We start from the raw sequence: 60,948 nt of genomic DNA on the forward strand, positions 1-60,948 counted from the left end.
GAGAGAGAGAGAGAGAGAGAGGGAGCATTTGCATAATGTCCTCCACCACAGTAAGTCCCTGAGGCTAGCCATGCTGGATAACAGAGGACCAATACTCTTAATTCAATCTCTTTATTTTTCTAATACTTCAGAAATTAATAATTCGTCCCCATTCCACCCCCAGCCACCCCCTCTCGTCCGCAAACCACCGTGAGCGTCGAGCTGAGCTGCCTAAGTTTGTAACTTTAACCCAAGAAATTGATGTGAGCAGGCCTTGAGGCAGACCTGCTAATGAATGGATAGAGAGAGAAAGAAGAAAGTTAAAAGATGGTCTTTTATAAAGTAATTTAAGAAAATCCTGTTAGCTGGATCAAGTACAAGAGTATAATTTCTCAAAATGGGAAAAAGAGGAGCTTTCGCGCCTCTCCCGCACACTTAATAACAAAATTAGGGAGGTAAAAAGATAAAGAGAGGGAATCAATTAGGCCAGGCCTGGTAAACAGTGCTAAGAGGGTGGGATGGCCCATGGAGGTGGGATGATGGGTGCGATGTTCAAGTGTGCACACCCTCAGGCGGTCTGATTCCATACCGCCTCCCACACTGACACCCAGGATGAGAGGTGGGCTGGGTGAGGCCAGAGGGGGAGGAAACTCAGGACAGGTGGATACAATCTCTGTCCATATACCTGCCCTTGTTGTCATGCTAAATCTGGATTTTTTTAAGCAGAAGTGCAAAATATATTTATTTCCCTAAATTAACCCTTTGAACCCTTAGCAAATTGACTTGATTTCCTTCATAAACAAGTGAAGAAGGTTATGAGCAATGAAAGAATGTGACCCAAAAATTAGCAAGAAATTAGTGGGAAGTACAAGAAAATTATCAAAAAGTTTTTAAAAAAACAAAACAATAAAATTACCTGGAAAAAGTCCCCAAAAAATCTATTCATTTAGTAACATAATTTTAAATAGGAAATTATGATAATTCTAAATAGGTTTTTCCCCATTTCTTACCAAGTCGCTCATTGCCTTTAGTTTTTGAAAGAAATCGCACCAATTAGGTCAGGGTTCAAAGGGTTAAATGCACGTGAAAGGCATCTGAAAGCAAGAAAAGTGATGTCAATCAAGTTTTTAAAGGGTTAATCGAGTACATTACTTGGTTTTTACATGTAATATTGTGCAACTCATGCTAAAACATACGCTATATTCATTTTCCACTGCTTAATTTGTCCTCCACTCTTCCCTGCTCCATCATTCAACAGTGCGCTGCTCTTTTTTCTCAGGTTCATGATGACACGATCATTCCCCTATGGCGGAGGCGGGAGAGACACCCATCAAGTAGACAGCCTGTTAACCAGACACTAAACACACTGGAGATAAGAGGAGATTATCAGACTGCTATTGTTCCAAAGGGGAGTCCTCTGTCACAGAGACCTGGCCAGGCTCAGTCAGTCAGGGAGGAAGGAGGCGATGGATGGATGGATGGATGGATGGATGGAAGGTACAGTATGTGGTGGTGGTGGTGATTACTTTGGGGGAAGAGGCTCCCTCACTATCTCTTCCTTCTGTTGTAAGCATAACCTTGGCAGCGCCGCCTCAGGGACTCAAACTCAGATAAATATAGATGAGGGATATTTGACATTTGTTTTGAGAATGGCATGATTGTTATTAGAATATTTTAAGGGTGAATTGACGTGTTGCATGTAAATAGGTGCAAAGCAGGGGCCGTGCATTGAATACAATCTTTTGTAAAATCACAATAAGGTTTAACCCCTTCACATTCAGTTTTTATGCTTTTGTTTCCCCTTAAGTAGCTCTGTTAAAATCATCTTATCCCACACTGTGTGATATTTTCATATATAAATCGGTTCTGGTTCCAGCTCTTTAATTTGACATTATATCACTTTATATTTCTGCAGGATATTTTTTTAGTTAGCAAACACTGAATGAAATGATCAAACCTATGACTTAATTTTATGGCTGCACCATTTTCATCCAATGGAAATATTTTTGATGTCTTGTGCATCATTTTATACTTTTACCCAGGTCCACCAAAATGGTAAAATAAAATTAGTTGCATAGCATAGTGTCAGTTTATAATTTCTGACTGACCTGCAGTCTTGTTTGGGAGTTAAAATAAAGTTAATTAGCAAAATAAAAATATAAAATTAATATATTAATATTTGTTTGTAGTAATTGTACCTTGCACAAAGATAGCACAATATGAAATAATACAGTTTTAATTCTTAGTCAAATAATTTGTCCTAATAATAATATATATGTTTTTGTATTTAATGATTTTGCTTTTTTTTATTGCTTTGAGGAGTAATAAGAGAACAATATAAAATGACATTACAATGAATTGTACAATTCCAAATTCATTTTTCAGCAGTAGATGTACTGTGATTAAACTCCATAGAAAAATGGTGTAATTTTGCATTTATCTATAAATTTACTCATTATTTGAAATGACTTTATGTAATACTATATGCATTACATTAAGTCTAAAAGACAGGCTGTTTATTGTAAATTAGAGAAAACAAATGATTATAAAATCTTGAAAATCTAAATACATTTGCATATTCAGTGTAAGATCATATTCAAGAATACAATTAATTTATCTTACATTATACATCTCTAACTTTTTTAATTTGTCCCCTTACCTTCCACTGAAATGTGACCCCTTTGACCTTTTATCCAGTGTTTCACTTCTGTTCCACTTCCTCAGTAGATAAAAGCGAGGATGAATGGTCTCTGTGGGCATACCAAACACTGAGCATTATTTGATTCAGACTCCCCTGGGTGTTATGACTGGGAAATAATTGTACGTATTTGTATTTGTTTCTTTTTCACTGTGGTGTGCTCTGGGTAATTCTTAATACCTTCTAGAGATTATACGGTAACTCCCAAACTCCCATGATTATAATTAAGCCTGACTTGGTTATAAAATGAGCAAATAGCAATTTAGTTTTGCATCGTGTGAGGGAGCATCTCTGTGTGTTCCTCCGTTTCCCCGCGTCTCCATACATCTTTACATTTTTGCATATACTTGTGCTTTGAGAGTTGGAATATGCACATGCATTGTGTGTGTGTGTGTGTGTGTGTGTGTGTGTGTGTGTGTGTGTGTGTGTGTGTGTGTGTGTGTGTGTGTGTGTGTGTTAGGCTGTGTGACGGGGGAAAGTGCTGCAGAGGAAAGGCATATATACGGGGATGTTTGGTTGGGCATGGAGACTGCTATCATCTTCCTTCTGGCAATAAAGAAGAAGAAGAAAAACACACAAACATTCCCCCATCCATTCTCTTTCTCCTCCTTATTCTCTATCTTGCACTCACTCTGTTCAGCTTTCTCCCTCTCTCTTTCTGTATCACTTACAAAGGCAGCCGTTTCCTCCAAAATGAGGCCACGTACGGAAGGTATGCAAATGAAATCATTGCTCGTGGATTAGAATGGGACACCATATACCCTAAATCATGATTGTCAATCATGGCTGGGGATTAAGGGATATGGGCTCACAGACCTAAAAAAGCAACATTTCCCCCCTCAGGCAGATCCCCATTGTGAGCAGCTCTGAGGAAGAGAGGGCTCCACAGGGGAGGAGAGCAACACTGGAGCACTAGTGCCCCCTTCAGTCTGATGTTGGCCGCACCATTTCATCATCAAACACCAGCCAGTCTGAACAGAAATAGAGGCTGGCACACACAAGCCTATTCATTTACATTCAATGTAGCCGCAGGCGAAAGCTTGATTAGACAAATGCACATGCTTTGGTGATGCAGTGTTTCATCTTCAGTAGAGGAGAGAGAGACCTCATTTGTTTCTCTGGCATGTGTGCAGGCTTGGTTCAACATCAGTGGGTTAGGAGGGCCATAGGCCTTACAAACAAACAGATGTTTGTTTGCCCTGTGAGTGAATGTGTTTAGCACAGAAGTCCCTTAACCATCAGAATCAATTTGTTCTTTATACTGTCACTGTGTGAATTTAGTATGTCGCGTGTACAGTAGGAATTTTTATGTGTATTTGTGCATCTGCCAATATGACAGCCAGTGGGTGTGTGTGTTGTGTGATTTTAAGCATGCATGTCTGTATATTATATCAAGATAAAAAATGTGCATTTTTTGCACTTTTAATTGTAACCTATGCTGCTGCTGCTACTTCTAAAATGATAGTCACATGCGTAGTAATAATACAGAATAGCACACATGAATTATCATAATTAAATAGGCTTAATATGTGGCAAATTACAACTCCTACTTCATATTTCGGAAGCAGTGCAGCTCCTCACACAGAGACATGTTTAGTGGATTGTGTGTGCAGACCCTGGAGCCCTCAGCTAGAGTGCCAGTCTGTTCCTGTGGAGCAGTCAACCAGACAAACCCAGCCAAGAGAGAGCAAGGCACAGGCAGCGGGCCAGGAAATAGCACTGGAAAACACTCCACTATGGCAGAGAATTAATAGTGTTCTTATAGGAGAGAAAGCGTGGGGGAGGGTGGAGAAAAAAAAAGAAAAAAGGGGACACTAGTTCAGCATCATCAAAAGGATGGTTGTGTTATGATTGCAGGAATCAAGGGAGAGTTTCATTAAGCCCCCATTAGACTAGACCTTTTATAATGAGAAAAGTGAGCAAAGGAGGAGAGTTGGCAGCGTTCGCATCCTGCACAGTGCAGCTCCCGGCTGCCCAAGACTGAAGGTGGCGTGGCACCTGTGCCATTTTGGCCCCGGCATCGTATGGGCAGGAGGTCAAGGCCAGGGCAACATCTGCATCTCATCAGAGGGCCTGGCTGTGTGCCTGCATCATGAAAGTCTCTCGCAGAGAAATCCTAAAGAATAGATTTTAAAAGGACAAAGTGCTCTTTATGGATGCCCAGTTTATACAGCATTCTCAACTGCACAGTATAATTTTCATGTTTTATACTCTGACATTTCTTGCAGATAAATAATCAAATAGTTGACACTGATCACATCTGTCGGATGCTTTATAAATGCAGAATTTGTTTGAAAAATAGTTAGAGCCAGCGACATTTACCTGCATGTGAAACCCAGACGTGACGCTCTGCAGTGTGCCTCGTCACAATTACCTGACTAATTTTAACAGGGGGATCCTTAATACCGTCCCTGTCTGTCTGCTACAGCTAGACCACCTGAGTCATCTTTCCGATGGCGGGCAAAATAAACCGCCGCAATTGATACGAGCCGCTAGCACACTAAAGAGCAAATCATTATGCATCATTAGGTGAAGATTTAGTTTAAACGTGTTTAGCAGGAATTAAGCAAAGCTGTTGTTGACATGGATTGACTGCTGTAATGCTTTATTGTCAGTGCTCCAGGAGGCAGAGGGAGGGCCGGCCTAGTTGGGGTAGCAGCAATGCGCCGAAAGCGAGGATTTATGGGATGTGGGGAGGACTAACCGGGTTTGCAGAAAGAGTGGAAAGACAGGAAAGTATGGTCGGTGATTTGGCAGGGGGAGACAAAGGGAGGGAGATGCATGAAAAAGGGAAAACAAATGATGTCGTCTGTGGTCAGTGGGAGAGGAGATTGAGTTGCAGAATTTTGACATCTGAATCTTAACTTGAACATGGATGTGTTTTTATAGACTCAGGATGCACATGGGATTGTCTATTTTTAATCCAAAACTCAGATGATTTGTGCTCTAAATGGCAGATGTACCTTCAGAACATTTGTGGTGTGGCCACGTTGTAGCTTAAAATATGTTAAAAACGTGGCTGAAAAACTACATTTAACAGAGTAACTTTCACGTCAACACCTAGTTCAAATAATCAGGTGGATTCATGGATGGGGGTAGGTACTAATTTGGGGCTAGTCTGTGATATTAGGATATTAGTATCTAAACGACTACAGGAGACATACTGAAGATGCTTTTTGATGATTTTTGGCTTCATAGAAGGATGTGTGTGAGTAAAACCTCTACAGGAGGTAGAATCAAAAGGTGGAACATGAACAACTTGTCCGTGGTAAGATAAGTTTCCCTCTCCTGTCCTGCTGCCCCTGTGTTTGTATGTGTTGGCGTCTTTATGTGTCTGAATGTGTATGCAAGAGCTGCTCAAACCAACGAGTAAGAGAGGACAGTCTTATCCAGCTCTACAGTGTTGACAGTACTACTAATCCCCTCCACCTGCTCAAACACCCACCCCAAAAAACACATCCCTCCCCCTCTTCCATGTGCCTGCGCCGGGAGTCCCTGGGGCCAGGCTGCACCTCTGCCTTCGTCTCCACACCAGTTATCGTCCCTGGCCCGGCTCCGCTCCCCCAACCCCTTCCTGCGCCGCGCACATTAATCGCCGCAAAAACAAATAGTTTTCAAATGTTTGGAAAAGGCCCACTGTTTGCATCAGGGCCTAACAAAATAATTTTTACAAGCTATCCAGTTGTGATTAGGGCTGAGAGAATTGAATTTATGTGGCATTGATAATATTAATATTAGCCTAATTAATTATGTTGTTTGAACTTGCACAGCACTGTGTGTACCTTCTACACAACACTAACCAGCCGGAGCTGGAACTGAGCTCTCAGGCGTCTCTATCTCCCCGGCTCTCCCCCAGTCCATGACTACTGCACACAATTCATCAACTCGTAGATATCTAATCCCTTCTGGCTCCGCTCACTTCCTGAAGTCTAAGAAAGAACTTTACTCTGGTGGCAAGAATTCCCATGAATACTTGATGACTTCTATAGAAAGGAAGACTGTTTCATCTCACTTTGAAAGTGACATTCGCGGAGAGAACGGGCCAAACTTTCTATTCACAGCGTGAATTTATTAAGGATGTTCGGAAGAGGGACAATAATAAAATGCAACATCTTTTTAATGAGTCACTAATTAAGGTAAACAGCAGTACAGAGGGAGCAGCTTTGCGTAGAGGATAGTTTCAGGCATCGGGGACGCGATCTGCCTTCTTTTTTTCTAAGTGCAGAAGACAGTGACTGAGACCAAATAAGCCCTGTGTGAAGAAATCCCCTCTAGTTTGTTTCCTTGATCAGCAGAGGTCAACATTTCAAAGTCCCCTGACCCAGAAACACTGCAGATCCAGCCAACAATGTCTTTGGACTGTGTGCACTGCTGGATGAGCAAGTGTTGATCTGTGCAATTACAGTGACACATACTCACTGACCTGTCACACCGGTCATCAGAGCCTAAGAAAGGACCACCCAAACCTCCAGAGAGGTTCTCAGACCTGTTAACAGTTCAGATCACACTTCTCCGTGATGGCCTCTTGACCTCTACTTTGTGGTCAGAGGTCAAAGGTTAGAGAGGTGGTCATGTGTCTCTCTTAGCCAGACAGAGCTCTATATCTCATGCATGGTGGAGTTTGTCTGTCAGGCCCCTCGCACTTCATTACAAAGGGTAGCTGTTTCCAATACACAGTGCTACTGCAGGCCCAATGTGTGATGTTACAGCTTGATTGTTGACAGTCTCCCTTTACAGCAGCTTTAAGGTCTATTCCTGTGAGCAACTGACGCCACAGAATTTATATATTTGGCACAATCAAAAAAAGGTTTTGTTTACATAAGCACAGAAATCAATGCTGTCCGTTTACTTTATAATAAGTAAGAAATCTTAGCCATGTAGATTGGTGGTGGATTAGTATTTAAAAACTTAAGTCAACAGACATTTAAATTTCTTCAGCTTGGAGAAATAAACATTGAAAAAAAAAAGGTAAAATGCACATTTCCCACATTCAAGGAGCCTCTGTCTCCAGGATGTACAAAGCAATCCCAGTCAAGTCTGTATGCTGGGGGCCAGGCCGCTGAAGCAGGGATGGGTATCTCCAAGGTGCATCGACTTATCAAAGCACGGGTTACTGGACGGAGGGCAGCGAGGTGTTCAATCAGTCATTAACTGAAGTGTCGGCCCAGTCTGGCTGAACGGTAGTCCACTCTGAGCTGGACGAAGGCGTGCAGGAGGTTTCGGTCCAGATTGGTGAGCTGCTCACCTGAACAGACCTGCTTCAGGTTGTCAGGGGCGACGACCAGGAGGTTACAGAGGGCGTGGAGTGTGTCAAAGAGCTGCAGCACCAGGGGGACCTGGTGAATAGACGAGCACACAGAACTATTACACCTTGTAAAGTATATACACCGAGTTAGTCCCCACATAAATGCAAGGCTGCCATGACAAATGCTCTGAATAAGAAATCATGGGTTTCATTGCATTTTGACTTAGGTGCAATGACAAAACATTCTCACGCCCAACTTGTAAATACCGACATTTGGTCAGCAGCCCTACACACAATATAACGCGCTAGTTACCCTCCTGCGTCAGTTTTGGAGACTCAGGGACAGCATGCCAATTAACGCTTGTTAAACTTGCATTTTCACAGGAAATTTACAGTTTCTGCTCGTCTCTTTTGAAAACAAACTTAGACGTCAAACACTTGGTGCTGAGGACCACTGACCAAGCGTCGGTATTTGACGAGTTGGGAGCGAGACCAGTTTGTGGATGTGCGATACCTGATATAAACTTGTATATTTAAGTGTACTCCGTAATATCTAGTATCCATGTAACTATAGTCACAGTGCTAGAAAAACATATCCCCCATTTCTGTATTTACTTGTATGTAGTGCTAATATGATTGGTTAATTAGTTAAGTTGATCAAAATATTGATCAACTAGAATGTTTTAAACCTCCTCAGTAATTTTAAGTAATATATCAAACATAAATGTCAAACATTTAAAGCTTCCAGAATCTTCTAGATGACAATTTACAGTTTTTCTGTATAACATAATTACAAATGAATCGCCTTTTTAACAGCTGTCACAAAATAAGCTGTTTTTAACGGACACATTAAGTTCTGTGAATCGATGGAAATAATAAAAAATAATTCTCAGTTGCAGCTCTTTTTGTCTGTACTGAATGTGTAAAATTACCATTTTATCATTCATCTGAAATAACCTAACCAGTTAATCTAAGAACAAACACAACAAGGGTCTTTACTGGAGGAGCCGTGTTTTGCCCTGTGACCAGTGCATCCTGGACCTCTGCCCCCTCGCTCACCTTGAAATCGTTGGCGCATCGTCGGTATTCAGCCACGTCGCAGATGGCCAGCATGCCTCCCATCGAGCTGTAGCTGTACTGCTGTAGGTGCTCGTGGATGAGCCGGTGGAAACGAACGCCCAACTCCGTCAGCACCGTGTCCACATTTTTCCCATCCATGGACTTCCGCACGTGCTCCACCTGCCGACTGACGTAGGAGCACACCTTGGAGCAGGCCTGCCAGGCAGGGAGACACACAGGGACACATAGGAAACATGCTGGTAAAACAACTGACACAACCCGAAGGTGATGCAAAAACACTCAATGTTTATTCTGAGAGCGTGATGCGGAGAGTAATTTGCAAGTTGCTGATTTGTTTTGTTTTGCTTGTGAGCTCAGTGGTGAGAGCTGAGGCCTTATATCTCTTACTGTCGTGTACTGGATCATGACATTGTTCTCGTCCTCGGGCCTGAAATCAGTCTTTTTCTGCTCTGTTGCCAAGATGTGCTTCATTTGTCCCACCATGCAGTTAATTGTTCTGTGCGTAGCAGAAAAATACATTGGGAAACATTTTAAAGATCTTGCATTGTTCCATATTTTGGGTTTTTGTTAGCAAATATAAAACACATCACATGTCAGAGCAGTTTATGAGCATACTAACCTGTCGATTCCTGTGTCCAGTTTCACTTCCATCTGTTCAATCACCTCTTTCTTCTTGTGCAGGCACTCGGCCAACTTTGGAGATGAGCTGCGGACACAGAAGATAAAATCAGATGTCTCCCTTTCATCTAAAAGGTATGTGTTAATGAGAGACAGTGGCAATAAAATAACCAAATGCTGTGTAATATATATGACTTTTGACCCAGAACTGACCTTATTAGAGGCATGAGCTGGTCATTAAACTGCTTGTCAAACAAGTGGAAGATAGAGTTCGCCTGTTGAACCACGTCCAGGAAGTACAGGTTGGCATTCTTGGCATCTGATGAGGGAATTGCTGTAGATCAAAGAGAGAGGGAAAAATAAGTCCAGACAATAAATCAAAAGCTAGCTGAAAGGATAAATCAATATGATTCACATGAGGCAGAAAACCACTGTTGCCTGCTCTCTACGGGTTGAACCACAGAAATCCGACGTCAAAACATATTCACAGCAATGTTCTGCTTCAGCATCACACAGTAAAGAGAAAGCAATCAAACTAAGGGGACATTAGTGTTGCATTTCTTTGATAAAGAATATACATAGTGAACTGAGCACTGCGAGATGAATAAACATGTTTAGTTCCACTGTAGCTGCCTGAAAATGATAAGCTGCCTCCTGTTTTCAGCCACATATAGAAAGAAAAGAAATGCCACAGAGGGACAACCAGCTGTGCATCAAGGTAACTTAGATATTTCTCTTTTTTGCTGCCATTACATATTGTGGTGTAGGCAGTAGTAGGCACATGTGACTCCACCAGCAGTGTAGTATTTATGGTTGAATGGCCACACCCAGATAAGCGTTTTTTCTCTTTTCGTGTCAGAAGAAGAATGACTCTGGTGACATCACATCAGCAAACCAGCTATTGCTATATTAAAATTTAGTGGAGCAATGGCGTCCTGAGCAGAGAATGATGTCACGTTTCCTCTGTGTGTGTTGTAATCTGAGCCTCTCTGTTTTTTGTTGTTGTAGACGGTCTGGCTGCACATGCATGTTAGTACACGTGAATCCCTGTGAGTGTGTCCCACTGGCTAGCTAATAGCTGCCGCTCTGCACTGTGCTTATACAGTGGTTAACATGGACATTAGGATGGTGTAGTGCCACCCTTTAGTATTCCCCCAGATTGACAAGTTTAGCTGTTGTTGTGAGTGCTGTTTACTGAGTCAGCACTGTTAGCTGCTACCCGCAGACTAAGCCACCTACATGTTGAGAGCCATGTGCAGACTCTCCCGCAGTATATTTGAATGTTGAATACAGCTCCAAATAACAGGATGACGAGGTTCCTCCACACGCAGCCAAGAAATTGAGTTATGTTTTACTTGACTGTAAAGGACAAAGTTTGTGTATTCTTTGCTCAGTTGTAGTAGATGGATTCAGGTGGTCTTATCAATTCATCATATTAGGTAATGTCATGTGACCATGTCATATTCATCAGATATTTGCCTTCAGGTAGTCATGAGTTACTGGCAAGTACACAAATGACAAAGCCACTGCAGATTCTACAGTGAGCCATCGGTTCCAAACAACAGTATTTAGCACTGACCAAGTACTTCGCTTTCTAGTTGTCCATCATGTCTTTATGTAAAACATGATAACTTGTGGAGGAGGCAAAGACACACACCCCTGTCTACATCAGTGGAGCTGAGGGGGAGCAGGTGAACAGCTATAGGTTCCTTGGAGTTACCATCACTGAGAACCTATCTTGGTCATCACACATCACCACCCAGGTTAAAAAAAACACAGAAAAGGCTTGACTTCCTACGGGAACTTATTATGCTAAATTCCAGAGCAAGCTCCTGATTAACTTCTACAGAGGAGCAATAGAAAGCATGCTGACTGGAAACATCACGAACTGGCATGGTTCTTGCACAGCCCAGGACAGGACGGTTCCCATCTACAGAGCATCAGTGACCTCAGTGAAGTGAGGTGTCTGCTCAGAGCCCAAAGGATACTGAAAGACAGCAGCCACCCCAGCCACAGTCTGTTCACCCTGCTGCCATCTGGAAAAAGATACAGAAGTATCCGCAGCCGAATCACCAGACTACGGAGCAGTTTCTTTCCCCAGTCTGTGAGTCTCCTCAGCTCCTCTTTCGACGCCAAAAATATGTAGCATGATTTAGGGTCAACTTTAATTTCATTTCTTCTTAAACCATGTTTAAGAAAAATGACAAAGAAATCTACCTTGTACCTTGTGATACCTTCAGGTATCAATTGACTTCCATGGAGTTGTTTGATGATATTTATTGGAAATGCTCCTTTATGAGTTGACAAGAAGTACCTGAATGCACAGTTAGCTTTAGTCTCTATGATGTTGGACTGTCTCATCTAGAAAGGAGACCTGGCCTTTGGGTCCTGAAAAGGACACACCTTTGCCGCCTGCGTCTCTCAATCTAGTCTTGGATTTTGGACTAAGCTTAAGTAAGCATTAGCACACACAGCAAGTACAGATAACGGTTATAATGAGCTGAACTGGATGTACCTGAGAGGCCGATCTCGAGGGCATAGTCGATGTGTTCCACGCAGAGATGGTCAACCAGCAGCAGGAAGATGGAAAAGGCATTCTTGGGCAGGTCTGAAGGATCTGAAAGCTGTCATCCGAAACAGAAAGAAAGGGAACACATTTAAATATTTTAGCACTGCAGGCCTTTAAAACTGATTCTCTCTGTGGAAAAAAAAGCATTTTCATAGTGGCCTTACCCTGTGGCATCTCTCAAAGGCATGGCGTGTCTCCTGCAGCAGGTTGACAACAAGCTCTGGGGACAGAAAGGTCTCCCCGTGGGTTTCAATCATAGGGCCAAGAGGGAGGTTGGTGCGCTGTCTGATCCGCTCCTTCAGTTCTTGAATACTGCGGAAAGACACAAATAGTAATAATTTTGTTATACCATTTTTATCCTTTTGTAGAATGTATTCAGATAATTCATCCTTACCCATCCTGATTTGAGAAAAAAGTGAGATTAATATCTGACCTGCCAGTGCCGATTGGGCGTTTCTGGTGATTCTTGGAGTCGTAGTAGCGCTGCAGAATCATTGCACCTCGAGTGCGGAGATATTCCCTCTCCATGTCAATGTAGCTCTCCAGGTATGAGGAGAAGATGCTCTTTATTAGCTTGGACAGGAAAGTGTGCTTGTCTGAGCCCAGGTTGAACTCTGACAGCTTGGTGGCCAATGTTGTGGTCCTGGAATACATGGAAAACAAAGTGTGTACCCTGTAAGTATTAAGGTTTCTGTGTAGACGGGAAGTGAATCAAACGATATGTGAAGTTAAATACCTAGTATAAAGGTCATAGAGGTTCTTGAGGTACTGTTCCACATCAGAGTGTCGGGTCTCATCCAGTTTTTCCCTAACATGGGCCTGCAGACACAAAGGTGTCAAATGAAACATGACAAATAATGCATATCTAAATAAAACTAAACAAATGAGAAATAATGAAACTACCTGTAATTTGTTTTCAAAGATGTTCTGGATGAGTTTGGCCATAACGGTCTCTGGGCTGCTGAAAACCTCGCCCACCTGCTTGTTGACTCTCTGGCAGAGGACTGCAGTATCCTCAAACACATCGTTCTTCAGGTAAGCCCCCTAGGGAGACACACAAAGGGTTAACAAGGATGGATATTATTGGCCAACAAAATTATGGAATATTATGTACATGAGAAACTTTTTACACTCACTTCCTGACACTGCTTGATGTAGACATCCACGCAGTGTGCATAGCCCTTAAAACAAAAAGACCCAGAGATTACTTTTCTGCAGTATTACATCACTCCAGTGCAGATTCAAAGCAGCTTTTAGAGATGTAAGAAAACTACTAGAACAGTATTTTATGTATGAAGCATGTGACTATCCCAGTGATCAAAGACTGATGGTTAGATTAAATGTGGACTAAAACTCAAATGTCGACATGAAATAAGATTCTTTGAGGTCACCTTGAAATGTAATAGAACCGCTGCCACCTCCCTCATACGTCCAATCTCACCCCTGCGCTGGGCAGCTGTGAACTCCTGGATTAACTGCCGCTCCAAGTCATGGTACTTACCTGGGTAGAAGTGTAAACGAACACAGGCAAAGACACATAAAACAACTATCATTTGTAGCTAACGTCTTATGTATTTATAATAGGGATATGATGAGTATTTTACAAACTTACTAGCGATCTTTGCTTTGACATCTGCAAATCTGTCAGAGGAAATTATAATTAATCTTCAAAGACACAATTACAAATAATATCCCACTATAAATTTTAAAAAAGTCAATCTTTAATTTCTAGGAACTTATTATGATGCTGAATTAAAAGCTTTAATACTTGATCTGTGCTGCGTCGGGCTTACACTGTGAGGAATAATCTACATCACTAATGCACCACCTTCCCCTTGTTTGACAGTGCTCTTGTCTAAAGCTGCCTCCAGGATGCCTGACTCACCTGTCGAATGGCAGCTCCTGGGCAATGAGATGCAGCTTCTGAATTATATCAGCAGCTTCCTTAATCTGAGGGAGAGAGAGAATGAGAGTAAGAGGGAGAGGGAGAGTCAGGTGAAGCAAAAAGAGAGAGAGAGAGCACGACAGGACCATAAGAGGTGGACATCCAGACAGAAAGCTGGCAGGCCGCCGGCAGTGTCTCCACTTGGGGGGGATCATCATTTCAGAGCTGCCCTCCTCCACCTCCCTGTGTTGAACAGGGAGCTGATAACAGACAGGCTGCGCTCACCTGGGCATCGGCAGCAGCAACAGCAGCAGTCCTGACTTAGCAGCACATCCAACTCTATATTGGCATGCCTTTTCTGAATGGGCTGTAATCCCACAGGAGTCTAAATCGCCTTCAATAATCTGTCCGGCCAGGGATATCTGTCTTAAAAAAGGGGGCCCTGTCGAGAACACCCCCCCCGCCCCCCCCCTCCCCCCGCCCCTCCTGACATACACACTGGCTGAAAAAGCCCCAGACCTACGAAAGGCCCGCCGTCCGCAACTCCTCTGTTCCCGCAGATGCCTGCCTCAGCTAACATCATTACTCTGCTCCCGTGAGGAGGATCCAGCCTTTCTGCTCGGCGAAGGTTTTCTAAGTATCTGTCCCCCAGCTAAGATTAGCTAAATCCCATGTAAGTAATGTAGCCGTCTCCCTGCAGTCAGGGTTTAGCAGCACTTGTCTCCACGCTGGCGGCCCAGCCCTCCCTTTCAGAAGGATTAGCAAAGCCATCCCCCTTCAGCTATTCACTTGCAGCTTTCCTCTTTCCCCCTCGTCTGGAGGTATGCTCAGGAAAAGGAATCTGGCCAGATATTTCTGCATGCCTCTCCGGAAAACTAGCTCCATCTCAAGCTCTCGTCTGTGGGATTGACCCCCAGACTCACTGCTCTGCATCCACTAATGATGCGGCTGCTAACAGGAATTAATCTAAAGCATCCCAATCTCCCTACTGTCACTTAGAAAACTGCAAAATCAAACTTTCCGGGGTCACTTGTCTCACATCAGCGTGGTCCCTGTGTAGGCAGGAATTGAGTAAAAGTGTGCATCTCATCTTCCTGCATGCATGTTATCACCGCCCTTACATGTACCATAATGCCACAAGCTCTTCGCCGCTGTAATGCGACACAAAGCTGAGGACCAACCAAATTCTCGCTCCCAGACAACCTTCTGTAAATGCAATTAGGGTTGACATGAGCATGTTGACATCCATGCTAGTCAATCAGCCAGCTATTGTCAGACAGCAAATGACAGTTTATTAATCCAAATTAGCCGAGGGATCCAACTAAAGGGATAAACTTGACAAATTAATATGGATGGTTTACCTCATAATCCTGTTCATTCTCACCTCCAGCAGCGTCACGGCGGGGGTCCTCATCACTGGTCACACACACACCTCCACTGAAGTGAAGTAACATATGCAGAATACTCACCTTGTCTGGGTTATTGAAGACGTCGCTGCGTAGGTCGCCATCCAAGAACTCATTGAAGTAGGTCATCAGACGCTGGGCTTCCACGGCCCTCTGGCGAGGCGTGTTCACCCCCTCCAGCTGATCCCCGAGGTGACAAACCTTGGTCGCCACATAGCTGATATGCTCATCGAGCTCCTGGAAATGCTGAAAGGCCACCTGAAATTGACAAAGCACAGAGGGATTGTAAAGAAAAGATATAATTCTGCAAAGTGATGAATTAAACAGAACTTAGAGCTCAAAGACATTCAGGTGGGCGTCATTTGCTACCTGACTGTGCAACTCACCTGGTTGCTTCGCTGCAAGTCTTGCACTTTGTGGGCAAATTCCTTGGCCTCGCGATGACACTGATGCTCAAGCTTCTCCACCCGCCGCTGGATCTTCTCGTCCAACTGCTTCAGCTCTTCTATGTGGTTCTCAAATTCCTCCAACAGCCTATCACAGAGAAAAGAAAGACTGTAGCACCAGACCTTCATAGTGTTTTCATCAACATACATTACAGGTAAAACACACAAAAAGCTCGTACTCTGGAGAAGTAATTGGGTACCACAAGGTTAAATCTGTCCCACTGACCTCACAGTTGTAGTTATAGTTAGTTACAGAATAGTGCCGGAGGCTTAATTCCTGGGTCCCCAGACTTAAGGAGCTCTGAAAACTAGCAACTTCGTCAGCTGCATTTTAAGTGCCATCAGGACTGCACAGCAAATGTTCTAAGTCAGCACCACATTTCACAGAGTAGGAAACATCCCAAAATGATGAGTGTATAATCTCTTGACTAATTCCCTCAGCACTGGCTACAGCTTAAAGACATCTCCCATCCCTTCCCAATAGACACTCATTCCCTGCCTGGTGACTCACAGTATGGTGGCCTCCACAGATATGTTGTCTCTGACTCGTCGCTAAGAGCTTCCGAGGAGGTGGTGGCAACAGTTTTGTGGAGGAAGTAGATAAGGCAGGATGGATCCACAGTATAGTTAAACTGTTATGGCATTTTTGCTTACGAGAAATAACTTGGTCCCCAAGTGTAAACATAACAACAAGCAGTGAAAACACCGTGAAAAAATATCTCAGACATAGATATTTCCTGTTTTTCTCCAACCCAACCATCAAAAGCACTAAATGAGCATAGAAGAGACCAAGATGAGCTTTGGTAAGTGCAGGACCACTGACTCAGTAACACTTAAAGCATTTAGCAAGTTGATACCGCAAATAAAGAAAGAAATCTTAATTTATATTAAAATATTTTCAATTTAAAACACATAGTTATTTTGAAGTATTACATTTGGAAATCTGAAACCTAATTTCAGCTCTTAACGCATCTAAAAGTTGCAGAAGCACAAGAAGTTCAGCAAACGGCTGTAGTGAGGGGAACAGTAGGGCGTGGGAAAGAGCTTCACACAGTGTAAACGGAGATGAATATTGTTTTCGGTTTATTGGCGTGACTTATAGTGAACAAGGAAGGATATCTTAACGTTAACATATAATCAACTTCTGTGAAAATCTGAGAGGATGAGGTTTAAATTACACAGTGGAATAGGCCAGGAAGACTGTGATAAGTCACGCCAACAGACGGCATCGCTTTCAGAGATGATAAACTGTTACACTGTGAGCAGACACAAGCAAAAAGCTTAAACTGCTTATTCATTAAGCTATATTATTTGTGACAACAAAGGAAGAATTTTTGAGAAATTTGCTTGTCACTGTCATTTTAGTCATCAAGCTAAATGCACATGCATGAAAATAATGCTCATAGGCTCCAGTGGCATATTTTCACCCTTTTGTAAATTTGAATTGTGGAAAAGACTTTATTTTTAAATTAATATGAGACATCCAAAATGTAGGCGCCACCATAGCAACCATATTGTCAACAAAGTAAAGGTGACAACCTGGAGAGTCTGCTGACGCAGAGAAAGGAGGATTATGTGCAGTAAAAATGTACCTTTTCGGGTCAAATGCCTCAGCTCCTCCTTTGGAGCCTCCTCCAGGTGTCCTCCATGCCAACCTCTCGATGTACTCATCTGCATCAAAGGGCTCCTGAGGAGGACAGGAAGTGATGGGTGTAATCACGATAACCTCACACAAAACAATAGCAAAACATCAGCTATCAATCCGAAACACCGGAAGAAAAAGAAAATACTTAATGTTACATGAATACGTTACACCCCACTATGACGTTTTACAGCACTTGTCATGATCTTAATGCACGCTAACAGTCAGTGACATTAGCGATATCCCCCAATAACTCTAATAAACTGTATTTTCCCTATTCTTTCCATCTTTCGGCTGCTGTGGGGGTCATTATGTACCCTCTCTACACACGGAGGATGAATGAGGACCGTTAATCTACCGTTAATGATAGTTAGCAGCTAGCCTGACAGCTAACACAGCTCTCCGGTGCAGCTTTTCTTATTTTTTACCTCGAACAGCTGAGCGGTTGTCGCCATGTTCAGGAGTCAGCTGGCGGCGGAGTGAAACGCAGTTTAGAGGAAGGAGCTCAGACACGGCAACACCGCCGACTTCCACATGGATTTGCCGATTTGGTACAGTTTTGCCCTTTGTTGACAGATAGCTGGTTAGCAATCCAGCTTCCTGTATGGGTGGAGAAGGGTGGGAATAACTGCTCGCCACAGCGCATGCGCCTGTGTCTTGTGATTGGTGGTTGTTGTCACATGAAGCAGCTGCAGGAAGTGAAGTGCTGCTTTAGACAAACTGATGCAGTGAGGAAGAATATCTGAAATTAACAACTGAACCGTATGAGATGCGTTTATTAGTGTTGAAGTCACGAAATAGTTTGTATATTGAGGACTGACGTACAGCCAGACAAATGAGTTTGCGTGCTTTGTGGATTATTTCTCACGACAAGGGTGAAAATGTGTCACTGCGATTTACAAGGTATGTTTATGGGCTGCAAGGGACTGTTCGTTATTTATAAGAGAAGAGCGGATGAGGCAAGACGAAGGAGGCACTTCAAATACTATTTTAAACACTGGGAAGGGAATTAGCCTTTTGAAACCTGGATTAGCATCACTTTTCTTGTGCTGCGTGCAGACGTCTGTCACAAGCTATTTGACCCTCTAAACCTAAAGAAATTATTCATTTTCTTTTGAAATCGGGATTAGGGTGACATGACCAATTAGAAAATATTTGAAAATTATCCACCAAAATAGGGAAAAAGTCAAGAAAGCTGTCTTTATAATTTTAATTATAATAATAATAATTCTGTATTAATTGTTTCTGAAAAATACTAAAACAGTACATATATTTTTAGATATTTTCAGCACTTTTTTCTTTTTTTTTCTTACAAATGTTTTGGTTATTTTTGACCCATGACTTGTTAAGTTGCTCATTGTTTTGAAATAAATCAAACCAGTTTGCTCAGGTTTCAAATAGTTAAAAATCTCCACAATCAAAACATTTTTCATAGCCATAAACTTTGAAATATTGTTTTTACGGTGGAGGGAGGGTCATGCCTTTTCCTTCAGTCACTCAGGGAGGCTCAAGGGAAAATAATTGTTCTTCCAAGGAGGGTTATGATATATATATAAAAATAAGGTCACACCACAGCCACCTCCCTACTCTGATAAATACAATACAGTCTCTTAAGGCTACCGTATTCCACTTTCTGACTGATAATCACAAATTGCAGTGGTCAAGACTAAGTAAATTTTACTGACTATTTAATAATCTCTAATTAATACTGTTGCTCTGTGTAAATATTTGCTGTCACTTTTAACTTTTATCTTTTGTGTTTTTTACATTCTACCACTGAGAGGAGATGCACTGAAATTTCATTGTGCGTTTGTGCAATGACAATAAAGTACTCTGTTCTGTTTAAAATAGTGTGGATGACTGTATCAGTGCTTTAATGTGGTAAAATATATGCTGCCAACCTGCTTACAGCCTGTAGTGTTTTAATGTCTTGTGTCTCCCCTCATAGGAGGTTTGCAACCGTGGAGCACCGTGCAAAGAGCCTGGCAGGTTCCTCATATGTAGAAGTCCCAGAAGACAACACAGTGCTGCAGCTCCTGCTCACTGAGTTAGGGCTTTCAGACTCAGACAAACCCTATGTAGCTCTCAGAGATGATTGCCTTCATCGCCAGCGATCGCCAGCCATGGAGCTTCGTGTGGACGGTCCTGGAAAGGGCATACTTTGGCCGGTGTTGGTCATCTCACAAGGGCCTCTTACCCTAGCTTGCCTGCCTTTAGTGGATGCCCCTGCTGAGCCACGGCCACCCCTTGCCAGCCTGCTGTCTGTCTCCCAGGGCCTCACACTCCTGGCAGGTCTGCAGACTTTTCTCCTCGGCTCTGGGGGTAAGCCTGATAGCGAGGGGCTGGCCTCTCGCCTGGCGATGCTGCCCTCTGTGCTCTTGCAGGTTTGTCCACTTGGCACACCCCTGGATGTGCCACTACTGGGGGCACCTGCTACACCCACAGTGCCCACAACTGCTGGGAACCAGAAGCAGCCAGCCTGGAAGACGGGGCTCCACCGCGGTCGAGCTGTGGTGAATGTAGCACTGATAGAAACAGTGCGCTCCATGCAGTATGGAAACCTGAGCAGACAGGATCTGTGGGATGTTTATGGCACTGTGACATGCAAAGTAAGAGCACGTAGTAAAAGAAAGCAAATAATGTTATAACTATTATTTTTGGTGTGTTTTACTTTCTTTTCTTTCATTTTACTCTTTTTGTCCTTCTGTCAACAGTGTGAGGTGGAAGGGGTGCTCCCAAATGTGACGGTAACACTCACACTGCCGCCAAATGGTTCTCCACTACAGGACGTCCTGGTTCATCCTTGTGTCACCTCACTGGATTCTAGTATCCTGACTGCCAGCAGCGTGGATAACAGTGACGGCTCAGCTTTCTCTGGGCCATATAAGTTCCCCTTCTCTCCTCCTCTGGAGCCTTTCAGACTATGCAGCTATACATCTCAGGTAGAAAACATACACCTAACATATTTCTTTTCCCACAAATTAGTGCTCATGTCTGAAGTGATTCCTGAAATTTTTCAATAGGTCCCCGTTCCCCCCATCCTCGGCTCGTATCAGCTGAGGGAAGAAGAGAACAAGCTGCGTGTGTCAGTAACCCTTAAACTTCACGAGAGTGTGAAGAACAGCTTTGAATATTGTGAAGCACACCTGCCATTCTTTAACAGGTACGCAGCCCAAAATCGTATAATCGTTTGGGTTTTTTTCAAGATATTTTTGGGGCTTTATTTTATAGGCGTCATTTGATAGGACAGCTAGAGATATGATGGGAAATGGGGATGAGAGAGAGAGGATGACATTAAGGACTGCCAGTCGGACTTGAACCTGGGGCTGCTGTAACGTTGACGCATAGCCTCTGAATATGGGACGTGTGCTCCACCGACTGAGTTATCCGGCGCCCAAGATCATGTCATATTTTAGATCTGAGCATCTGCCGCCAGTATTTGTTTCCTGTAGATAAGGATTTTATTAGCATCCCCAGTAGCTGAAGCAGAACATCAGCTCCTCTTCCTGGGGTCCACACAACATATAAAAGACGTGACAACAGATTAGACACTTACAGAAAAACCAACCGGATTACATTAAAATCAGAGAAGTATAACTAAAAGTCTTTTTCTCTCAAGCATATATAATACATTAACATTGTATAATTTATGCTTGTCTTATTCAGTACCACTTGTGTCTTTATTAATGTATGCTAAATTCATTAACACTAAATATACATAAAGTGAAATCTTGACAATTTATTCCTGCTCATAGAAATTAAAATAACAAACAAAAAGAATTATGAGCTGTGGCTGCGGGCGTAGGGGTTATTAGGTGAATAGCAAAGGGGTTTCACAGTCTTTGGACATTAGAATGACAATTTACTGTAATTGTCATTCTAATGTCCAATCAGAATTCAAGGTCTCTTTTAACTGTTTTGTTTTACTATTAATAAGATTAAGAAAAATGTCTTACATAAGATGCCGTTCTATTTTAGAGCTTGAGAAAACTAAATATTTGATACAGAAGTAGCAAAATCTAATTAAAAGTGGGTTCAAATATTTTTTTTATTAAGTTCTGATGCACACATTTTCTAGCTATGCAGGCATACTAATGTGAAATTAATTCCAGCTGGCAATCAAATACAAGCATCAATGAGATAATTAGTTTTTTAAAACGGTTTAATGACTAAACATTAACATTAGAAGCAGCACTTATTACACTAGTGACATATTATAAATTTTATCTATTGCTGAAAACATTTTCTTACATAATTTATATCTGGTTTACAGTCTCTAACATGAGCTTTTGTAATATGGAACAGAGTTGTCCTGCATCCTTATTTAAACTCCTCAGGTCTTTGCAAAACACCATCACTGCCCCTGTTCGCAATGCACTAAATAACTCGTCTTAACTGAATAAATGAGTCATCCAATAGCCAAGTAATAAACCTAATAACCTAACCTACAAGTCTTAAATTGTGTGTTGTGCAGGGATCAGATGGGTGCTGTGGATGTGAAGGTGAGCTCCGGACAACTGGATGTTTCAAAGGAGAAGAACCTACTGGTCTGGGGTCTGGGTAGGCACTATGTTCCTCATCAGCAACGATAAAAAATCACTGAAATGCAGCTGTACATTTGAAAAGGAAACTAATGATGAGTTTTCTCCCCCTCGCTGATATTTAGGACAAAAGTTTCCTAAATGCCGTGAGGTCACAATGGAGGGCAAGGTGAGCTTTTCTGGGTCGGCACCGGGACCTACTGACCCCCTCTGCACAGAACTTACAGCCTATATCAAAGTAAGTTCATAAGTGTGGTGATAATAAGAGACCTGATTAGCCAAAGATTTGTGATTCACTCAACAGCTAATGGGATGAGGTCAGATGGATAAGGGATTTATTCATATATAATCATTGGGTTGAATAGGGATTAATGCTGTATGTCAACTGACTGTCTGGCATAAATATTGAACGTTTTTCTGGTAAATTTACAAGTTAAGTCATATGATATTAAGCCTTTATCCCTGTAAAATTATGACTTTATTCTTGTAAATTACAGATTTTTTCTTTAAATAGTAGGACTTCATTCAAATTTAGTTACACTGTTATTCTTGTAAAATTACGACTTTTATCCTCGTAAAATTACGACTTTAGTCTTGTAATATACAACTTTATAATTATGTATAACTCTTTTCAAATTAAATTGTGTGTGATTAGGTAATATTTCAGTTTCTTTTCTTGTAAAATTATGACTTTTTTCCTGTAAGATTGCCATGTTTTTTTCTTTCTAATTATCATTAAATTACAACTTTATTTCTGTAATATTACATACCACCCCCCTCCCAAAAAAATATGACTTTGTTATGTGGCCCTCATACTCCATAATAACACTCTCACTATTATCTTCACAGTTGTATTTCAAAGTGCCTGACATGACGCTCTCTGGCTGCAGTGTGGACCAGCATTCAGTGCAGGTTTATTCCTCTGCCAAACCACGGATTATAACATGTAAGCTTTCAGTGGTTTTTGTATCAAAATGATGGCTCTTTGCACATTTTCTGAAACTAAAAAGTTATCCGATCTGTGCTATTTTCAGCCCGAGAACTTCAATCCAAAGAGTACTATATATGGAATTCAACAGGAAATGCTCCGGTGTCCTCTGGCCAGATGATGCTGTAACACGAACATATTAAGAGCAGCTGGTTGGAAAGGTGCTCAGTTCACTGTACTGCAACAGGACTGAAGACTGTCGCACACAAACAGGAATCCAGACCAGATATTTGACCACCAAAAATGTCTTGTTACCACCTGTTGTTACTCCAGAGCTCACAAATAATAGAACATTTAAATAGCAGCCAAAATAAGTGATAGATTTTACATGTTACCCAACATTTACATGTAAAAGACTGAATAATTTTGTTTTCATGTGCTAACTTTGACTGGCAGAAGTATTGATTCTGTTGATGGACAGATACTTTGGAAAAAAAAAACCTGCCCCTGTAGTCCAACTTCTTTTATCCCTTCACCCTCCCTCAAATTTATCCCATTGCAGACACAAGGGCCACCCCTCGCTTTGACAGTCCCACTTCAGTGACTCTCCATCAGCCGGATAATTAGCAGCTGGGGCCTTGTCATCAGCTGTTGTGGGCCTGGAGGAGAGGGGCGGCGGGGCTGTGAAAGGCCAGGCTGCTCTGGCCAGTGTCTTGGCTACAAAAGGCTCCTCTTTAGAGCTGGCAGGAGTCCTTGCCCCCTCCACCAATCACCGCACCCCCACCCCTTTTGACCCCCATCCCCGCCCTGTCAACTAGTGGCTAGTTCAAACACTCAACCTCTCCAGCCAGACTGTGATTGAGCGCTGACCCTCTGGCCCTCTGAGAGTTTAAAGCAGCTGGTCCCATTCAACGTGCAGGACCTGCCTAATTGGTGAAAAAGTCACAAGGATGAAAGTGTTTGGGCCAGCTCTTGAGATTGTGTAGGTGCTTAATTAATCTGGAACTTTAATTACATTATTTTGATCTTTATTGTCGTGAAACCTCCCTTTACAATCAATACTTAATTATAAAGATAATATTTAAAGAAGGGCATTTAGTTCTTGATGTTTCTCACTTTTTACATGAATTCACTCGAACTATGATGATTTTCGTAATGTAACATTTCTACTGTGAAAGCTCCACCTCTGTGTATCAAGTTAGCTGAATAACCAGCTGAAGAAGGGTTAAATCAGAGGAGATTGTGCCCCGCTATTCCACAGCAGCCAGACTCCTCTGAGTGCCCTCATTGTCTGCTGTTGGCCTCTTGTGCCCCTTGCTGGTCCAAATGCTACATTCTCACGTGGATTTCCACTCAGAAGGCTGACCATGACCAATCCTCTGTCAATTGGAACCAATTGCTCACACGGCATCCTTCACCTTCTTTTTATGTAGCAGTACGGAGTGGCAGACACCGAGACCTCGCGGCTCTCCCCCTCCACGATGATTTGGCTTTAAGGCCCAGTGTGTATGGCTAGCGAACTGGAAAAGGAGAAGTTTTTTTTGAGGAGTTGGGCCCACTCTAAATCTCCTCAGTATCCCAATATGTGGTCAGTCTGGCTCCTCAAGTCTGCAGTCAGTGGCCTCTCACTGGCAGACTTTGCTTTGTTGATTGAACGGCTCGCTAAGTAGATGGACTCGTTTTAATGTGTTGCTCTGCTCCGGTGCCTCCAGCTCATACCTTTGGGTCTTGGGTGTTTTTCAGAATCATTATTAATTTGTTCCATCTTTGGTTACTCTTCTATACGTGCACACAGGAGAGGGATTAACACTTTTGTACGATAATCAAAATTAAACTCACACAGGCTAAATAAATGTGTAAAAAGAAAGCAGTAGTGTGCATTCTCATGTTATTACATCACAATTTTATAGCCTAGAAAGCTATTTCATACCAAAACATGTGCCACATTTTTACAAACACAGCTATCCACCTACTGTAAATGTGGGAGCTAACTTCACTGTGTCCCTCAGCCCAATAATGACACCCAGTGGTAGAGTACAAAAAAAGTTCATGTTTTGATTTAAAATACTTAAATGCTCATTTCTACTATTGTAATAGTTCTGCGTAACCACTGCCAGATAATCATTGTTTGTTTGATTCCCATCCAGCCCTCTGCTGTGTGACGTGATCCCTGCAATCTTCATCTGACGCTCTGTGCCTGAGGACCAGGCTTTTGTCGGGCCACAGTGGCCCCAGGTGTTTGGTGGGAGTCCAGTTCCTCTCTGAGCCTCTCTAAACCCGCCAAGAGCCGGCCTCAGGGAGACCACTTGAAGAATGATGGTGCAATTAGCAGTTTCCTGTTTTCAGTCTAATTATTCTTCAAGAGATCTTTTCAAATAGTGGGATATCTTTATACTGCAGGATTCTTTTGTGCTACTTTCTATAACAAATGTCCAATAATAGAGCAAAAGCTTCAAAGCCGGCTGATTTGACTCCCAACTCTTTGAACTAAATAAACAGTGTATTTTTAGATGTTTGCTATCAATATTGTAGGAGGGCTAAATGAGCTTCACTGCCTCCACTGCAAGTTTTCCAACTGTTGTGCATCACTTTCACCTATAGAGGGCATCATAACTTCAGACATTTCGGGGGAATCCTTGGAATATCAAGAGTTTTTTTATATTGAATGCTGGTTGAGTGTTAAGTGTTATTAGTCCAGTTTAGTCCCACATCCCTCTGGCACCTCTTATCCTCATGTGGCAGCTTTTGGCAGCATCAGACCAGCATGGTTTAACCTTGTTCTCTATTCCTAAATGTAGTCCCCTGTGTCCAGTGTGTTGAGTTCTGTCCTCTTGGTTTCTGGGACCTTGAGTTTGATCTCTCTGGATCCCATCATCTTCCCTGCACAGGAGCTGTTTGTTTCTCTCTTCACGGAGGGGAGGCAGAGATTTTTGCTCCAGAAGGCAGCTGGGGTCCAGACTTTCTCCTGTGGTCTCATCCCAGAAGATGTCCCTCTCTGTTGGCCGTCTCACAAGTTTCAGCCTCTGCTTGCTGTCTGTACTTGTCCCTCCTACTTAACAGCAACATTGAATGGTGTTGGAATCAATCAGCAGACCACATTCAAGTATACATTTTGAAATCATTTCTTACCATTAACTGTGTAAACAACCCTATGTCTTCTCTGCTCTCTGGCTTGTCGGAGGTGAGCTTGCCGATGTCGATGAGCCTGTTGAGTGAGAGCTGTCTGAGCCTCCAGGAATCCTCCCTACAAGAGAGCCAGTGGTGGAAAGAAACTACAGTAAGTACATTTACCTCAGCACTGTTCTTAAATACAACTTTGAGATAGTTTAACTGGAGTATTTACTTTATACTTATACTTCCTTACATTTCAGGGGGAAATATTGTACTTGTCACCTCACTTAATTTATTTGCGGATGTCATGACTGGTCTCTTCAGATTTAAATTTTACATTAAAAAAAAAACAAGACAAGGTTATAAAATACATCATGACAGATTAAAACAGTACGCAAGATTTTTGGCTTGCTTCACATTACAAAACAGCAGTGTCCAATGTCCTTGTCTAGAGTTGTCAACAATTCCACCAAGAAGTTTTTTTTTCCTTCTGTCCTTACGCATTAATCATCACACAAACCCCACGTTTATCTTGTGACCCTTCTGTGGAGGCCCAACCCCTTGGTAAGAAACCACTGACTTGAACTACCAAACTGTATATAAAATTGCTCAATTTTTTCATACTAATTAACAATCTAATAATGTAGCATATGATAATATGTTTCTACAGAACAAGTGCTTTAACTTTTGATGCTTTAACTGCATTTAGCTAAACATTTATGTTCTTTCACTTTAAGAGCAGTGTGTTTGTCTTTTTCCTCTTGGTAGTGGGCTGTGGGATTGGTCATAAACCCTGCACCCTCCATGTTAGTGGATGGGACATGGGCCAAACTAAAAAATCAAAGTACACACAAAACAATTTTTTTCCAAAGATGATTTTATATCAGTTATTTGATGCCATTAAAAGTGGATGTGACATCATGATCGACAACTCCTGTGCCAATCGAAGAGCTCGCTCCAGATGACATCACTAGCACAAGGTGGCAGCAGCTATTTCATTTTTGTACAGTGGGAGGAAGTCGAGACATATTGTCCAGCTTTATATACAGTCATTGTTTCTGAACCACTTTGTAAACGGTCTCCATGGAAGAGAACCCACTCCCTAATGTGGATCTGAAGGGCTCATTCTAGGGTAACCAAGACCCAATTCTTAGTTTCCAGTGATTATATATTAATAGTTATGAATATCATGTTCAAGTTCTGCCAATAGAGCTCCCTAAATCCTACACACTCGACCTTTAAGTAGGATTTTGAATCTAAGACTATATTCTTATGTTTTTATATTTGTATTGTCACTGACTACTTATTCCAAACACATTTACACATAAAGTACATTGTTTATGTGATTCGTAGTTTAATAAACATATTTCCAATGGACATATGTGCATTTAAAGCAAACCATTCTACAGAAAAAAGTCATGTGATGTGTCAAGACTATACTTTTCTTTGTGTCGATGACTGTGTATCAATTGTGGGGGCTTTTCTGTTCCCTGCACCCTGAAAATAGATCCTACTGAGGGCCTGTTATGGCTGTAGACCACCCTACTTTCCACTCCATAGACACTTTAATCAGATCCACTGGGACTGGAAGGGCCAGGACTTCCAGCTGTCTCTCTCTCCACTCCATCTCTTGTAGGCACTGCTGCACACTTTAATTTTGCCTCAATATAAAAATGTATGATCTGAATTATTAATGTAACAGATGCACTTCAGCTCTTCCGTACTTTGTCAAGATGTTTTACCTGAATCATCCTGCCGGTGCCAGAGTGTCCTGCCTGGTCGATTGTAGAAAACAGGTGGACACCCCCATCTCTGCAGTCCCTGCCCTGAAACAAACATCACATTCCTTGTTTTGAGATGACGTGGGGGCAATGATGCTGGGACAGCCAGCAGTGACATGTTTCTTTTCTTTTTCTTTTTCTTTTTTTTTTGTATTACCATGGCAATTTGATTGGCAGTGCTTGTGTGGCCAATTTGAAGAGCCAGTGGTTGCAGTGCCTGAGGAGAGATAATGATGGCATGTCTGGGTAAAAATCACAACCAGTCAGGAGCAATAATGCAAAATTATGTCTGCCGCAGTCCCAGCACAGGATTGAACAGATGAGAACTTCTCATGTGAATCAAGCAACAAAGAATAGCCTATAAAACTATATATCAGGCAGCTGATTTTGCCGTGCTAACCTGGGGTCTTCGGGGTGGATGGGAGTGAATGATGCTTGAATTTTTGTTTTGCTTTGGTGGGAGGTTTCCTGCAAAGCATGGTTCTTACAGCACAAACATGCACACGCTGTTATCTATTATTTAAATCCGTCGATAGCACAAATTCATCTGTAAAAAAAAAAAAAAAAAGAATAAAAGCCTGAATGTGAAAAAAAGGAGATAGGAGAGTTACTAACCTGAGAGTGTGGAAAGAGTTATTTCCTGTCTTAGTGGAGGTAAGATTGTTTTCTTCTTCTGTCCCAGAGATCTCGAAGGCTGCTCCACAGTGACCGGCAGAGCAGGGAGGGTCCATTGTGGTTGTGGCTGTGCCCCCTCTTCTTGCAATTTATCACATGGAGCTACTTTACGCAGCCTGGGTCTGGAGCCCATGGAGCCCATTGTCTCAACTCCCTGTCCTAAGGCTGACAAGCTGAGACTCTACTCGGTGTGTATCTTTCTTCAAGTTTAGTCTTAATTACTAATCTCACCTTTTAAATGTCTTCTCATCAGATTTTATCTTTTTAGGTCTTCTGTTTTTATGGACTTTTCCAATGTTGCTGTTGCTTCCCTATGCACTTTTGGCCTCTCTTTTATTAAAAACTTTGTCAATTACTGAATAAGTTCATGTCTAAAACTGACTCTCCGACTTGTCCCATGTCCTCCAGCTGCTTCCAAACAAACCTGGTGTTCCTCACATCTCCCTTGCTGGCGAACTTAATGTTTGTCCCGAAGCTTCTCTGTCTGATGCCAAAGTACAAACACTTATTGGTGGCGGTTAAAAGAGTAGGTGCGTACTTCATCCCTGCTCCCATACTAGATTTTCTCATTCTAACGAGCTGGTTTCTATGGCAACTGTCCCTACAGGTTACTTTGTAACTCGTAAGTTAATGCTTGAAAGAACCTGTTATTTCCCTGCACCCCATCCATATTGGAAAGCCCAGAGGGGGAAAGAGAAAGACAGTTTTTTTTTGGGAAGTTGTTAACTGACTGAAAAAATGTGACATTATGAGCGCTCAGACAACCACAGGGAAAAGACAAACACTGTTACAAATGTGGGACATATTAAGCAGGCGTTTATCAGCCCCTTATGTACTGTTCATGGCATCACGGCTGGTTATTACAGTCAAACTTGGTACAGTTATCCATGGTGCCCAGAGAATAATGCAGCTTTTATGACCCGACCTTTCTACCATCAGGTCGATATTTCTGTTTGTCACTTAATTTGGTTTGTGACCACATCCCTGCAAAACTATTGACATTCCCATCTGCCTATTAGTGCTAACTAGCAAATGATAGCATGTTTACACCAGTGGTGGAATGAAAACTGTGTGACCTACAGTTTCTCAAGTACTGCTCTTAAGTACAATTTTTGATAGTTTACTTGACTATTTACTTTTTCTGATACTTTATACTTTTACACCACTGCATCTCAGAGAATCATTGTACTTTTTACTTAACTACATATTTGACAGCTCTGGATAATAGTTTCTTTGCATATTCAGATTATTAGCCTAAAACAAGATATATGTAATATTTTAAATATGATGCATTATTGTAGGCTAAGCTACCTGGCAGTATGTAAAGTAGAGCTGAAGTAGACCTAATTAAAATGAGCTCCACCTTTATTTAGCTGCAACATTAAAGTAGTTAAACACATTAATGCATCAATAAATATTATCCAGTGCTTTTAAATGAGCTGTACACAGGAAGGCAATCCGTTCACTCCGGATGAAGTAAGAAATACCAAAAAGCCTTATAATAGGACTCATAATAGACTCTAAATTATTAAAAGAGCCAATTGCCTATGTTTCAACCACTGTAGGGTCTAAAAAAGGATAATATAAAATATTATGATAACATAATAAGAAGGCCTACTTTTACATTTGGTACTCTTAAGTATATTTTGATGCAAATACTTTTGTATCTTTACTTAGGCAAAGAAACATTTTAAATGTAGGACTTTTACTGTTAACAGTGTATTTATACACTATGGGAAACCTACTGTAACTTTTACTTCAATAAAATATTGGAGTACTTTGTCTAGCATTTTCTTATTTATATTGAATAAATTTGGGTTTTAAATCACAGGTAAAAACAAACAAACAAAAAAAAACAAACATTAAAAAAGCAAAAACAAAAAACAAGCAATATGTCAGCTTAGATTCTGGGAAATGTTTTTCATTATTTTCTGACATTCTGGCATGCTAACACGCTCACTACTGATGTAGTGGAAGTTGATGATGTGGGTGTAGGAAGAAGTGAGTGTACTCCCCTAAATATTCCAAAGGCTTTTTGGCTGGGTATACTGTAAACAGCCAGAAAAAGAGGTGAAAATATTCCCTGTGTACGTGTGTTTATCTTACACTACACCACTGGTAAACATTGTGCCTGCTAAATATCAATGTTCTAGCATCATAAACTGGTCAGCATGATGACATTTAGAATTTGCAGCCGAATAGAGAATGGCTGTCAAAGTTAAATTGTGTTGTCGTTTAAATTATTTATCTCTTTTCGTTGATGCCTCTGCAGTTTGGACTCTGTTTTGGCCTCTTTGGAACACTATTAGTTGTCTCATGTTACTTTTCAAAGTGCTGATAGATGGCCCTTTTTTAGTGAATGATGCTGACTGGAATTTAACTTGTAATATGACCTTTCAGCAGTGTTTTCTAATTATTTGTAATTTTTTTTAGTTTCATATTTCTGTTTACAGCATATTCTGCATACCCCGCATCTAAGAATGTGTACTAAAATCTGTTATTGTGACTGAAACGGTTTTTAAATCCAGTACGTAAGGCCTCTCTTATCAGCATCCAGCAGATCATGGAATTAAGATTTGAACATAACACATCCCTCTGCTTCCTCTAGCTCATTTATTTTAATATGTTAAAATGCCACTGCAGTTGTTTAGTTGAAAGTGTCACCTCAGCAAATGCTTCATTAGAGGTCTCAACTCACTGACTGCACTCAAGCAACCATAACCGCGCTGTGGTGCAGACTCTTGGGAGTGTGTGTGTGCATGTGTGCGTGACACAGAATGATGTAGAAAGACTGCGAAATTATTCTCCTGACACCCTCATCATCTCAATGGTGCTATTTGAACTAAAATGTAATTTTGCTACCATGTTATGTGACACTAGAAAGTCATTTTGACAAGTACCTATCACATTGTTATGCTCCACAGGCAAAACATGTCCCATGGGCTTCTTTCATTGCTAGTCAGATAGGTATGCATTATTACCACAGATTGTGTGTGCCTGTGTAAGAAGATAAATTACAGTCGAAATAATCATTCTCAATCTTCTTCAGTATGCAGTGAATGTGTGTGTATGTGTGTCAGTAAGTGACAGCTAAGTGCAGCACAGAAAAGCATTGCGTAATATATTATAGCGAGGAGAATACTGCAAAGTCACTGCCGCTAAATCGATGCAATGCACTTAACAGATTACTAATATTGTATGAACCACACCGCTTAGTTCTGCTAAAAATATCTGGTCATGATACAGTACAAGTATATAGTAGAGACGGTAGTCTGGCTGTTAAACAGTCTTATAGGGCTGTGTCTACATTTTCAGTTTCACCTTTATAAACCTACTTTAACATCAAGATATGTGTCTTGGCTATGATTTGAAGCAGGAGAGGGAATTCAGATAGAACAAGATGCAACGGGACCACAGCCAGGATTTTAGAAACACTAAGGCAATGAGTCCAAGTCCACCCAGAAAACACAGACAACAAAAAACCCTTAATATTAGGCCTGTTATTATGATGATAGTAATGGTAATAAAAGTAAGTAATAGTGCAAAATTTCCGTGGTAATTTATTTTAGTTATTTGTAAAGCTTTGCAAGCAACATTAGCACTGTGTGTATCCTTCTCAGTGCTGATTTAGGCAATACCTAAGTTATGTTAATATCTATTTCCAAGGATGTTTCAAAATATTGTTTGAAAACTCAGAAACTAGCCACATTCATATAGTTATTAGTTGAAGTAGTACTTCTCCCACAAAATGACCATTCATTAATCAGTTTGGCATGCCATGTTATCTTGAATTTGTGCAGGAAACTTTTTTCTCATGTCTCCACTGAAAACATTTTGATTTATTAATGGACTGGGGACCAATATGATATGATGAGAGACTGTATGCACTGATTGATAGTCTCATGGGGAACCTCACTTGTCAAGCCCCTTGAGGGTTTTCTGGGTTTCCCCTGCATGTCTCCTTTTATTGAAATGTATAATATTGCTGTTTTTTATATGTGCTAAATAAATCAAATCAAATCAAATCAAATCACTATATCAACAGCAAAACTATATCAAAACATCCATTTACAAACTTCCCTAAAACTTGTGTAGTATAATCCAAGTCTTAGTTACCCACTCATGTGTTCATTACTTCCCAAACACATGCATTTTCACTAAAACCTTACTATTTAAAACTGAACTGAAAGTAAAACTTGTCTGTGCTCTTTTTAAAGCTGGACGCCAATGCCAAAGTTTTATGGCAAAAATGCATGTGTTTGGGAGGTACTGAGCATACGACTGGATAAATGAGTTTTAGATTATACTGCACGAGTTGTGTGAGAGTTTGTAAGCCAGTGTTTTTTTATGTAGCTTTACTGCTGTAAAAGTGGTCCTCAATCAAACGCCAAATAACATGTTAGCTTTTTTCTGTGGATAAACACAAACCGCCCCTCCGCAGTTTTCTTCATGAATTCAAGGTAACACAGCATGAGTAAGTAACATCAAAGTATTCCTTTCAGCAAGTAATACACTACTATAAATATGAGTTTTAAGTCTTTTATTATAAAACCAAAAGAGCCTGTACATTACACGTAGTATAATTGACATTCTTTTATATAATACTATTCAATAAGACTTAAAATAACACTCTTATTGATATAACTCTAAATAAATATGATAAATACATATAAGATTGAGCCAAATTGGCCCTGCCAATATTTATATTCACAGAATACAGTCCGCAGAGCAGGTCAGGGGAGGACAGTCAGCTCTTGGTTTGGATGCGTGCGAGGAACAGGGCCGAGCATGGCGAGCATTTCAAGAAAGTTAACAACACTTTCCACCCTTTCAATGAGCGAAATCCATGAAAGTCCTCCTTTTCTCCTCCTGTAGTGAAGTGGTGGAGGCAGAGGTGCATCTCCAGAGTGAAGTTCAACACTTCCTGTCTTCCTGATTAGAGTCCATGTGGACCAGGCTTCCTGCCTCATCTCCTGGAGGAGCATGAGCAAACAGGGCTTCAAGACTAGCAGATCTCTGCCATGTCATGCCAAGGGAATGGAGACAGTGCCGTTTGCTCGACTGCGGCTTCGAGTGTGGACGCTGGAATCTGTCAGCTCCTCGCCGTGTTCCTCTGACTTCTTGTCTGCGATGGTGGCCAGGAATCGCAGCGTGACCGAGTCCCACTCCTCTGGCAGCAGCAGGAGCAGGAAGCCCAGGCAGATGATGCAGGTGGCTGCCAGACGCACCACGCTGAAGATCACCTCGTGTTTCAAAACATCCACGGCTGCAGCAGGTGAAAGAAAGACAGGAACAAAAGAGGGAGCCCAAAGAGCAGGATGGAAAAGAGGATGAGGGAGAAACAAAAACAAATTGAGATTAATTACATAAAGTAAGATAAACCACAGGACACTGCGGCTGTAGAGGATGAGTACAGCAAATGCGGCTTATAATCAGCACAAGCCATCCACTTTATCCTCTGTGTCTTTGCGGTCTGGAGCCCGGGGACGAGTTGCTGTAACCCACTGACCTTCATACAGTCCATCGTGGTTAAAGAAAACTCGTCTGCAGGCATTTAGTGTCGCCTTAGCAACCTGATCCTCCCTCAGCGAGAGAATAGTTGCAGGGTTTGTTGAGGCACATTGATGATTGGGTTTCCAGGACGAGAGCGGCAGACTTGCTGTGTAATCTGTTTGCCACAGTGGCCCTAAGTGCTGACCTCTCGACACACAACCACAGTATGTGTGGCTGTTTACTCTCACAGTAATATTCATTTCCATCCTAATAATTGAGAAGTAATGATCAGTAAATTGGAGCTAAGACTTGAGCCACATTAATAAAGCTTACCTGCATTGCCCGGCACACTGAGCAGTGTCCCTATGGAGATGAGAATTGGGTACGTCAGCACTACACCAACATGGATCAGGATGTTGAACACTGTAAAAGACATCGAAGAGGGTGAAAAAATTAATAGACTGAAACGACTGGTTGGTTAATCAATTTGTCGATGGACAAAAGAATTATTTGTTGACAATTTTCATTTATTGGCTGTAACCGCTTATCCTCTCAAGGGTCGCAGGTGGTATTTCAGGCGATTCGAAAAAGCCATAACACAAAAAAAAACTTGTTATGTTAGGTACGATTATGTTTCTTCCATTGAGCTCTTTAGCAGATATGGTTCCTAACTGTTTGTGTTATTGCTCACTGGCACACGGGAAATGTCAGCTATTTTTTTAACACTGATTTGTGTTGTTAATGTGCTAACTGGCTAACAAGCATCTTAAATCCATCTTGTAAGTCTCTCTGTTCCCCTTTTTTAGAAAAACAGAGTACTGCTTCCTGCTAGTATGGAGAGTTTCTTCCTCACTACTAGTTCTTTGATGTCGGTTTGGTGCGTCTGGGCCTTTCGACTTTAAAGATACACACAATGTATTTTGGTAATACCAAATGTAAAAATAACTCTTGTTTGTTTCCACAAGGCACCATAAATATAGAAAATAAATGGCAAATAAATCAATAATAAACATAATTAACAGCTGAAGCCTTGAAATGAATTCAAAACGCTTTTAGGGAAACAAAAAAGTGAAACCATGAGCTTCACTCTCTACAAAGATGTGTGTGCTCTCTCACCCAGCCACAGTCCTGCCAGTCCACACAGGTATCCCCAGGGCAGCGAGGACAGAGAGCCCCAGTGCTCCACCTTGGTGAAGTAGAGGATGAGGGGCACGCAGGAGATGAAGATGAGATTGAAGAAGCCCATGGTGGAAAGGAAGTGGGCCACTTCTCCAAGGTTGGCACTGCCCAGAAACATCTTGAACAGCACCTGGACGGCGAGGAGATTTCATTTACAACAGTGACCACACAGGTGTTTAAAGTGGGTGTGTAACCGCCTGGGTTATTTTGTTAATAAACCCCGGGATATGTTCCATGTCTTCTGTGAAGGGTTGTAAAATGCACTATTTAAATTCCTGGTACAATTTTTATAGGGAGTATTATAATTTACTTAAGTTAGTGAATGCAGCATAAGAAGTGTACTGCTGTTTACATGACAGGAGCTGTTAAAACCTTACCAGCTACCCTCATCTCAGCACTTTTCCCTTTAACATTAAAAAGTTAAAATTTATTAAAGGATTATCCTAAAAAAACATTATTCGAATTATGATCAGATGCATCACTTTCCCTATTTCACCAAAAGTAAAGAAACTCATCTTGAAATGATAATTGCGATTTATTCTTGCAATGAGTTTCTAAGACAAATATTCAACACTGAACTGAGTTCTCTGTGAATCTGAGACTGAAACTTTAGAACATTTGTTTTTTTGTATGTAGTTATATAAGATGTTTTTAGGAATTGTTTCAAAAATGAATATCAGAAAAGGACCCTCAAGCTCTAAATTTTAAATATTTTTAGATGATTTGCTTTTATCCCACCAATGCTTTCCTTCAAAAGTAAAAAAGGGATGTTGTTGTGGACTACTCATTTTATCAGCTGATTACAGAAAATGCCATCTATTTTGGTATTTTCCCAACTCCTGTATTGATTTTGTTTTGGCAATATACCTGTTCTTTGATTTCCAAGTTTGAGTTTCCACTTCCTCATGAAAATGTATTGCTTGTTTCAGTTACCCTTCTACCAAAACAAATCAATACTGTATTATTACTTACAAAATCTCATATCCATAAATCGAAATGTTTCAGTCATAAACCTTCTCTTTTTAATTTTGACATCAAACTCAAACAATACTTATTTCTCTTTTTTTTTTTTTTTTTTTTTTTTTAAAAAGCCAAATTGCCCAGGACTCAAAACATTTAATAAATTGACTGCATTTCCATCTTTGCTGATCAAGTTTTAGGTGAAAGGAATTAAAGACGCCTGTCCCAAATATAGGCCTGTTGACTTCAGTGATTTAAGCAAATCATAGCCGGGGCTGGTGATTGAGGTTTTACGGTGAGTAACAGTTTGTATTATTGGTCAGTCATGACAGGTAACGTCGAGTCGCACAGCTAGCTTTTCGCTGGGCGTCTGTCGGTGTGGCCGGAGTTTCAGTAGCATATGTAAAACCGCTTGTTATGTGTGTTTGAAGTACGTACACTCCATAGTAAATGTCAGTGTTTGTTACTGTTAAATGTGTTTTCGGTCTGTCAAAGTTTAGCCGCGTTGCTAATGTTAGCTATCATTAGCTCCAGTGCTAACATTCAGCTAGCACCTTGGTGGATTCGTCAAACGGATGTCTGATATTGTGGACGGCGGACGGCAGGAGACAGGACAGGAGACAAAGCCCAGCTGCTCCTGTGGAAACAGGGGAGGAGAGACTTTCTTATCTGTGGAAGAGGAGGTACGCTTTCCGTGGACAAAGAGCTTCAGTGACTGAACTGGTGGTGGGTGAGTAACCCGTTTCCTCTACATCAGGGGTGTCCAAACTTTTTTTCTGAATGGGGGCCACGTTGGATAATGTAAAAATACCTGAGGGGGCAGTTACTTTTTGCATTAAATGGGCTACTAAAACTAAAAACAAACAACAAAAATAAGCAAACACACAGATAAACAAGCAAGACAAACACAACTGTTTGGTGTAGTAAAAATGCATTGAAAATATTCAAGTCCTCTGCTGCTCCTCAAAGAGACAGCCCTCAAAAAGAGGGTTTCCATTAACCCTCAAATTGTGCAAATTGAGATTGCAATTATAAAATACGCCAGATGGAAACACCTTAATTAAAAAAATACAGCTCCCATTTATAGCAAAAAACATTTTTATGCTTGCATGATGTGGTATTTCAGGCAAATCAAAAAAGCCATATATTGCAAAACTGCACTGAAAGCACTTTTTTTTTTAGTTTTTATATTCTTTATGGCTCCCTCGGGCATGATGCAGCAGGCTCTACAAGAGTTGCTATCACATTGCTTAACGCTTCAAAGGTTGAGCAGATCGTGTGGGAGTCCTCTGTGAAATTGTGGACTATCATCTCCCAGAAATCCCCCCATACGTGAACGCTGTCACATATAAGGGGCTTGCCTTCCCATTATCGCTCACGTAACACGCCTACATTGCCTTCGATTGGAAATAATGACGGCTAGTGTGGTGGCTGCAGCAGAAATAAACCTGCTAATGTTTTGAACATTCATCGCCATGCTTCTAGGAATGTTTTTGCCAGAGGAGAAATCTCATAACGTCACTCAGTTGAAAGGCAGTCATCTCGCAATGGTGCTTTATCGACATTTTGATAGTATTGCTTAATTTTTGCACAAATCTGTAATGGAAACCTGCCTACAGTTGACTTCTTTCCTGTGGTCACATCTGCTGCCAAGCAGGAAATGTCTGCTGTTAGGTTACTGTTGCATGCCTACAAACTGTGTTATAGTGCAGCTATCATCAGGTGAAGAGAAAAAAACAAGGTGAACTCGCTTGATTAATCTACATTGTGTGGAGGCATGCAAATAGCACACTTTAAAAGTCAAGTGGAGGGTCATTAAAAATTGGTCCGCTGGCCATGTTTGGCCCCCGACCGTATTTTGAACATGCCAACTCTAAATGGTCACATTCTGCGGCCATCATCTTGTGAGTGTCCCGACACATGCTATCCATGACAAGGCCTACACCTGGGGGAATAACTTTAAAGATGTTGCCAGCTTTTTTTGTTGTTTTCTTTATAGTGTGGGCCTACCTGTATTACATGTGTCTTTCTTTATTTTTTAGTTCCTTAAAGAAGGTTGATTGAAGGCTAAAGAAAGTTTGCGTGTCTTCAATACCCATTTGTGGCATTTCTATAGTGTTTCAGTAAATTGAGTAAGAGGAAGCTTGAAACCCTCCGCTGGTAAATTAGTTTGCTTGTTTGTGGGGTTTGCCCATACAGCAGTGGTGTCCAAACTTGTTTGAATGGGGCCCAGATGAGATAATGTGAAAAAACTCGGGGACCAGCTACTTCTCGCATCCTATGGGTTGTTAAAAAACTCAGATTCAGATGAGACAAGCGCACCTGGTTAATCTTTCAGTGAAAATATATTTAGTTTTCCACTGCTCCTGAAGCTTTTTTTACACTTCTTTGCTGTGGTCATGTCCGCTACCTAACAGGAACTGTCTGCTGTTGGGTAACTTCTCATTTGCTTTCTTTGTATCTGGTTATGAAAACACATTAGTACCACCAGCGTAGTTCCTACTTGGTGTATGTCTACACACTGTATGATAGTCTAGCCATCATGAGGTGAAAAGAAAAAATGCAAAGTGGTTTTTCTTCATTAATCAAATTTGTATGGTAGGGCATATATAGTATATTTTGAACAACAGGATGCAAATCGTTAAAAATTGGTCTGGGGGCCATTCCTGGACTTTGGACATGCCTGCTATAGAGCTATACAGGTATTTAGGTAGCTATAATATATATTTTTATTACTCTTCATTTTGGTTCAATTTGTTAATATGTTTAATGTGGTTAATTGTTACTATGCGATTCGTTAAGAGGGGTTTAAAGGTGCATCAAAGGTGAGACCACACAGTTTTAGAGTCTTTTGCCTCTTTTCCACTGCACAAAAAAATCCACTAACACCTGCTAACATCTGGCTCTTTAATGCAGTGGAAAGTGTACAATCTGCATTCACACAGCGCTCAGCTGACTATGTGGTACAACTGGGTATTTATGTTTTTACAGCTCTGCTCTACTGGCAATGGGAAAGCAGTCCCAAAGTAGCCAGCCACCCACTCGATACACATCAGAAGTAGACAGTACAGGTGGTATTACTATTGAGTGTAAATAAATGAATCTAGGCGCTACTCTTTTAGCCCAAAGAGCAGAACTGTGTTACAAGTGCAAGGGGAATAACACAAGTGTAATGTGATCTAACCTTGTAGAGAGCTGATGTGGAGGCAGAGCCCACAGCCAATGCCACGCCAACAATGGAATCGCCATGGAAACCGTCAGCATAAGCCATCATGACAATACCTGTGATGGCCATGATGGCTGCCACAATCTGCAGGTAGAGATTCAGAGTGATCAGTGGCATCAGCAGTCCTCAGAAGTAAGAAAAGCAGTGCTTGACAGTATCATCATCATCACTAGTGTTTTCATACGGACCCGAACACCCATAAAACGGTCCTTGAGAACAATCCAGGACAAGAGAAAGACGAAGGCCTTGTGGCAACAGTAGAGGGCGGAGACATCAGTGGCGGTCAGTTTCTTCAAGGCCATGAGGTACAGGTAGTTGGTCAGTGTCCACAGGATTGAGAAGGGTGCTGTTCTCTTTACGAACAGCTTGAGAGTCATCCCATCCTCCCCAAAGAGCTTGCTGCACTCCCTGTTTGAGAGAACAGGTGTTTATCAGGCTTTGAGCCTTGCTGTCAAGAGGAACAACTTTGAGGATGGAAATGTTGGTTGCTTAGTTGCCTGGTTCCTCATGGACAGTCAGGTGGATTAAAATGTGCTCCATGCAAGTTTCAAGTGGAGCAAGGCCTCTAAGAGGCCACCAGTGGAGCTTTTAAAGTGGAGAGGTTCTTGGTTTACGGTAAAAAAAGATCGTTTTCGACTACATAGTTTACCGTGCATCTATTTTTTGGAACATAAACACATCTAGATGACTATTTCTCTTTAGTTTGACGATGGATTTCACTCACCCTTCTGTAAATCTTCTGTCTGTCTGCTGTAGCTCTTTTACATACCAGTAAGTGGAGCTGGGCTCAATACTTCAGAAAAAGACACAACTTGGTATTCATGACTTGAGACTTGGCATAGACTTGGGACAACTGACTGAAAAATACTTGGTTGTTTTGTGAAATATTTGCATATTTCTAGATATAAAAAAGTTTTGTTTTTTAAACACATTAAAGGTGATTTCTAGTGCAGTGCGTAAAAAATCTGATTGTATTCACCACAAAACCCACAAAGAAGAGTATGTGAATATATCTTTTTTGTTAGGTTATTGGCTGGTCAACCGTTCATCAGAATTTCATGACTTGACTCGCGACTTGCTTGACCTGAGCAATGACTTGACTCGTCTTCCTTGACTTAAAGCAGGGAGACTTGACTCAACTCGCTTGATTCTCATCAGAGCCACCTCAAAAGGTTGAGACCTGCTTCTGACTTGTGAATGTGTGACTTTCTTCCACCTCTGGCAGTAAGCAAGAGTGATATTGAAAAGCTCGCTGGACAAAGTTTTCAGAATCCAGTTGGGCAGCTCATGCTTTTTTTTAAGTAAATGATTCTGTACTTTTTAAACTGAATTCAAAGATAACTTTATTGGTAGTTTACCTGAATTTCTGTATGGGAGTCTGCTTCTCCCGTGTGGTAACCACAAGTCCCGAGTAGTAGATGGGGAAGAAGAGGATGTTCCAGTTGCTGCTGAACCAGGAGATGAAGAAGGGACAGGAGAACGACTGGAAGGTCAGCTTAACCACCTGAGTGGTGCCCACCCAGGAGGAGGAGACACACAGCACCAGCAGCAGACCGCCCAGCACCTTCAGAGCTGTGTTGGTACATGTCTGATAGGACCGGCTCTCTGCGCTTGTTTCGCTGCCTGGTGTCTCTGCATGAGACTCTGAACCATCCTCTCCTGATGGGAGACAACAGGAGAAAAGTTAATATCAGAATATTACTTGCAGCGTCTCTGCGTGTGGGCTTTGCTTCCTATTCAAAGGCAAATAAGAACAGAAAGCCTCAACTGTGAAACTGTTTACCTCTAAAATTGCACTTCAGACTGAAATATATCGACATATCTGAAGAACTAAAGGATGGATTGCCATGGCATTTTGTGAAGACTCTCATGGTCCTCAGAGGATAAATCCTCTGTTATCTCCCTGATCAGGTTGACATTTTTTTGCTTTTGGTTAAGAAACTTGGTACAGAGATCCATAGTATTGAGAGGTTGAAGTCCAGTGGATTTGGGCTTCATCTGACCTTTTTTGCAACCATTTTTGTATGAAATTCCAGTTTGAAATTTTCTTGTCAATCAGTGTGCCATATCAAATAGACTATCTCTTACTCCTCAAAATGCTCCTTAAAAAAATTGGCTGAGTCCTCACCGTTTGTTGTTTGAGGCACTCGTTTTAAGCAGCAGAGCTTCTCCCTTACAGTAAATTGACTGCCAATTGTAGTATGGCATTCACATCCGAGCTCTAATTAAGTGTGGTGCTAAATACTGTGGCTTCCTTCATATCAGCTCTCTGCTGCAATCTCACATTTTCGCTTTTTATCACACTTACTGCAAGTGTGCTATTGGTTAAGCTACTGCGTGCCAGTGGTAGCACCTTTGCCCAGGGTTGCTGTCCCCTGCTGTAGTGCCAACATGGGGTTCACAGTTGTAGTTTTAAGTGAAATATCTCAATATGTCAATATCTCTTGATATTTCCTACAGGGTTGTACACATGCCATGTTTTTTGGGTGCTTATTTCTAATGTTTTAATAAACTACAGCATTCCCAAGCACCTGTTTTTCAGGGCACAACAGCTGAGTTCAACTTGTGGAACGCAGCAGTGCACACCGCATGTCATGTGATGAGGAACAACCAATTAGTCGGCACATATCTCTCCTGTCTTCCATAAATATCAGTCTTTGATAAATATGGAGGAGAAGGTGATCATTTTAATGCAGGGATAACTGAGCTTCACTTATCTTCCATGGACTATATTTTAGGCCCAATACACACTAAAGAAACACTGGAAGATGTCAGGTGTGGACTCAGGATTTCTGATAAGAGGGCTACGATACGGTGCTCGTTATGGTTGCTTAGCAAACTTAGATGCAACCTGCATCTGCGCTCATGAAAGTTTGCACAAAGTGGACGCAAGAGTAGCACCCAACACCCGACCTTGTATTCTCCGGGCAGGCCCACACAACTAATGATATCAGCCTGAGCTGGACTGTGTGCTTTGTATTAATTAGCAAATGCTAACATGCTAAAATAAGGTCGGTCAGTGCGGTAAACATTAAACCTGCATAACAAGCATAACATTGCCTTTGCGACCATGTTAGCATGCCTACATTAGCATTTAGCTCATAGCCCTACCTCTAAGTACTACAGCCTTGTTCACAGATCATTTATTTTAGCCAAACTTTGCGTCATCTGTGTGCTTTGTATTACTGTATCCTATATATACAGGATGTAGCTCGTGCCTCCCTGGTTGGGCTCCAGCACATAAGCATTTATTGATCAATTGCCCTCAGTGATCACTACCACAGTTTGCATTTCTTGCTGTAAAGGCGCTGATGCATAAGGCGAGGCTTTGTTAAAAATGTGTTGGGTTAGCATTGTGGCTGTGTGTGTCATAAATAGCTTTGTCGCCTCATGAGGCAGCATGTACTGTGCACCCATTGTAGTCAGGTGTGCACAGAAACCTGATGCCCAGAAAGCAAGAGTAAACCTAACCACATGACATTCCATAAGAAAGTCATGTCAACCTTGGCAGCCACTCTTTGGACTGTTGGTACAGTCCTGCTATGAAAGTGTTTCCACTAAAATATACAGTATATTTGAACACAGAAAGGACAGGTATAGTATTGTTACTAGACAAATTATACTCCCAAATTACATTTATATATATATAGCCTATAAGGAGGGGCTTTATTTCTCATCTTAAGCCAGTGACTCATAGTTGATCTGGCCCAGTGCCTTAATGGACTGCGGGACTGAGCGGACCTTAACGGTGCTGTATAATATGTGAAGTGCTGTGTGTGTGAGCATTTCCGGAGAGAGAGCTCAGATCCGTTCTTTAACTTTCAACAGTGTGATCAATTTACACCAGGGCAGGAATAAGAGATGACATGTGCTGGATGTTTGCTCCCTTTGCTAGGTCAGCACGTGAAGCTCTGCCATTTCCACCATGGCTACAGACACCAGAGCCCTGCAAGCACTGGAGCTTGTACCCGTAGTATCTCCCCTCTACAACAGCAGGGCATCTCAGGGGTGCTCATTATTGCATTTGATAGTCTTTTGTTTGTTAAAAGTAGTGTCACTGTCAGGGCTAATGAGAGTGGATTGTAGTCACGAGTAAATATTTCTTTCTTTCATCCAAAAGAAACCTGTAACACAGTGTGGAGCACAAACTCTTTAAAAAAGTAGATTAATTTGTCTGTGTAAAGTTATTGTGAAATTTATGGTGAAATGCTAATTTGTATCATTTAAAGTCTGACGTGTCTTTTCCGCACCCACTTCTTTTATTAAGAAGAGAACTCTACCGTCTCGCCAAACTTACTTTATAAGCTTAATGAATGCATGAGATCATCGCTGGCACCCACTAAGAGTATTAAAGCTAAGTCGTGGCTGTAACCGTTATATCCAAGAAACAATGGTGAATATAAAGTCACAGATTAAAGTCACATCAGTGCAGTGGTGGAGGAAGTAGACAGATCCTTTACTAAAGAAAAGAACCAACACCACAATGTAAAAAAGGCCCTATTGCAATTAGAAGTCCTGTTTTGAATAACCTAATGAAGTGAGAGTATTAACTGCTAAATGTACTTAAAGTATCAAAAGTAAAAGATCATAAAACTGGTCCCAATGACTGACATATTATAATATTTTACATTATTAGGTTAACTTAATGATGAATCAGTTCATAAATAGTATGTAACTGTTATAGGTGCTCATGTTGGGGCTTGTTTGAACTACTTTATATACAGTTAGGTAAATGTACAATATATGCAGTTTAGCAGCCCAGTTGCCAGAATGAAATGTTGGGATTGTATGTTTCTGCAAACCACAGATATGTTACATTTGTAAGTTTCATATATAGCATAATTATCTTTAAAGTGACGTACTTTAGATTACATGTTCAGTTTCACATCAGGAGGAGGAGGTGATGGTGAAAGACCGAGGTGAGACGGCTGCCAAGCAGCACAGCACTGTTCAAGACCAACAAACAAAAGCAGGTGTTTCTGACGAGATGTCGGTATTTTTTCGGCTGTGTTTGCAGGACAAAATTAGATATGTTTTAGCAGGACATCAGGATATTTTCAGCCATGTTTCACCTCACATCAGTTACATATGAAACATACAATGAAAAAAACAAAGACCTCTGCTGCACAAATGTGTAATTATATTTTAGATTTTTCTCTACAATATGTTTTTTTATGTCTCTAATATATGTTTTTTGAAAATTCTGCCTCTTTGAGTCTCAAAAAATGTATTCAAATAAAATACTCATGTTTCTTTTAAATGTAAAATCTTAATCAGAAAATCAACCAGTAACTATGTTTGTCAAAAAAGTGGAGTAAAAAGAACAATATGAAATTTAGTTGAGTAGAAGTAAAAAGCAGCATAAAATGGAAACAAGTCAAGTACAAGCACCTCAAAACTATATAGACTACAGTTGAGTAAATTTGATTAGTTTCCCTGCAGTGCAGCACTGGTCTCGAGCCTGACAAAAACTTTTCACTCACAAAAGCATGTTTGAAGCAAGAGACTAAAAAACTATTAGTTACAACAAAAACCTTAACGTTGAGAAAGTGTAAAAACGAATGATGACTTCCACTGACAACTGGGTCAAACACACATCTTTTTTAGTTCAGTTCGTTACAGACTCACATAAAATGTTTCACCTTACAGTATGTCCCTGCAGGGAGCAGATCTACAGCATGTGCTGAAAGCAAAATGTTCAACAGCGATACCGTTTTCTTTTCCACCGGATCATCGAGGGATTTGGTCTAATTACATTCTGTCACAGCAAGGATCCTTAATCAACCTAATGAGCCCGGTGCTTGCTAGCTGGAAAAACTGAGATCTGATATTTCTGCAAAAGAGAAGCAGCTCTGTTATTCCCTTTTTTTCTAATCGTCTGCTTTTCCTCGTCCACCGAGCAAGATGGTTCGTGTTTCATAGCACCAACAAAACCTAAAGCTTTTAGTGTTGGATACGGGCTCTTCTGTCCTGAGGTAAAAGCCACTACAGGCTGATCTGGTGCCAAGATGCAGTAATATTATAACTCTACTATTCCCCCGCCTCATAAAAGCACCTCTCCTGGCCAAAATTGTATTCTCATAACAGACAGGATTATTGCTGACTAATACTGCTGCTAAAAAGTTGCAGAGGAAACAATAATCCATGACAGTCTGTCAGCACAGTATTACAGTGAAATACTTAAATTAGCAAAAGTCATGTGTGGGGTTGATTTCAGTCAGCTTAGAGTATGTGTACTTGTTTGGCTCAAATTAAAGAGTAGTGGTCTTAAAGTAGTCTTTAATTGAGCACCAGCTGTTAAAAAAAATCAATCTGATGCATAATTATGAGCCCAGTTTCTGTTATGTAAAGATGGTGACTCAGAAAAAGAAAAAAGTCTCCTTTTTGTAGTTAAAACGACATCACATGAAAGTGTGATTAAATGTCAGGAAATCTACCTAAGACTCTTTTGTTTGCCGCTGCCTTTTATAAAATCAAATATTTATTCATGTCTTACACTGCACTACTTTTATTCTTATATTTTACACCTGTCTTAGCATACTGTAGTTTGTTTTTATTTTCTATTCTCGAGCTCTTTTATGGCATTTTTAATTGTAATTGTACCTTCAAACAAAGATGTATACTTTTTAAGCTATATATGTCGCCTATAATACTGACTAACACGAGACTTTACTCTTTAAATGTTTATAATCAGACATTAAATAGTCAATTAGCTCACTATGGCTACAAAAAGTCGCAAAATTGACATCACGCCATTTCATTACAGAAATCACAGCGCTGCATAGGATCACTCACTACTGGCGCCCATTAAGAGAGCTCATCTGCTCTGTGTGACGCAGTATGCTGCTCAAACCTCACATTTCAATCCATTCTGTGTTTCATCCCCGCCACTGACACTGCATGCCAGTGACGTTGATAGACTAACCCCTGCTGAATCCAATACTCAGCTTTTTTTACCATCAAGTCTGCAGAGCTAGGCAGCATTAGGTCTTTATCTAACTTAGGTCAGAAGATGTGACATGGTTATGATGATAGTGATGAGAAGTTGATCAGCAGTATCACTCCACTGTTACAAAAGTAAAAGGTGGAAGTATTTAGGTGAAGTTCCATGCTTTTTAGGGATGAAGATGCTGAGGAGTGGTGCTCAGATAGATGAAGGAAGGGTAGGAGAACAGATGTGAAAGCAGTTGACTTTGGCCTGTTTGGTTTTAGTTTACATCCGTGCTGGGCAGCCAAAAACATGCCACTACTACAACTACACTTCCTGTCAACACATTTAGCTTCTCAACTCTGCCAGCAGGAAACTAAATGTCTGAACACCAGCCAGAGGTCAAAATGTCCAAATGGAAATAGGTCTTTAGATTTTAATTTATGGCATTACATGTAAATGCAGCACACCACTGAATTAAGTAGATTACATTGCATAACTCTATTTGTATTCCTCATGAATATCTGTAAACTCTATAAGACACTTCAGTGCATGTGATGCCTTATGGGAAAAAAACTCTAAAAGCTTTAAAAAAGCACTCCATAGTTTTAAGCAACCTCTCTGAGCTAATGCTGCTAATAACTCATGCCAACACATAAAATAGATAAAAGTTTAGTACAAATGGCGTCCCGGGCCCTGTCTGCTTCTTTCAGTTTACCTTCAGAGATGGGGCAGGTGAGGACCTGAGTGCTGTACGAGCTGAGAGGAGCCACTCGGGCTGAGTGCTTCTTCATCCTCCACTGTGCCACAACACACTGTCCTTCCCTGGGAGGTGTGTGTACGTGTATGTGTGTGAGTGTGTGCCCGGGATGCTGCTGCTGCAAGCTCAGCAGCTCCTCCTGTTAGCTCCGTGCATCCTCAGACTCCTGACTCCTCCGCTTCTCCTTCACGCTCTTGATTGCCCCCCTCCTCCTCCTCCCAGATCTCTGTCAGTCTTCTGTCTTCTTCCCAGCACTCTAGTCCTGACTCTCCGTTCCTCTCCAGCCCGCTGCTCTCACTGTTACTGGTGCTCTCTCTCTCTGTCTGTCTGGATAGTGACACAGCTCAGTGGAGATAGCTCAGTGGAAGTGCACTGAAGTGGAGACTCTACTGTTGCACTGTCATGCCGTGATCCAGCGCTGCCACTGTCTCCAAGGGAGACTGAGCTTCAAGTGTGTGTGGCATGGTGCAATCACTCCCCTCATCTCTTTCTACCCCCCTAATCCCCCCCCCCCCCCCCCCCTCCCCCCCCCCTCCTCTCTTTTCTCTCCCTCTCTCTTACTTTTCCCCTCCTCTTCTGTTGCTCCACAAATCAGCAGCTTTGTTTGGAAGGTAACCAAGCAGCCCGGGCTAATTATGCTGCGTTAGCTGCATGCTGCCCCCTCCTTTCCTCCCTCCTCCTCCCCTCTCTACCTGCCCAGGCTCTTCTCACTCATCCCTCACCGTCTCTCTCCATACACTCTTGTCCCCCGTCCTCCAATGACTCTCTCCTCTTGGCACATCTGCTCTTCACTGCTCCTTGAGAGTCAGATTATAAGTAGAGCTCTCTCCTGTTGCTTTCACCACTGCAGCATTAACTTTCATAAGACATGATGGCCCCATGCATGTAAGATCTGTTATCCACTGAAGCAATCCTCATGCTCTTAGTATTTAGACGAGGGATAAAGGGGTCTCTGCCCACATGGTACTCACACCACTATGACACATTTACACATCACTGCTATGATACGACCCACATCATATTTCCATCCTCCAAAGACGGCTCAAAGGAGATGGCAATACAGACCAACAAAAATTTACATTTGAACAAATACTACTTATACTACTGGTGTTTGTACTGGGCTTATACATAACTCTAATATTTGCACCTTTAAATCAAGAGTGAATACCATTTATCTTAATCACTCTGTCTGTGGCTGACATTATGATCCTTCGAGTCACAGATGTTTGTGATTCCTTGCACTCTGATGATACATTGTTTTTTCATTGGACATATCTGCATGTTTTTGTATCTGCATGTTTGCCGTCTCCAAAGCCTTAGAAAGAAGGATTTACATAAACCATACATCGTCACCGAAAAGATGGACTATCATAAAACTAAATTGTCTATGCAGAAAGACACAAATACTTTTAAAATTGGTTCTAGCTAACCAGCGAAAACAGAGGAAAGGGGCTGTGACATTTGCTTTTGCTAAAGAGGTACAAAACCTACAACTTAAACTCTACACATGAACACAAAAAGCATAGAAGTGGGGGGAGAGAGAGAGATGCCCTCTCTCTTGATCCCCTTCTTCACTATTTGCGTTCGTGGTTGTTTAAAAATGATAAAGTGTTGTTCCAGCAACAACCCTAGAGCCAACAAAAATCTGCAAAATACGGTTTTGAGCCGGGAGTTGAGCAGGAAGATCTAGGCGCTTGTGAGATGGAGGGAAGTTTACCACAGTTTATTTACACATACTATAGTACCCACATTGTGATGATACAACGCTGGTTGAAATTCAGCATAGTATTCCTTTAAGTTACATTTGAGATGGTTATACACAATTCAGCTATCTCCACTGTGTGAGACTTTACAGCATCACTCTCCTAAATTTCATAGGGAAAGATGGCACTACATTATTTATCTCCCGAAATCTGATGGCGGGGAGTGAGAAGACCGCACATGTAAAAGCTCCACTAGGCTCGGAGTAAATGATGCATTGCTAGACTTTAAACTAGCAAACAGTAATGCCAGTCTTTGTTTTAATGAAAACTGTTGGATAGTGCCTGAGGCCTAAGATATTTATTGCCAGTGATTGCATGTTTGAAACTGTTGAGCATTTGATAAGTATAAATAACTTGAACAGCAGTGAGACCCAGAAGCATCTGGATCACAACATGAAAGCACTGCTCACTAAAAGATGACACTTGAAATGTAACGTTGCTTGTAAGGCTCCCTCCACCAAGCCTGAGTGAAGAGACCCTGCTGGAGACATGTTGAACTCACTGGAGTCGAGGTAGTCCCGCAGTGTTAATTAATTCCCTGAGATGTAGCAACAAAACATTTCTCCTGTACGTGACAAAAGGAAATGATTATACAGCTAGAGTTGGAGGAAAAGTACACTGCTTCATGAGGGCGCTCTTCAAGAAACTGAGCAGTAACAAGCGTTCTGCTGGGAGAACTAATCCCCTCTTAATAAAAATACAGGGCATATAAATCTTAGCTAAATCAACAAAACTAAAAAAATAGCTCATTCATATGTTGTTGTGTTTGAGCGAGCTGCAGCAGCAAACATAGTTGGAAAGAGCATATCGGCAAAGTAATAGTGAGAAGTGACACATTTTGTTGGAGGGACTGCACCCCCACATGATTGGGCGTTACCAGTTAGCTGATAGCCCCACGGCCGTGAATGAGCCAGTGATGGTGATGCATGAAGGAAACAGCTGATGCAACTCCAGTGCAACTTAGGTGCTTTCCCTGAACAAATGCTTCATTGCTTTACCCACTTTAACCCTTGTAAGCAATTTTGACCAGTGCTTCTTCACTTTTATCTAAGTAAGGACGCTAACTGTTAACCGAGTGATTATGCATTACATATTTACATTGTAGTGGTACTGCTTTAATAAAGAAATTGCAATACTTTTTCCATCACTGTTGCACGATCAAGAGAAACCCTATCATCAGCAAAAGGTGTGGAGAGTCAGTCTGGGCCATGAGTGTCACCCTCGGGACTGCGGTCAGGAGTTTCCATCTCAAGGAAAGCCCTCTGGCCATTCTGTATCCAGTTGTGGTTTATCTGCCTAAAGATTTAATGGAAATAAATTTTGCTTGGGTCTTTACATAAACAACATATCAATGTCTAGTGTATGCACATGAGGCCTTGCAGTCTGTAACACGATCTTAATATAACCTATGCTATGCAATGCTTAGCCTCTCACCCGAAAAATCAATACTAGCCAAGCGAGGAACACTCACATTAAGAAAAAACACTCAAAGTAAACACGCATTAAAGTAAATGCAATGCTGGTTTAAGAATACTGAATAAGTGTGATATTTTTCAGCCACGCTTGCTCATTATATCAGTCTCACTCTGAGCCCCTCCCGTCCTGCCTCTCTCTCTCTCCAATGCTCATCAGCCAAATTTCTGGCACTTTTATAGAGAGCATAACAGATCAGAGCACTTCTCTGTGCATTCCTCAGGCTGCCAGAGACAGCACAGTTATTGTGTGGCTGTTTGCTACAATGGGGAAAAAAATGCAGGGCCACGTTCCAGTAACACTACGGTAATGTACTGTTTGAATGCTGAATTCAGAATTGAGGAGGCGCTTTGAAAATAGGCAACACTCTTGTTATCATCCTTAAGGAAAATACTACTTATTTCCCATGGTCGGTCAGTGTGACAGAATGAGTGCAATGCTAATGCATTAAGCGATGTCGTGAGAGTTAGGCTTGATTAAAATGTTGGATGAAACGAATGTTTGATCAGGTGAAAGCAGGGGATGAGCTGAGGGAAGGGGGGTATGGATCCCCTGAGACAAGGAGGGTTAAACTTAAAAATAGCCCTGCTGATGAGTGGAGCCAACAGCTAGACAGGGAGGGGACAGAAAAACCATGCCGTCAGCAGAGCCTGGGATGCTAATCGCTATCAGATTAAGAGAAACACTAGAATTCAACAGCGCCACAATCTACTGATCATGATGTTCAATTAATACCTCTCAAACAGCTTCAACAAAAACCTAACATCCTGAGCCTCTATAGCTAAGTGTGACTAATAAACAGGTAACTGATAACACAATGTTGCATCACAGATCAAAGCACAAAATAGTACAGCATCCTCTCTCTTTTACCGCCATAGCAACAGTGAGCCTCATGTTTACTGACGCATTTGCCCAATTCAGGCTCTTTTGTCATTTAGATTAACCGATGCCTCTCAGATTATAGTGCGAGCTCCTTTGTCTTCAGCTCCTCTCTTTTACCCATCACATCTCAGTGAGGCCCAGGAGGAGCAGAGGAGGAGGAGGAGGAGGAGGAGGAGGAGGAGAGACGGGAGACAGGAGCATGAATGTTGTCTGCAGCTGTAGTGTAGACTACACAGAGCATGAATCAAGTCCTGACCGTTAGTTTCTACTCATCGGACCTCATATCATCAAATCAACTCAGTGTAGTTAGAATATGAAAAGATGAGGACACCTAGTGGTGAATACGATGGATTGTGTTTCAGGTGCGTGGTGAGGGACATCCAGACAGATATTCCTACATTTGACGTATTCTTTGTGGTGTCTCATGCAGTGTCAGTTTTTGTGGTGCGTGTTTTATATCTGATGAACCTTTAATATCAGCAGTGGTATTAGTAGTTCCTCAAGGAATTCTTCACCCCCTCAAAGGATCATTTGTATGTTAATTACTCGCTCTATATTACACCGAATTCCCGAAGAAAACTTGCATGCCTCCAGCGAATGAAAAACAGAGAAAATTCTTGATGTGTTTAAGGTTTACACAAAACTATATTAAAACATATGTTTCCAAACTCTTACATAACTTGAGCAGTATAATCCAGATTTCCTTTTTCTTCTCATTTTTCTGCCCAAACAGACAGACCGTCAAAGCCAGACTACACTGACAAAAACTGAAATTTTAACTAGCTGAGCACAGGAACTGCTGATCTATCGCTGCCTTGATAAGTTTGTTTGTTTTTGTTACGGTATGACTTTGGTGAATTTTAACAAATCCTATAAAAAAACAATACACACAATAACACAAACTGATGACTGAGGCATTGCTAGACCAGCCGCGACTGTGTTCAGGGAAGTAAAATTACTGTGTTTGTCATTAAAGTCTAGTTTTAAAGAGAGCATAGTTCCCCATTGGAAAGGGCCGTCTGTTAGGGAAACATATAACTGCATAAAATTATAATACTGCACGAGCTGTGGGAGAGTTTGCAAGTGGATGTTTTGATGAGGTTTTGCTCTTGTTAAACACGGCCCCCTCAGCATCCTCTCAGATTTTGGATTCTCCATTCACTGTGGAAGCATGCAAGAAAAGAAAAACAGTTTTCTCCACTAATTCAGCATAACATGGACTGAGTAATTGATACACAAATGGTCATTCATAGGGCTGAAGTATTCCTTTTTAAAGCACTGAAAATGTGAACGTTTAACAGCAATTTTTCTTTCAGAAACAATTTTTGATTATTTACAGTGATGGTCATTGCTGTAGATATTTTCATAGGGTCTATTTCTTTCGTAGAAAGTAGTCCAAATGAAATCTATTCACAGTCAAGGTCTGCATTTATCCCCAGTGGCAGGGCAGGGGTATTACTACAAAGACCATGGCTGGAGTAGTCTGTCTGGGCTAACACCTTAAAGCACCTTCCAAGTAATAGGTGCAATATTTCTCCTTACAGGTGTTACAAAACTGCTGACCTGTACACATGCCACCGTGCTATTTGTCATATGTTGGAGTATTGTATGTCAGGTCACTAAATATTTCGGCTGGCCCCGGCAATTCACTGTTGGGCCCCTATTCTGTATTTGTGTATGTACACAGTCCCGTCTAAGTTACACCCCCCTTAATATTTAGAACATACACAATTGTCACCCCCAATAAAAACATGAATGTAGCATACTACTTTTTCATTTACATAATTAAAGACCTTTGCACCCTAAATTGATCCAAAAAAGGCACAAATTGCTGACTAGGATGCAGGAAATTAATTGTTTTGATGCTCAAAGTCTTCTGATGGTGGACCCCAAAACGCCCATTTCATATGTGTCCCCCACAATGGTGAAACAAAACCTATGGCTTTGCCTACCTGTGTCTTTACAAGCCAAAGCCACACTATTAGGTAATAATGTAAGACCAGTCTTAGTTCTAAATGTACTCTTTTTTTTTTTTTTTAACAAATTTGCAAGTTAGTCAAATTACTTTGGGGCTTTTGGGGTCCCAGTGCAGCTGCCCACTTAGCCCGATTGGTAATTCAGCCAAGACAAGTTGTTATTGAGTGTTACAAATGTCACTTTTCATTCAATTAATTCCTGTCACCTCAGCTGATTTAGGGTAGCAGCAGAAATCCCTGAGGCACACATCTCAAAGCATGTGCCAATAAAACTAAAGGCTATCTGAATGGCAAGATACCACCATCAGTAACTGGATTTTTTTTCTGTGATTTGGGTGAAATAACCTTCTAACTTATCCCTGGACACAGCAGATGTCAAATTACACAGTGCTACTTTTTTCTGAAATAATAATAATCATAATAACTAAACAGAATTTACAAAGTGATTTGACAAACAAAGCAAAGCAGAAATGGAATACATAGACGGAGGTACAAGAACAGATAGCCAAACAGTCCTATTAAACACAAGTGAGAAGAAACTAGGGTAGAGTTAGGATAAAATTAAAACCTGTGGACAAATAATACAAGATGCAGGAAGTATAATGTCAGTATAAAATAATACAAAGAAATAGCCCAAAAACAACAAAAAGAGAAACATTAAAAGCAATCAAACTATAAATAAAAGGAAATACAATAGATAAAACATACATTAGAAAAAGAAATAAAAATGAATAAATAGATAAATAAAAAGACAACATCACATAAAAGCAATTCTATAAAATGGGTTTTGAGAAGTGATTTAAAATATTACTTTTAAAATTTAAGAACTGCTTTTGACTTTTGCAGACACTTCGATATGGATCTTTTCATACTGATTTGAACAGAGGTTGTAATTAAACTATGTACCAACAATTTCTATCTGGCATTTCATTGGAGGTGTAAGGTCACTTTATAGTTGTTGTTGTTGGATGTAAAGACCACACGAGGGCAGTGTTAAGCTGCTGACAAGGCTGTTGATATACTCAACATGATGGAAAGGCCACTGCAAACCTTTCACATACTGTGCCCTTCTGTTAGGTAATATTACTTTTGGATCACACAGAAATTGCTCACAAGGAAAAGAGATCACTCAACTATAAAGTATATTGCTGGGGCCAGCCAAAAATCTTTAGTCTGTTGACATACAGTACTTCAACATATGACCAATAGCACAGTGTCATGAGTACAGGTCAGCACTTCTGTACCTCCTGTTGAGAAATATTGCAACCATTACTTAAGTTTGAGCTCATTCCCAGGAGCATGCAAGACTAACAGCACTCCAGGAGTCGTTCAGGCAAAGCTCATATCCCATTCGACGCTAGGCTGGTTAAAAATAGCACTGAGTGAGCAGGCATGGGAATGGGACAGGCCAAAATAAGTGCATGCACATACAGAATGTTTTAGGCAATGTTTGAGGAAGACAGCGAATTCACCTGCTGTTAACACGTGGATATAAATAGTTTTAAGAACGCAAAGGTGAATTACTAATCAATGCAAGCATGAATGGATTCAAAGGCATGGCTATTTTTCTTTTTATGTCCCTTCAGACTTTCTCTGTGCACATAACAACACACCCCATTGTGATAAATGGTTGCTATTCATGCACTTCCATCAAAATTTTTTCCTCTGAGTGCTTGTGTGTTTGTCGTCTTGCTGTGATGCCGACGGTGAACAACACAGGCACAGTGCTGAGCTGTACTGCCACTACGAGTACCTGTCATTTCTTCTGCACCTTACCTATTTACCCAGCGGGGTGCGTGCCAGCACTACAGGCTTGCTCTTTTCTAAATTACCTACTCAAAGCAAGATACACAGCAAATTATTGTAATAGTTTTCCGGGAGGTGCTGAGGAAGCATTTACTGCACACACTATTGTTGTTTGCTTCACCTGGAGCTCAGTGGCTGCTGTAAGAATATGTTGTCCTGTCTTTTCCTGCATTAAAGTCAGTTTCTTGTAGACATTTCTCTCGAGCAATTGCGTATACCATCATATGCATGAAGTGGTGCAATAGGAAATATTGTACTTTGCTTGTTTGGGATGATGTTTACCTTCTTACTTTCATATCTTTCATATCACAGCACATATGGCATTATATCATGACCGCACTTACTGCCACCAAATGTAGTCCACAATTCCCCTCAGAGGCATCTTCTAATTCAACGCAGATGGCAAATGGCAATAATAAACTGGCACCAGAATCTTACTAAATATATCATTACCCCATAGGCTCTGCAGGATGAGCCCATTGGTCTGTTTACGTGCTCCTTTGTCTTACCCATCATGGAAAATGACACTCAGCACCTTGGCGGGCTTCTAATTTTCAACTTAAAGGTCCCATATTATGCTCATCTTCAGTTTCATACTTGTAATTGGGGTTTCTACTAGAACATGTCCACGTGCTTTAATGTCCAGAAAACACATTTTTCTCATATTGTTTCACCTGAATATATCTGTATTCACCCTCTGTCTGAAATGCTCTGTTTCAGTGTTTGTCTCTTTAAGTACTCTAAAGCTCTAAAGCTTAGTCTCCTATGAGCGGTCAGTGTTTCTGGATCTTCTACATCTGCACTCTAAGCATCTCTGCACCATCATTTCAGCCAGGAAATGACTGTAATGAAACTGCAACGACAGTTTCTGCCTTGATATAGTAGAATTGTGACATCACAACTTCACAGAAGTCCTGACGGCTCATTAAAAGTCACAGTTTCTTATACGGACTGTGTGCATTTCTCTGTGAAATGAGCGTTTTGATACTTTCACAGTATTTACATAGCACCTATACCTGCTTTATAATTGAAACATGGAAATCTGACTTTTTACAGTATGGGACCTTTTAAGGTTTATGAATAAGTAAACGAAACAAAAAAAAAAAATGTGCCTCTTTCAAGCAGCAATTAACATTAAACAAAAGTGAATTCAGGGTGACCCTTTTAGCTCACCTGGAAGAGTCTGCCCCCCTTATAAGACTCAGGCCTTTGCAGCGGTCCAGGTTCAATTCCAACCCGTGACCCATTGCTGCATGACATTCCCACTCATTTCTTTCTCCCGCATTTCCCATCTATCTATAACTGTCCCATCAATAAACATAGACAAAAAAAAAATCCCAACCCAAAACGAAATTGACTGTTCACATTTGCATTTGTAAGACTGATCAAAAGACTGCACGGTGTGCACACAGACTTCCTCCCCGTGACAGCACCAGCAGCCGCATGTTTAAGAGCTGTGCAAGCAGGAAAAATGGTGACCAGTATGCTGCCCTGAGGAATATCTTCTGTTGACTCCAGCATGCATAAAAACCAGTTGATGGATAGATGGAGAAACACGGTGCTACAGATGCCATATTTCATCAGAGAAATGGGAAACGTCTCTCGAATCAAATAACCCCTCCGCCCGCAGATGCACTGGCTTTTATAGGCCTCTGTGTGGATGCTATTACAATGCACACCTGCTCCTTATACCTTAAATTACATCACAGGCGACACCCTGTCTTTCATTTTTGTCTGTAGATAATGAGATGGGACAGACAGAGGCATATATGCTAGGAACAATAGCTGCAGCGAATGTTTATTCCCATTATTAATTAGTCTGCCATTTATTTAGCCTTGTGTTGTATTCAAAGCCTTGTTTTGTCTGACCAACAGCCCTAAAACACCAAAGATATTCAGTTTATTATCATATATATCAAAGCAAGCTGAAAATCTTCAGTATTTTGGGCATTTTTGTTTGAAAAATGACAAAATAGTTGGATTTTTTTTTCTCTTGATCAACTTGTTGCTCATTTGACAGATTCTTACAGCACCATTGGAAACAATATTATCTTTTGATATAAAGGGCATAGGTTTCATTTTAAGACTGGGGGAGACATATGAAACTTTGGGGTTTGGTGGGTCCTCTACTAGAAAATTTTGAGCTCAGTTTTCCTGTGTTGTGGTTAATTTTTCCGCATCAATTTTTGCCTTTTGAATTTTTTTCCTATGGAGTCTGGTTTCTAAAGTGAATAGCAAAAAATGTACATATAAGACAACATTAGACGTCTTAATAAGCTTTGTTATCACTTTGAGTACAAGAGCTAAAACTGCTGTTACACAGTAATGTTGTACCGTTGAAGTTATTCAGCCTGTTTTCAATTTAAAGTTTCGGGTGCGTCATTAATCAGGTGTTTCTCCACTGGATTAATGTGGACGAGTAGATATATTCTCAAATGAGAGTGTGTGATTGCATTCATGGTTAATCTACTGCAACTGACACTCTTGATAAACAGGAGGTGGCTAATGAGAGACAGGCTCATTTCCTCCTCTATCTAAAACGCCACTGAGGTGCTCTCAGCTCATCCAAAAGAGCTTCAGCTGAAACTGATTGAATGAGGCCGTATCCGTGGACTCACTCTCCCTTTCAGACGTAAAACAAGTTTGTCAGAGTAATGTGTTATGTCACAGAGGATACCAAGGTTCGGCCGTTGATCTGAGCGGGAACATCATAACATTGGGAGCACATCTCTCTTCCAGACGTTTATATCCAAAGTCATGAATTTGTAGCGTGGCTTTTACGTAACAGCCAGAGGGAGACGGTAGGGAGCTTACGTGACAAGTCCAACTCATTTGGGGTGAAAGTGTACCAGCATTCAGAGGCTCACACACAGATGACCAATTCGATTTTTATGGGGACGTATTCAAGAAAAGCGGCAGTTCATCCCTACCTTAACAAATAATGACAGAACAATGAATAGGCCAGTTAAGTATGGTTTGTGACTTTGGTGATATCCTGGTCCACACTCTCTTGCTTCATTACCATAAAGCCATTTGTAAAACCACTGATTAAATGTCCACAGAGCATTGCCCTGTTTGTTCTAGCCCCCTTGTTATAATCCCACGGGCACCGGCAATACTTTAACCGAACTGGAGGGCAAGATTTTACACATCATCCCTAAACAAAGTGCACCATCAGCTCCTTTCTCCAATCCTGGCTATTGTCTTTGCGTCAGCAAAATCCATAGCACTGCTCCACCAATCAAAACCACGTTGACAAATGAAAATTATAGAGAAGCTTGAAGTATTGAGGCGCTGCAATATGTCAAGCATGTCAGGCAAATATTCACATGCATCACAGGAAGAGATGCTGCCATCAGGGAAATTGATCGTTTTAATTAAACATTTGGAATCCAATATGTCGTGTAAGCGATTGTTTGCAGAGTTCAGCAACATGAGAGTTTGATGTGGACAACATTAGGCAACAGTTTAAACAATTGTCTCTGAAAATGTCAGTGTAATTTGTGCGTGACACTTTGCTGTGTAATTGCACAGGCTGATAGTGTTTGATTTGTTCTCTCTCTGATGTTGTGTCTCAGAGATGGATGGGGCAGCATCACGCAGCCTCCAGCTCATAGTGGCAGTGACTGACATCATGCTGCTCCTTAATAGACATAATTAAAACATAATTAGTTGAGTTTGCAATAGTGGATTTGGCCTAATTAAAATAATTTGATTAAAAAAAAAAAGATTCGTGCATCCTTTCTTTTATCACACACCACTTGCACGGACTGCTTTCTGTGTTGATATAAATTCTTTAGATATGTATTTCTATCATAACAATCTTGTTGTCTCTTTAATTCACGCAATCTCACACCTGGCAAAGAGAGGCGTGATGTTGTCGCATGCACTCACGATGCCATCACTTTGTTTTCTTTGCACTCACTTCTATGACTGGAGTATCCGGGGTTGTAGCCGTAGTAGCCGGTGATCCTCAGAATCCGGTCCTCTATGTCGTGCACCCCGTTTGCTGTCACTTTGGAGCTGCTGTCCATGTAGACGGCGCAGCTGCCACCGGTCGGCGTCGCCTTGCCCGGCAAGTGCGTGTTCATCAGGGGCTCCAGCCGGATGCAAGGCTGGTCTCCACTCTCCAAAACACTCTCGGCGCTTATCATTGTAGGTCCGAGCGGACAGAGATCAGACGAGAGCCCTGCTCACGCGCACGCAGACCCTCAGGGATGCATCAACAATTAGCAACAAGAGGAAGAAGACATCCAAACCACATTCACATTCCTTCAGTGATGCTCCCGGACGCAGAGCAAGGTTATCACACTCCAGGAGCCTGGCAGATATCAAACACTAGGGGGCGTGTCACTATTATCACATGCTTTGAATTCAATTAGGAAAGAGAAAAAAAACTTGGCTGTAGTCAGCAGTGTGGATCAGAGGAGCCAACAGTCATTACAGCCTCCATAACAAGTTCCTAAAAACAGAAATCATTATGGCAACATAAAAATACTAAGTGAAATTAAAACATTAAAAGTACTGAGTGAAATTTCTTTTTGAAATATTTTTTCTTTATTTGGTTTCACTTACAAGCAACAGTTACATTGTTATCGTCAGTTAAGTGCATTTTTTTAATGATGTAGAAACACAAAAAGCAAACAGAACCTAAAATTAAAACGCTGAATAAATATATTTAAATAAAAGAAGGGAGTTTTGGAGAAATATACATTTTCTGCTTTTTCCAAATTTTCTCAAATTAAGTTTCCTGAAGCCTCATTGAGAAGGTAATTCTTTCCGTTACAAAAAAATCATAAAGATATCTTACCAGTTTTCTGTGGATGGGGCATCTGGTTGAAGTCATTTTCTTGTAATTGCTTTTATTGCAGCTAAACTCAGTATTCCAAATAAGTATTTTAATATTTGTGGGTGTTGAAAAGTAAAAGACCAAAAAGAAGCTCATCCCTCTTCAATGTATTTTTTATTTCTAATTTGATTGTCGATACAACCAAGATATGTTTTTAATCTTTGATGGTGGCAGTTATATCACCATGATATTTCTGTAATATTCCTCTACACTCATAACTATCATTTAAGTGGCCTTTGGCATTACTGTGATATTCCCTTATTTCTCTGCGCTCATGGCACAGGCCAATTATGAGACTACGGGCACCTGGGCATAAATATGCAAAGGGCCCCACCGCCTCTCCTGCATAGGAGCAAAACACAAAGACTTTGTGGTGGTTTTGCCTCTCTTTGTATTTGTTATGCATCTCATGGTTTTTAGTCCCTTGAAAGTCATTTTGTGTCTCTATGAGGTCATTTTGTGGCTGTTTTAGGTCTCTTCTTATGGTTGTTTTGCTTGTTGCAGTTATTTTCTGTCTCCTAGCAGTTCCTTTACAACCCTTAATTGTATTTTGTGTCCCCTTGTGGTTGTTTTTTTGTCTATTTGACCATTTGGCCATTTTGTATCCCTTTGGGGTCATTTGTGTGCCTTCCTGGTTGCATAATTTTCAGTGACATTTTAAAGTTGAAGGCCAGGGGGTCCCCTGACGCTTTGGGCCCCTGGAACAGTGCTCGGTAGGTCTGTTCAGTAATCCATCCATGCTAAAAGCTGATGTTAAAGTGGCATTTTGTATCACTGTGATATTCCTGCAATATTTGGACTTTTATATTTACTTCTTTTCAAAGTGAACTTGATCTAAAAAAACCCCAAAACCCTCAGGTAGTTTTTGTCTCTCAAAATAAATCACCAGAAGTAAACTGTGCATGTCTACAGTTTTTTTTCTAGAATAAAAACATCAACACGATTGAATAAATCTATTCATTTAACATCCCACCAGAATATCGTCCAAGAATGTATTTTTAAGACACTATTTTCAGCATCCATTCACTGCTTCCTCCCGGTCTCCGATA

The 60,948-nt window shown here is 41.1% G+C and overlaps 3 protein-coding genes across 3 annotated transcripts; 1 reads left to right on the top strand and 2 right to left on the bottom strand.

Moving 5' to 3' along the window:
- Positions 1-6,725: 6,725 nt before the first annotated feature.
- On the bottom strand, positions 6,726-18,173 carry exoc5 (exocyst complex component 5). The gene is made up of 18 exons (XM_042501039.1): positions 17,997-18,173; positions 17,519-17,613; positions 15,867-16,014; positions 15,544-15,738; positions 14,075-14,139; positions 13,802-13,830; positions 13,581-13,690; positions 13,326-13,370; positions 13,093-13,233; positions 12,926-13,008; positions 12,623-12,832; positions 12,354-12,501; positions 12,136-12,244; positions 9,834-9,954; positions 9,622-9,708; positions 9,390-9,498; positions 8,982-9,197; positions 6,726-8,013 (listed from the first exon to the last, which is right to left on the bottom strand). Exons 1-18 carry the CDS (start codon positions 18,021-18,023, stop codon positions 7,825-7,827), a joined length of 2,127 nt encoding a protein of 708 aa, XP_042356973.1. The 5' UTR covers positions 18,024-18,173; the 3' UTR covers positions 6,726-7,824.
- Positions 18,174-18,272: 99 nt separating this feature from the next.
- On the top strand, positions 18,273-24,904 carry ap5m1 (adaptor related protein complex 5 subunit mu 1). The gene is made up of 8 exons (XM_042501212.1): positions 18,273-18,471; positions 19,517-20,177; positions 20,283-20,510; positions 20,592-20,731; positions 22,043-22,128; positions 22,235-22,347; positions 22,959-23,055; positions 23,144-24,904. The coding sequence occupies exons 1-8, from the start codon at positions 18,404-18,406 to the stop codon at positions 23,224-23,226; spliced, it is 1,476 nt and encodes a 491-aa protein (XP_042357146.1). The 5' UTR covers positions 18,273-18,403; the 3' UTR covers positions 23,227-24,904.
- Positions 24,905-33,346: 8,442 nt separating this feature from the next.
- slc35f4 (solute carrier family 35 member F4) lies at positions 33,347-59,312 on the bottom strand. Its single transcript, XM_042501213.1, has 7 exons — positions 58,976-59,312; positions 40,821-41,121; positions 39,651-39,870; positions 39,421-39,546; positions 35,214-35,406; positions 34,431-34,520; positions 33,347-33,870 (listed from the first exon to the last, which is right to left on the bottom strand). The coding sequence occupies exons 1-7, from the start codon at positions 59,202-59,204 to the stop codon at positions 33,629-33,631; spliced, it is 1,401 nt and encodes a 466-aa protein (XP_042357147.1). The 5' UTR covers positions 59,205-59,312; the 3' UTR covers positions 33,347-33,628.
- Between the last annotated feature and the right edge of the window lie 1,636 nt (positions 59,313-60,948).

Source organism: Plectropomus leopardus, chromosome 14 (assembly GCF_008729295.1).
Source record: "Plectropomus leopardus isolate mb chromosome 14, YSFRI_Pleo_2.0, whole genome shotgun sequence".
Taxonomy (NCBI): Eukaryota; Metazoa; Chordata; class Actinopteri; order Perciformes; family Serranidae; genus Plectropomus; species Plectropomus leopardus.

Bases quoted from the DNA above. Each gene is read 5' to 3' on its own strand.
- exoc5 (XM_042501039.1), bottom strand. From the start codon at position 18,023: ATGGCGACAACCGCTCAGCTGTTCGAG. The intron at 13,831-14,074 runs GTGAGTCAGGCA...TTCCTCTGACAG, and splicing joins CAGGAGCTGCCATTCGACAG to ATTTGCAGATGTCAAAGCAA. The intron at 12,833-12,925 runs GTATTTAACTTC...CATGTATTCCAG, and splicing joins CTCTATGACCTTTATACTAG to GACCACAACATTGGCCACCA.
- ap5m1 (XM_042501212.1), top strand. From the start codon at position 18,404: ATGAGTTTGCGTGCTTTGTGGATTATTTCTCACGACAAGGGTGAAAAT. The intron at 20,732-22,042 runs GTACGCAGCCCA...TGTGTTGTGCAG, and splicing joins CACCTGCCATTCTTTAACAG to GGATCAGATGGGTGCTGTGG. The intron at 23,056-23,143 runs GTAAGCTTTCAG...TGCTATTTTCAG, and splicing joins CAAACCACGGATTATAACAT to CCCGAGAACTTCAATCCAAA.
- slc35f4 (XM_042501213.1), bottom strand. From the start codon at position 59,204: ATGATAAGCGCCGAGAGTGTTTTGGAGAGTGGAGACCAGCCTTGCATC. The intron at 35,407-39,420 runs GTTAGATCACAT...CTCGCCGTCCAG, and splicing joins CCACATCAGCTCTCTACAAG to GTGCTGTTCAAGATGTTTCT. The intron at 34,521-35,213 runs GTGAGAGAGCAC...TGTCTTTTACAG, and splicing joins ACTGGCAGGACTGTGGCTGG to TGTTCAACATCCTGATCCAT.